The sequence below is a fragment of the Carassius gibelio genome, chromosome A18 (assembly GCF_023724105.1).
Source record: "Carassius gibelio isolate Cgi1373 ecotype wild population from Czech Republic chromosome A18, carGib1.2-hapl.c, whole genome shotgun sequence".
NCBI lineage: Eukaryota > Metazoa > Chordata > Actinopteri > Cypriniformes > Cyprinidae > Carassius > Carassius gibelio.
Window position 1 is genome coordinate 9,813,710 of NC_068388.1, and position 71,632 is coordinate 9,885,341.

A 71,632-nucleotide genomic window follows, 5' to 3' on the forward strand; every position below is an offset into this window, starting at 1 on the left:
GCTTGTTTTGGGATCGGCACTATATTGGCCGACACGCTGAGGTGATGGAACTGCCTTTTTGAGGTGATGCTCTTTTTCAGATATAATATGCATTTTCTGTGGCCTGCAAAACCCGGTTGAAATGAGGTTAAGTGGCACTTTCTCACCTCTTTAACTTTGAAACAAATCAAAATGTTTTCTACGCTCTTAAAAATAATTGGTAATCTCTGGTTCATTGAAGAATCTTTAACATCCATGGAACCTTTCCATTGCACAAATGATTCTTTATAGTGGAAAAGGATTGTTCACACTAAGAAAAATCAAATTGTTCTTTCAATTTACTGAAAGGTTCTTTGAGGAATCCAGAATGATTCTTCTATAGCACTGCCTTCAAACCACATTTTGAAACCTCTATTTTTAAGAGTGTAGCTGTGGTAAAATGCTTCTTTTAAGTATAAAAGAGCTTTGTCAGTCAATCTGGACTCTATATGTTAGTGTGTGGCGAGAGCGTGCTGTGCGCGTGTTTGTGATTGAAGAATGATTGACAGCTGTGGTTGTTTTTGAAAGGGTCCCTTTCCTCAGGATGCCCTCACTGTCACACTGCCTTTTAGCACCTTTGTTCCCGTCTTCTCTCCTGAGAGCAGGTTTCTGCAGTGACAGATGAGGCTCCGTTTGTGACAAAAGGGTTCTTGTGCTCTTTGCTGTTGTGAACAGATAAAGACACTCATACGCACATCGCAGATAACCTCTATACTGCCTTCTGCTTTTATGCATGGTATAAATTCAAAGATCAATTCAAATTTAGAGAAATAAATGCATGCTACAAACACATTTAAAATTTAAAAACATGATGTAAGTCTGTTTCAGACAAACAGACCACCCAGAGTAAGATAAAGTGATGGGCTTTATAGAGAACAGCAACTGTAAGACAAAGTGTTATGATTTGCAGTAGGCAGTGCCGGTAGATAACAAAGTGTAGTCCTTTACTGATTACAAATGACGTGATGAAAATTGTAGTTAGCAATGTGATCTATTGGATAATCTGCTTTTTTAAAGATTACTTTTAACCTTACTAATATAATTAATAGAATATTACAATATAGGTTATATTTTATATTTTATATTTTATATTGATGAACCCTAGATTTGTTAATAAAATATATCAAATTTGTATACATTCTAAAGATTTGCAAGTTGATGAAAAGCTAGTAATTAATATGACATAATGTAAAAGGTAAAAAATAAATAATTGTAAAATAATAATAAAAAAATAATAATAAAGATATATAAGAATATAAAAAATATTATACAAATATATATTTTATTTGTTTACCTGCATGTCATTAGCTGGTTTCTGAGAATTAATACATTATGAATAATTGTGTTTGTGTGAATAATATGCAATCATTTATTCAATAATATTTCAAAATGTTAAATAATCTTAACCAAAGTCCCTTTAAGATGGATATTCTATAGTCTTTGTCATACAAGTACTTGATATTTAGAATCTGATTACGTAAAATAGATTATATATAGACGGTTTCAATGGCAACAACATAAACAAACGTTACTGCGCATGTGTGCTTTTGTGGCCCTAACTTAACTTCTGGTAGACTTCCAAACAGATGAATAACAACAAGAGTAGATTATTTTTGATAACAAGCAAAATATGTTTGCTGGATAAATCAGATTTACTGAAAATGCAAATTCATTCTCTGCCAGCAGGAGGTGCTTTAAAGCAGGAGAAACAGAGGTTTCCCTAGTAACTGCTGTACACAAAGCAGCGCTGAGCACACAAACGCTGCTTTATCTGGCATATAACATGCAAGATGACATGAAAATGACATTGAAAATTTTCCTTTAGAAATACAATGATATAAAGTCTTCCTTCAGAAATACATTGACATAAAAACAACCGCACCTATTTTTGATTTTTAAATGTGCAGTGCGTGCTCAATGAAGCCTTTTGGCAAATCGGTCAGTTATGATATTGTGAGCGCCACAAATGTATGGGAAACTCATCCCTCAGAAAAACCACATGAACTTCAGTCTACTCATCACCTTTACTTTACCTGCATTTGTAGATGGTGCCATAGCCAAACACAGACAGGAAGTTAACTTATAGGCCAGGCGTGTGCGCCCAATGAAACCGTCTATAATCAGTTACTACCCAGAGGCTGATGGCCAAAGCGCAAGGAAGGTTTTTTAAAGAGAAGGATGAGCATCAGGCTAGGAGTGGAGTGATGTCTTGTTTACACATTGGCAGGTTGAAGGAACCCCTGCTTTTACTCTCAGTTCTCTCTCACCACTTCACCACAGAGATTTCCCTAACATCCCTGTCTGCTGCTGTTTCTTTCAAGTGTGACACTCATACACACATACACACATGGCTGAAGTTTCTTTGCTCTCCTGTTTGACCTTGACAGACTATATGTCTTTTGAAGGGCCGGTGTAAATTTACACTTAGAAAAGTGCAACTCCACAGCACGATTAGTTAAAAAGAGACGTTATTCCCAAAATAATAGAGCCAGTGCTGTGGAACTGAAATTGGCCATGGCCGGCAGTCTGGAAGCTCTGAGCTGCATTTTACTTTCATGGGAATAAAACTATTAGTATGTAAATCTGTAAAGTCCCCATTATTATACTGACCCTTTTAGCTACCACTCTCATTCTGCCAATCTACTCTCTCCTCTTTCCCTACTTATCACCGCTTGTGCCTTTCATCAAATGCATGTCATATCATAAATCATACAGCCCCATTATGCATTATGCAATGCACATAAACAGCTGCATATATTCTTCCTGTTTGTAATGTATGAGTACAGACAGTATTATGTAAATCTACATGCCTCTCTATTTCAGACGCACACACTCACACACAAACACTTTTCTCTTCCACGCACAGACATACTGCATCTCCCAACACCATCTAATGAGGTGATGACCAACCACTTGTTATAATTGCTTCAGACTGCTTTTAATTTTCAAGCTTATTAATCATATGTAGAGTTATTTAAAAATGCATAAATTAATCTTGGATTAAAAAGCCGATCAAAGCCTCAAAACAATTAAAGAGTAAGGTGAGATTTCCCTAGGGCTGGCAGTTTTATTTGAATGGAGTGTTCAGGTGATTATCACAGTTTGATGTGCAGGCTGTGATTAATGTAGGAACACTTAAATGAGTTTTTCTTTCCTTCAGTCTTGTAAAAGTAAGCATGATCCACATAATGACCCTCCTGATTCATCTCTTAATAACATTCTCTTTTTCTTGCTGTCAGTGTAATAACAGAGGCTGACTTTTTTGCAGCTTCTTTTAAAGCTGTTTAAAATGTTTTCTGTCCAAAAAGCTTTTGATCATCTCTTATATTGTTAAATTTAGTTTTGATTTAATGATCATAAACAAACCATAATGTGACTGTGATTTGCCATATTTTAGGAATTACTCCACTTGATTCCTCATTTGTTTTTGTGCATTTCTTTTTTGATCATGTCAAGGATTAACCGAACCAATTGGTAAACCAAATAAATACTATTAACCATAGCACTTTTTTTCTGGTTTAGGTTAGTCTCTGAGATTTTAAATCTTCAAGTGGAGTCTAAACACATTGACCCTGTGTCAAGGGAACCAAGAGTGACAAGTTTGTTTTAAGAGCCGTGTTTGTTTTGTATCTAATTTTCTGACTTGACAACTAAAATTACCGTAGCTGCCACTCACAAACGGATAGCCTTACTACCTCATCAGGTGACCCTACCTTGACCCTTATAGACACAGTGGAAGACAGAGACAAAGAAACATAAAAACTTATTGGTATGGGCACTTATATCAATAGTACAGGTGCATGGGAGTCTAGAAAGGGTCAACCTTATTACCTTAAATTATTTTAGCTTTTTGGTGCAATACTATTATTTGGATATATTTGTGAATATATATTTTAGTCTTGTAAATGTGTGATATTTGTCTAAGTAATGACAGCAGCCTGCCTATGTTTTGTCGATTTGCGTTCTGATTCACACTGGCGATTGGTGTTTGTTGTTATGGTAACAAACGCAAAATCGAATTATGTTCGGGAAGTGTGTACATTTAGCACACTCTGGCAAACTTGTAATATAATTTTGGATTACTGGAATGTTGCCGAAACATATAAACTCAATACATCCAACTTCTAAATTATCATAAATTCTTAACCTGGTGGTTAGCTGACTACTTCGCCGTTCACAAGCAAAGCACACATGCGTTTCATTCGCTCATTTGTAGTGCAGCTGTTGCGCCTTATCTCGATTGTATTGGGTTGTATGTGTGCTGCACAGCCTTCACTTTTCAGTCCACCTAGGTTGACACAGAGTGTAAGCCCTATACACAACTATTACCGGGGCGCCTTTATCAATGTCCAGTAATTAAGTTGTCACCATTTAATTTTCTGGCCAGACCGATCCTTTTGGAGCAATCCGCTCTTAATAAAGGATCTAATCGAAATGCTATTTCGAAGTGAAACAAAAAGGCGTTGAAACGCGGCCCAAGTGCGGCGAGCTAGCGGGGATCGATAAAGGAGAAGAGGATTGATTTGTCCCTAAAATTAAATTCATTGGGGTCATGGTTTTATGCTGATACCTTGTAGAAATAGTGTTTACTCTCATGCTCCATTCTGAGGCGATTTTGTAAGGCGTTATTTATTGTTCATATTTATAGGTTTTGGCTTGTAACTTTTAAAGAAAGTTACATTTCGCCTGCTCTTTCTTCAAAGACCGTTAAACCTGTCCAAACGAGCTGTCTAACAGGAATGAAAGGGGTCGCTGGAACCTCCCTGACGCTTTACAACACAACACGGTTTCCACAGTCTTCTTGTTCTACACCGTCGATATGCCAGCACGTGCAATCCAATAGTAATTAAGCTTGAAGTATAGCGTTTGATCAGTCTTGTTACTTTTTTTTCAACAGGCCTACTGCGATATTTAGAAAAGAAAAATCATACATTTTAAATGTTTGATATCTTAAAACACAATCGGTGCTATATTTAGCCTAAGGGTAATTCTTACGACTTAATAAATTCATTCACAATTGATCATCTTTATGCCTAACGTCTTCCAGAAATGTCCGTCGTTATCAGTAGATTACTCTCAAAGTTCAGGCAAGCTATGTAGGCTATTACTTGCATTAGGCTAGGCAGGATTTTTTTATTTTTTTTTTCAATTAGGTTTTAAGAAGAATTGTATTTAATCCGTATGTATTGGCTTCAGTTAAAATTAAATAAATTGAAGTAAAATAAATAAATAAACAAACAGGCTAGCCTATTTATTTAAACACTAAACGGAATATGAGGACCTTTTTATAAACAGGCTAGGTCTACTTTTTGTAGTCATTTAGATTGCAATTTTAACAGGGATTCAAATTTGCGTGTTTAATATGTTATTTTAATATATATGCCTAGTCCTATAGCCTACATCACGAAAAAAGAATGGAAATTTCCTGTCTGTTATTTTGAAACTGACTGCAGCTTTTATATAGAAATGTTGAAGAGAGAAACTATAATGAAGAATCTCCAGTCCATTAACCGATTAAAATCCGGATGATTACATTTAATAAACTAAGAACTTTTCAGTTGTTTTCCCATTTGAAATAATAATATTTTATAGCCTAATAAAATACTATTTGTATTACTAAAAATATGAATAGTCTAATAATAATAATTGTTGTTGCTGTTGTTGTTAATTATTTTATTTATGTATTTATTTTGTATATGTTTAATATATAATTTAACATTGCATATTTAAGCAAGGTTGATTTTTATTAATATTATCAGTATGACAGCCCATGTATAGTGTGATATTGTTAAGTATTCTTTGTTCTAGAATGGGGTCTCTCATTTCTTTAGGATCAACAAAAGGGCTAAATTAAATATCGTGAGGTGTCGGATTCCCGTAGGCCTATACCTGTATCCAACCATGATGGGTAAGTAAAAGAAATAATGGATACCAATATGGTATTCAGCTCGGTCCCTGAATAATTTAAAAGAAGTGAATAATTACAGTCCAAAATGGTAATTATTGTTGGCGAAAGTCTCTTTCCAGTGAAAGTCAATAGCACTGGGCTGGGTCGCATTACTCCAAACTCCCACCCCAGATCCTCCCTCCGCTATCAATACTGCAGAAAGCGCTCGTTTTCACATCACAAGCATTCTGGAGACTATCACGAACACTTAAACATAGCGAAGATAAAAGCAAGAAAATATCGATAAAGTTCACTCTATCATACATGGTATAAAGTAGGCTATCTCTCTAAAAACATTTATGATATGTTTGTATCCTTTAATTTTGCTTTCATGATGGTCCATCACACATCACTTAAACATTTTGGGAACACTAAATTCAATTATATCGCCATAATGGGTTTATTAGGCTCTTTAATTGTAATCTATTTTTATTAATAATATTGTTGTCAATTATTGCTCCTACATCCCATATTCCTATTCCTGCCTATTCCTGTTAAGATTTTGCGTTGTATCTTAAATAGCCTGTTTATTGCAGACACGGCTTTTAAGCTGAATTTAAAGCGTAACGTTGTAAATTACGCTTAGTCTTCATAAGAATGATTGCTCCTAAAAGTTAAACTAACCCGTGGGAACTAAAACATATGCGGGCATCAGCACACCCCTAACCCACACCGATCCAAATAGCCCCCGGAGACAACCTTTGCACAGTCTAAATCCCCCGGCGCCATGCAGTTTCAATAACACTGTAGTTTATTTTTAAACAGACACTGAATATAGATGGAAAAGGCTCGAGGCCATTCCCTTTTTCCGTTTTATTCTCTCTTTTAATTTATGCAGTTTCTTATGATTTCCATAAAATGTTCTTATTCGAAACAAAATAAATGGTAAGTTTTATAAATAATGTTTTAATTAGAACTTTCTCTTCCCTTTGGTAGCTAACGTGCCTGGTCCACGAATGAATTTATATCGTTTAGGTTTTGACTGTGGTCCAGTCAGATAATTGATATTCGTGCACTAGCTCCTAGTGACGGTGGTCATTGACTGGTTTGTAAATACTTAACATCATAATCGGTTCCCTAAACGACTTGGCCTAGATAATTTTTTACCTTTCGTTTTGTAAACATTAGCGTTGTTTCATTAGACTTAAACAGACGACTCCTCCTATCTTCGATTTCTTTAATTTTCATTTTGCAGCATTTTCTATTTATTTCCCTATTTTTATTTGTACGTTTTTGCTATTTGTATTTATTAAGAAAAGCCTGCCACAAATCATATTCACCGTTATACAAGAAAAAAACAACATTTTATTGTACTTAAATCCTTCAACAATAACCGTTTTCCTTAGAATGCATCAGCCTGATTCCCATGCAAGATAAAACTCGGAAAGTGGTATTTCCCATTAAACAAATCTTTTCGTATAGTCTAGGGTACAGCATTTAGTTTACTACTAGGTTGGCTAATCTAAAGTCTTACTAAATGCCACGAATGCCCCCGTACACACTGGCAGACAAGCAATCACTTTCATGTGTTAAAAGATCACGTGGTGAACTTTAACGTCTCCAGGCCTCGATGACAGCACTGACGTTCGTCCCCATTGGTCCCGAAGGCAAATAGTTAATGTAAATATGCTGGCGCTAAGTGGGAGTGCCTCGCCATTAGTTTAGCTGTCACTTGAGCGCTGTCGAATGTCTACAGTGGTTGTGTCGCTGAGGTCCGCACTAGCATGTGGTCACCATCCGCGCGCGCCTCAACACTAGTCGCGGGAGAGCAGAGTAGCCTACGATGCAAGTCTACGCGCTCTGATAGGCCTAAGAGAAAAACGGCTAAATAAGCTCTCGTGGACATTTTATATCAGATCGGCGGGATTCCGAGGCGTCTGATTATCAGAACGCTCTAATAGAGGACAGACAGAGCGCTGTTATCCAAAGGACTCGAATACGCGTTTTCCTCCACAGATAAAAGGCACTTTGCATTCTATCGAAAAAGGTGAGATTTGTTTATGTTTGCAGTATACTTTAAAAAGATATTCAGATGCGATAATAACAAAACACTGTTTGAATCTTTATCCACAATTTGTCCAAAAGCGGCTACTGCTTTGTTTTGAACACAATAAATAAGCTTCATGCGTATTAAAACACGGGCTATAGATATGCACAATCTATTGAAATAAGCTAAAGCCAATATAAAAAAATCAGTTGTAGCCTAGCCTACTTGATGCGCATTTGAAGATTTATTTAAATTGAAAATAGAAAAAAAAATCAGCTGTAGCTTACTCTTAATTAGCTATATCAGATATCAGATATGTAAAGCTCATATTTAGTAATTAAATAGGCTTAAAGCTTATTAAACCTTTTGTTAAGCTCTTTGGCAAGGCTCAATTAATAATTTCCTTCCGCTTTTTCCTTTGTAACACCTACGCTTGTTTGCTATTTGTAAACCGTCTTTTGTTCAACAAATAGAGTGAACTTGTATTGTAAACAAACTGTAAGTATATCAACATGGGCTTTTATCTTTTTATAAATCTGTGAAATAAGATAATACTTAGGGGATTTTTTCCAATTTGTAAGTCAGTATAGGCTACACAATAATGTCCTTAAAAATATTCCTTGTATCCATCTTCGCAGATTTCCAGGAATGGAATCTATCCCAAATCAGCTGCCGGCTGGAAGGGACTCCAGCTGTTCGCCGAACTCTAAACAAGACTTGAAGTCTTACTCTGGCCCAACACTCAAGCCGAACCAAGTCAGCGAGACCTCTTTATACGGAATACCGATCGTTTCATTAGTCATAGACGGCCAAGAGAGACTTTGCCTAGCTCAAATATCCAACACTCTTCTGAAGAACTACAGCTATAACGAAATCCACAACCGACGCGTGGCCCTGGGCATCACTTGCGTGCAGTGCACTCCGGTCCAGTTGGAGATTCTCAGGCGCGCGGGAGCAATGCCTATTTCCTCGAGACGCTGCGGGATGATTTCAAAGCGAGAGGCCGAGAGGCTCTGCAAGTCGTTCCTGGGTGCCCACAGCCCTCCGAAATTACCAGAAAATTTCGCCTTTGACGTTTCGCACGAATGCGCGTGGGGCAGCCGGGGCAATTTCATCCCGGCCAGATACAACAGCTCGAGAGCGAAGTGCATTAAATGTTCGTTCTGCAACATGTATTTCTCTCCAAACAAGTTCATCTTTCACTCTCATCGCGCGCCGGAGTCCAAATACACGCAACCCGACGCAGCAAACTTCAATTCATGGAGAAGACACTTAAAACTGACTGATAAAAACTCACCGGACGATGTGTCCCATGCCTGGGAAGACGTCAAAGCCATGTTTAACGGTGGCAGCCGCAAGAGGACGCTGCCAATCGGTGGGTCTGATAGTTCGTCCTCGCTTAATGCGCAAGCACCGAGGGCTCAGACCCAGGGGGAACCGTCTGAGCTGCCCCACAAAACTGTCCGATGTGAGGATGACAGGGGGAACGTGACGATGCCGAGCAGAATACGCAGTTACCCCGTTATCCCGGTGCCCAGTAAGAGTTTTGGGATGTTACAGAAAATTCCACCACCGCTATTTCCACATCCATACGGTTTCCCGGCGTTTGGTTTGTGTCAGAAGAAGGATGACGGTGTGGTGATGGGAGAGCCAAACAAAACAAACCTGTCAGGTGTTTTCTGGCCGAGCGCTAAAGAGAGTGCCTATCCTGCCTTTCCTATGTTTTGGCCTACAACAGGCAGCTTGGCCATGCCAACATACCACCATGCCCAACCTAAGCCTCCATCTGACGTTTTGTGCACCAGACATAGTGAGCTAGACGTGTCAGAGCAAAGTGACCGAAGCACGAGCACCCCTAAAGACAGCCTACTTGATAATGAACGCTGTTCCAGCACTCAGTCTACACGAAACGAGGAGGATAAATCTGGGGATGAGAGCAGGTCGATAGAAGGGATGCCAACCACCCCGAGAAAAATAAGCTACATATCTGCATTCAGGCCGGTTGTTAAAGATGTTGAGAGCATCGCAAAACTATACGGAAACAGGGGTCCGTATTCTGGTCCTCGATCTGGCTATATGTCACCAGATTTCTTGAGTGAAAGCTCTAGTTATAGATCTATGTCTCCGGACGTGGACAGCGGGGACGATCCGGATGTGGATGTTGAGTCACATAAAGTGCACGAGGACGAGGAGTGTTTGCAGCTGTCTGTGGATGACCGGCGGAGTCCTCGCGGGTTGACCGTAGCACAGAGTGACGAGGTTAAAGGTCAAGACCAAGATAATAGCCAAATGCATATCCTGAGTGATCTACACACGGCGAATTCAAGTGAAACGCGGTCGTCTGATTTGGAGAGCCACGGCAATAAACACACGACGCGATTTGAAGTGAGTAACAGGACCGTGCGTAATTCCTGTGATTTTATATTAAAAGCTAAGATTTTTTTTTTCTCATTATTAAAAAAAACAGGGTTATGTAGCTTACATGACCGCTTGCTTTTTATGAAATTATTAATTACTATAAACTTTATATTTATTATTCCCTATTATAAAATAATAATAATAATAATAATAATAATAATAATAATAATAATAATAATAATAATTTAGGCTTAAAATAAATATATAAAGTTGCCCGTTATAGTAAAACGGCAGAAAATTTAAATTAAGGAAATGTCCTTTTTTCATTTAAAAATAATAAATGTAATGTTTTTCTTTTCTTCTTCAACTATAAGTAGATCTTTTCGATTTATTAAGTGTTAATTTTTTTTTTAATGAAATTTATATAGGCTTATTTCGGCTAATTATTGTTAATGTTTTAAAATGAGTATGTGCATCTAGGTTCTTGGGATACTGATAATTGTCGCTTCTTTTAAAACTTTTGTTTTCATAGCCTAATTGTTGTGTTATGAGTGGCTTGTCATAATCTTAGTTCTTTTAAAATTTAGTTGGATCAAAATAGCGGAGGTTTCACTCCAATTCTGATAAATCGCATTCTAATAGAAAATGCAAAAATCTGATAATTGCAAAAAATTGTCTTCTCAATTTCCCAGGTCTATGCGCGTGAAAGGGACGAGCACGTGCATCAGATGAGCACATCTTATTTCGGTCCAACGACCACCAGCCAACGCGAACTGAGTGGTAGGCCTTTTTTGATTCATGTGGATTTTTCTTTGTTCATTTTTTTTTAAACAAAGTCCTTATTATCATACTGTGTTTGTTAAATAAATATATATGCTTATAGTAAAAGACGTGCCCGAAGAAGAACCTTCGTCCACGGTGGAAGAGACTGAACCCAGAAATCATCAGGATCAAACAAACATCGAGGAGCGCCTAAAGGAACCAAATGATGGTGCGTACGGTTAACTGGACTTCCTAATATTCAGCAGCAGTCTGTTGATTTTCTTTATACTGTATTTGTTGTGTGTGCAGATGAGGAATCATTGCGCAAGGACACTGGCAGCAGGATCTCCTTAGTAGAGAAAAACATAGAAAAGATGGCCAAAGGTAATCAAACAAAACAATATGTGCTGCATTTAGAAGAGCTGCAAAAAAGTTGCAGTTGATATATATATATATATATATATATATATATATATATATATATATATATATATATATATATATATATATATATATATATATATATATATATATATTATGGTTTCCATGGGGGGTTTTAGCAATAGCAATTTAGTTTATCTTGCTAATTAATCCGTTGATCATTTTGTAATTCAAAGTCATTTTAAAACATCTGCATGAGCTACTTCTTTTATTTATTTAACAGAGGAACTGCAGAAACAGCTTGTGGAACAAGTTGAGCTTAGAAAAAAGTTGGAGCGTGAATTCCAAAATCTAAAAGGTAGGTTCTGTTAAAAGTCTTTTTAATGTAGTCTTTATGCTTTCCTAAAAGTTTACAAAAAGATTAGATCATTAATTCATGATGATTTATCATAATATTTGTTACCAACCCACCTACTTACAATTGCTTGAATTTAAGTCTTCCTAAATTTATTTAATATTTTTATTTATAAGTACTGAAACTTGCTGAAAAAATAATAATAACTGTTATTAATAACAGTTAATAACAAATGCATAATGAATTGCCTCTTCCTGTAAAATGCTGTTTAATTGATGTTAATTTAAAATTAAATAATAATAGCTAAAAACTTATATCGTCATATGTAAACAAGAAACAGTCTGGCAAGACATGCAACAAAGAGTCCAACCATCAACAAAGATGAAAATAGATTTAGAGAAGTTTTGCATAACATGAGCACATGAACCACATAAAAAGTCTGCCAACATTAATTTCAGTGAAAAGATTTTGTGGTCATTTACTTAAATGTTACACTCTACACACTGTGGACAGATAGATAGACAGTTTTTCATCTTTTATTTGTTATTTTTTTTGAGAATGACAAAAAATATTGAAATACTTCAAAAAAAAAAACGAAATACTGAAGCTCATAATAAAGTTTAGCTCGTGACAATGATTTAAACAGGGACAAATGAATATTGGAGAGGTTGATGAAAAGTGATTCTAAGAACGACAACATTCAAAGGTCTTGATTCTACACAATTTTAAAATGTATTGTAAACAGTATATCTCTGTTCATTTTTGAAGAAGTTTATTCTGACTTAATGTCATATATAAATAATTTTAAAAGTAAGTGCTTTAAACTTAAAAGCAGAGTTAATAAATCAGTCAAAATAATTAATTAGGGTCTGAAATTTTTTGTAAAGCACTATATATATATATATATATATATATATATATATATATATATATATATATATATATATATATATATATATATATATATATATATATATATATATATAGTAATAAACATAAATGTGCCTTGATATTTAATTTACTTCACGTTTTCTTCTTAGACAGTTTTCAAGACCAAATGAAAAGGGAGCTCTCATACAGAGAGGAAATGGTGCAGCAACTCCAGATTGTTCGAGGTATGCGTTCAACTTCACATATAGCTTTTGGCTATATTTAATAAAAAAAAAACAACAACAACAACAACAATACACTAAACTCTCTGTCATAACCAATCATGCTCTTAGGACCTTTTGTGGACCTTTCCAGAGTTTGTTCAGTCCTTACAAATATTTTATAAGATACTAAGCATCAGGTTTATGGATTTTCATTGCTGCAATAAGGAACTTGCAGGGATCTGATGGTATTTATTTCTGAAACATGTACAATTGGATGCCACAAAATCCAATGCACAAAACTGAATCCGTTTAGATGAGGGGGAAAAAACTAGTTTCCACACCTGAGATATCGTTTGTCTCTCCTGCGCAGACACTTTGTGCAGCGAGTTGGACCATGAGAGAGAGACACGTTATGCTATTCAGCAGAAGTTAAAAGGTAATTGATTGCAGCAAAGGCAAGCAAAAATTAGCATTCAAGATAACTACTGTAAAGGAATTGGGAAGAAAAAAAAAGCTCTAGGAAGTATTCTAGGAAGGCACAGTGTGACTGTATTCAGAAGTGAATAAATAAGTGAACAAATTAACCAACTGTTAATTTGTAGACAGTTTATATATTTTAAAACCAGATTTTAGCCACACTGCAGTGTATTATAACAGTTATTGTCCTAGAATACATTTTTCTCACACTGTTTTTCTCTATACCCCAAAACATAATCATATGCCGCTTTTGTTTTAAATGATTCATTCACTTTTTTCCCAGAAGCTCACGACGCACTACACCATTTCTCGTGTAAGATGCTGACTCCACGTCACTGTGCTGGGACCTGCACCTTTAAACCTCCTCTTCTACCACCTTGATGGACACCTATTGAAGACATAAGTGTTCTTTAGAAACACTGCTGTGTCAAATAAAACTTTACTTTTTTCCTCTGCAAAACACTGTCAACCTTTAGACCTGGAATAAGGATGTGTGTACTGTAGTATTTTAGCTCTTACACTGTAATGAAGTCATTTTCATTTGCAAAAGAGTGTTTTCAGAGTCACTGTATGTACTGTATAATTTATATAAAGTTCTAGAAAATTGCATTATAAAAATGTTTTGACATCCCACTTAAAAATATAATCATCAGCTGTTAAAATCACTGGTATTAAGTGGCTATGTGCAATGAATATATTTGTCATGTATCCTGTGATACGTTTTTTTTTTTGTTAGTGATAGGTTACAACATTTTGTTAATTTGGCTGCAAAAATAGTTCATGTTTTTGTATATTTTATTTATTCCATGTCCATGTTGGTTGTTTATTTTCATCTGCATATTTGTATATTGATGTAAAGCACTTTAAATCGGAAACCCTAATTACTGAAATGTGGATTAAATTAACTTGTTTGAGAGTCTGTCTTCATTTTAATTAATTTCCATAACAATGAACCACATTTGCATCTGTAGAAGTCCCGAAGAACAACATGACATTGATATCAAAATCTTTCTAGTTTGAATATTCCTGCACATAATTCCACGAAAAGTACTCTATCATTATGACAGTTCTTATTAGGGCAGAAACCCAAGAATTTGTTAAAAATATACATTTCTGTTTTGTATATACTGTTGTGTGGGATATACATATTGACTGGGTGGATTTATCTTCACCCCTTTGTTAGACGTTGATTTTTGGTTTATTGATGAGTTGAATATATTACTATCGATTATAATTCTATAATCAAAAGTTTTATATAATCAATAATCTACTTTTGATCTAATAGATTATTATTGATCGAAACACTTATTCATACACTTATGTTGTACTTCATTTATTGATTTTTATATACCGAAAAATAATTAAGTATTATTTGTAAATAATAATTGTATGTTTTTTTTGTTTAATGCTCATAAGCAGCATGAGACTGGTGTCCCTTCATCTAAAGGCCAACTCCTGAAGGTCAATGGCGCATCACAAGTATCCACTAACACTAATTCTTAGCATTTGTAACTGATTTTACAACTCCATTAGTTTCTATCTCCATTGTTTCAGCTGTTCACGACAACAACCTTGAAGATGAGAAGGTATTGTCTAGTTATTTCCTCCGAGCCCATCACCACAGAACATGTACTCATGGACAGCATCACAAATAATGTGACCCTATATCAGCTCATGAAATGTAGGGTAAAAATTAATGTCCTGTCTCTATAATTACTGCTATTATGTAGTTAGCTGTATAAGTTTCTACTGTAGAATCTTAATATGTCGCATAAATAGATTTGAACAATTACGTCTAAATCGGAAATCTGTTTTGCTGACTTCTGCTTGTAGAATTGGTTAGGGTTAGGAGGACTGTAACTCTTAATCTAACTACTGTCTATTGGACAAGCTGTTTTCCTATTGGACAGCACAGTTTAATTCTTTGCAATTATCCAGCACAGAAAAGTAGAATAATCATCATAATGGCTTTGTTCTGACACAATAATAAACCAAAGTAAAACTATTTGATGATAAGAAAAATTATAAAAAGAAACTGCGTAAAAATAATAAATCCTCATGAGTTTGACTGCCCTTTAATACAGGAAATAAGAAATAGGGAAGGCGGTGTCCACTCAGGGACAGTTACAATAAAAGGTATGAGTCTGCCATCTAGTGGACACAGATCATGTTAGTAATCCCAGACTCGAAATAGGGTTCAAATTAGTTTAGTTCGTGTTATACACTCGCTTGGTTCTTTAACTTTTCTGCTTAAAAGCTATCCTACAGAGTGTTTAATTCACCTCACACATACATGAACTAGACAATAATTCATGTATTTTAACTGATGGGATAAAAAGCAAACAGCAGAAATGTTACAAATAAAACTTAGGCAACTAACGTTAGATGTTGACGATTTGATAAGAGGTAAATTCAACTCACATTTCAGGATTTTATTTGTATTTATTAAAATCAAAGACGAAAGTTGTCAATGACTTTAGCACTGTTTAATGTAAATGTTATATGTGGTTTTGACTGGATAAATGAATCATCATTGCAACAAAAAAATGCACGTGATTAAAAATCACAACATTGCATAATCCCGTTTTCCCCCATGTTTTATAAAACGAACTGTTCATTCTCTGAATTCCCATTATTGATCAGATGACAAAACCGAATGCAAATTGCATGTGATTATCTGGAAAGAAAGCACCCTTACATTTTTTTGTTTGTTTGTTTTGTTTAATCAGTAGCTGTAACAACGTCAACACCTTTCCGAATTGTATAACATGATGAATCTAACCAGAGAGAGCGTTTCGTATGATGCCATATTTTCCATTGAAGCACCGTGAGATCCCATTACCCGCGCTCATTTTTGAACTAGAGGGATTCCCGAACATTTGAACAAGCTCACGTCTTGGTCACGTGCCAAGGCTCCGATCACGCCTGCGCCAGAGATACAAGATGGCGGAGAGTGCGGAATTGAAGGTAAAGTGTTACCCGCTATTTACTTTCAATATAGCCTTTATACAAGACCTGTTCGGCAATGTTTCGCGTCTGACTTGTTTCTGCGATTGACTTTTGAAAGAAACGACGTTCCGTATTTGATTTAAAGGCGCTTTATGAGCAGTTTTGAACCCTGTTAAAGATACACTGTTATTGTTGTGATGGATCCAGCTATCGTTAGCTACCTGCTAACCCGTACAGCTGTCTGCCTGCTCGTGTGAAATTAGCTCTCTTCCATCTGAATTAAGATATGTATGCTGTTAATTGTTATTTAAACGGTTAAATTAAGTGATTAAATAGTCCATGGATATTCAGAGGAGTCAATAAGTGTGAAGCAGCATGTGGGTGGTGCGTAGGCTGCTAACAGCCTGGAGATTCGGTACTTTGACAGTTAGGACTTTGTTAACCTGATGAATTTATAAAAGCAGACAACTACTCAGTCCCATAACCTAGGTATCTGACAACGAAGGCTGAATTTTAGGCTTCACAGACACGTTTGAACATTTGAATCGAGTGTGTGACATCCAGAAATGTTGTGTTTACACAGCACCAGATTTTGAGATGCAGCCATTGACCACGGCCTGTTTCTTTAGTTTCACTGTGATTAAGTTGGACGTTCGTTTCAAGTTGGTGTGTGTTTAGCTGGTGATTACAAGGTGATGCTGTGAGATCCGTTGTCCTGCATTTAGACAATATGTGAAGACAAATGTGTGTGTCCTCTGTCATTGTTGTTTATTTTGATGTGATTGTTTGAGTCACACCAATGTTGTTTTAATCATGATTTGGATTGCTAGTGATATTAAAATTTAAAATTAAAATTAAAATTTTGTCAGCTCTTTGTTGTTGTACTATACTGTTACATCTAGACCTCTAAACTGGCTCTGATTATTATCAATTCGACAGAATACTGTCAAAAGAGTTAGGGAGCAGACCAGTTAGCTGCAATATTTTCCAAATAGGGTTGGAACAATCGATTATTTTGATAATCAATTAATCTAATGAGTATTACATTGATTAATCGACTAATCATCAATTAATTTAACTGATTAATCAGTAGGCTTTGTTCTATTATTGTGCTTTTACAATTAGTTAAAATACTGAATACACATATTCAAACTAATAAATAAAACATGATAATCACTTCAGTCAAATGTCAAACAATTATATTACTATTGTACTAATTATATATATATATATATATATATATATATATATATATATATACATATATATATATATATATATATATATATATATATATATATATAATACACACACACAATACAAATAAACGTATTTGGCACACAAAATGAGATGACAGACTCTCTCATTTACCATTTAATTAACTGAATGAAGAAGTAATTGACTGACTGAATGCCTAACATCTCCTTTTTGTAAGAGGTATATGGAACAAAATAAAGTGCTAAGACATTTTATTTTGTTCGAACATTAGCTCTCTTAAAGCACCTTATAATGTTATAGTAATCAATAGAGTCCTTGGACCCATTCTTCGTATGTCGCTAACTCAGATTTGATATTTGACGATTTGGCATGATCTTGGATTGGTTGGTTCTTCGATGCCTTCGTTTCCTTGTAAAAATATAGAAATTTGTCAAGTCTTTCATCCAGTGTCTTTTTTAACTGTTGTTATTAGGTTGCTGTCTTGTCGCCAGCAAAACATTGCTAAAAACTTTTTTTTTTTTTTGCAGAGAGCAAAATTACCCATGTTGCTAATAATCCAAATAACTTTTTTTTTTTTTGCTGTCATAAAATAAGTTAACCAGATAGTATCAACATTACAGACTGAAAATAATTGGCATGAATGTGAATTAAATGATTAACTAAATGATTAAATTAAATTGACTACTGTGTTATGCTACATTTTGAAATGGGTGGTTTTAAATTTTTGTCTGTTGTTTTTTTTTTTTTTTTTTATGTATGTGTAATATTTTTGCTCTTATGTAAAGCACTTTGGTCAGCCAGGAGGCTGTTGTAAATGCGCTATACAAATAAATTGAACTTGAACTTGAACTTGATTATAAAAGTGTAAACATTCTCAGATTACATTTTTTTAATCTTCTGTGTCCATAATCACTTACTGAAATCAAAAATGTTTTATTTGCTTTCCGTGTTCAACGTCAAAACCTTGTGACCCACCACTGTCTGAAATAACTCCTATAATAAAATCCTGTCTTAAGATAATGATAAAATGTACACCTTTTGTAATACCTCTAGTTATAACATGTTATTGTGAAATTTAGTAACTAGCTTTTACAGTTGCATATCATAATGTTTATCATGATCTTAAACCTTTATCAATGTGTTTGGTGTATCAGTCAAAACAAAAAGTTCAGTTTAAACCTCTTCCTGGTGGTTAATGAAACTGGTGGTTTTTTTAAACATTTATGGTTTTCAAACATTTAGTTTAATTTATGTTATTGTTATTAAACTTCAACCCATTTGTGGGTTATGAAGGAAGCAAGTCTGCTTTACGCAGTTACTCAAATGATGTCCTTTCAGAGAAGTGCTTCCTAAAGAGGTTATGTCTTAATCATAAGTTAGTCCAGGCTTATGATAACCACACTTATTGAAACTACTATAAACTTATTGTTGATTCAAGCAATTGTTTGATTAAATGCATCTTTTTAGAGAAGTAGTATACTATTCAGTGCTGAGTTTCCCAAAACCTTCGTTATTCTAAGAAGTTTGTAAAAATGATCATACGACTGATGTTAATACTACTGTCTGTCTAAAAGCATTGTAACTTAAGTAGCAGTTGAAAATCATCGTAGATCTATGAGTGATCATATAGACTATATTATTATGTAAAGTATAATACGTATTAATATAATGTAATATTTATTTTATCTTAGTTGTCTGGAACACCGCATTTGGTTAACATTTTAATAAATGAGTGTGTACTACAATTACGAGCCATTCTATAAGGTGACATTTCAGACATTTAGTTTAGTGGCTCCTAACTAGCACTTAAAGCACAGCTACGTGCAATTGTGTAAGTGTATTTTTGGGAAGCGCACGTGAAACAATAACGAAAGATTGTAAAATGACTCGTAGAAAACGCTCTTAAGCTCCAAGATCAATCATTATCGAGAAACACAGACCAGGCTTCTATTAAATCAGAGATCAGAACAATTTATATAAATAGATTCACATTTATAGCATTTTATACAATACTGATAGTTTCAAAGCAGCTTCAAAGTAACAAACAGGAAAATAACATTATTAATGTTACAAAGTTATGAAATTAATATTTTTTTTAGCTCAGTAACCACCAATATTGCAATGTTGTTTTTATGAAATAAACTTAGTTCAAATAAAGCAGCTCTATAGAGGATACGTGTTATTATTCATCTGAGGTTCCTCTCAGTTCTTTAGTTAAATGCAATCTTGTTTTTCTAATACAGGGGGTGGCCAATGTCGGTCCTGGAGAGCCGCAGTCCTGCAGAGTTTCACTCCAACCCTAATCAATCAGGATCTAAGGGTAACTAGAAAGCTACAAGCAGGTGAGTTTTTATCAAGGTTGGAGCAAAACTCTGCAGGACTGTGGCTCTCCAGGACCGGCATTGGCCAGCCCTGTTCTAATATTTTCTGCAAGGTATCTTTTTCTTTATAAATGTCGGTTTCTTTTTTTAACATATTGAATTTTGTTTGTTTAAACAGACAAAGTCACTGCGGCTTTTTAGGAGATTTTCATGACCTATTGTCGTGTTTCCTCCGGAATCACCCGGAACTATTGTAACAATGAAATCACAATGCTGCATGAACTCAACCAATCACCATGTTTAGCACCCAAGTCCCGCCCCCCGAAAGTTCCGGACCTTTGAAAAAGTACTACCTCGCCAACAGGGACTTTCTGAGGGGCATTTTTTTTTACCTGGAACTGCTGTGGAATCACACTGAAAACCAGTCCATAGTCCCATAGTCTCTGGGTAAAGTTCCAGTGGTGGAAACGCGGCTTATGGTACTTGTTTCTATAGCTGCAAGTTCACTTAGGGTGTACTCACACTAGGCACGGTTGCCATGAACCGGGCCCGAGTACGATTGTCCCCCCTCCCCACTCCCCTTCTGGCCTGCACTCACATATAGCGTTTCAGCATTCGTGCTGGAGCACGCTTATGTCATTATGGTGCGATGGTTTCGGGATAAACAGGAAGAGCGGCGCTCTCTGAACGCAATGGAGTACATCTCTCTGTTTTCTTTGTGGATAATTTTGTGTCGTTTGGTCCACAGCCCTCTCACAGCCTGTTGTTAAACAGATGTGTCGCCTTAGTGGCGCGAAAATTTTCACGTAATCGCGCTGCTCGTATGAGGATGTTTGCAATATACCAGCTGAAGTGCAGCAAGGACTTTGCAGATTTTATTTTTTATGCATTTTGCACCTCTGCCGTAGACCAAAGCGACCCTTTCCCTGCCATGTTGGTTTTGGAGCGTCGCAAAACCGTGACGCAACGCGTCCTTTTCCGTGCTCCAGCACGGTTAGCGCTCACACTGCATGCGAACCGCGCCAGACTCCAACTGAACCGTGCCCTGGCCCACCTCTTCCAAGCGGGCCAGGGCCGGCCAATCGAGCCGTGCCCGGGCACGATTAGGAGCACTCACACTAGTCAAACGAACCACGCTTTGGTGGTCAAACGCACCCGGGCACGGTTCAAACTGGCTAGTGTGAGTACACCCATAGCTTGTGTAGAAATCGTGTTCAGCATCCTGCTGTTTGTAGAGGTATATTTAGATATGTCTGTTTACAGACCCAAGAGCCCATTTCCCATAGGTATCAGTGTCATTGAGAGATGACAGTAGAGTGTAAATAGTCTTCAGAGATTCATTAGAGATCATTAATTTGACCAAAAGTTATAGCAAAGATATTTATTATGGTACAAAAGATTTGTATTTTAAATAGCCGGTGCTATTTTGAAAATGTTTTATTAATCAAAGAATAATGACAGGAATCAAATGTGTGTCATGATTTCCACAAATGTATTAACCAGAACAACTGTTTTAACATTAATAATAAAAAAAATTTCTTGAGCACCCAATCAGCATATTAGAATGATTTCTGAAGGGCCATGTGACACTGAAGACTGGACTAATGGCTGCTGAAAATTCTATTTTGCCATCGCAGGAATAAATAGCATTTTTTAAATATAATGGAGTCGAACAGTTTCTTTTAAATTGTAATAGTTTCTAAATATAACTGCCATGGTGAACAGAAGATATTTTTTTCAAAAATATTTGAAAAATCCTACATATCTCAAACTTCTGAACATAGTGAAGGTGGACTATGCCTGTAGTTGTAAAAGTCCACAGAGTTTAGAATTCCTTAGAATCACAAAACGATCCCTGCTTGCTTAATCATCAGGACGTTTATATATATATACACATAGCTCAGGGTCTACTTCCTATTCCTTTGTCTTCACAGGGTTATTGGTCCCTCATGAGAATGAGCTCATCCTAATAAACCGTTTAAACTTCACCCTGCTCTCTACTCCCTGTTGACTAGGGGATTCAACTATGGGCCAAGAGTTTCCTCCTTTTTTTTTTTTTTTTTTTTTTTTTTTTTTATACAGGTTGTGGTATTTTCATTTGCTTTAGAAGTATGAAAGAATAAACATTCTGAATCTGAACCCATGCTATGATTTACCAGAAACATCAGGCTTTCCCATGAGTGCTTCTTGCTTCACCAGACTTCTTGATCCCTTCTAGGTTTACACTATTCCTCACTACAATAGGACGAGAGCAAGAGTCTGATCATCTGTCTGCGCTGGCGGTGAAGGCGTTTATTTGTGTTGGGGAGGTGGGGTGGGTGGAAATTAATAAAGTGTTTGTGTCAGTATTTGTGTGAACAGTCCAGTTGGCACTTGGCAGTAAACTGGGTTGGAGAAATATGAGCCTCTGTTGGTCTGTGGTTTTCTTGTTTTCCCTGGAGCTGTGCTCCACTGCTTTTGTTATGAAAGCTCACCGACCCAAGCTTAGGCTTGATCTTCCCTTCCCCCACTATATTACCCTCTTCACCTCTCTACTTGCCCATAGATTTTAATAGAATCCAAATGCTGGTACCACCAACACAGCCCTTTATAGTCTCAAAATATCTATGAACGACTTGGGAGGTAAAGTCTGCACATGAGAAGTCACTTTGTTCCCACACGTCGGTGTTAATGTTTGGTCAAAAGCTGTACATGAGGGCTGTCATAATTACAGGTCTGCATCGCAAGGCAAGCAAACCAACACAATACAAATGTTACTTAAAAATCCCTTAAAAACCCGACGATCTGCATTTGGCAAACTGAACTAGAGCTGAAGATCTTTGCCCGAACCCGATGGGACCCGACGATTCTAAATTAATACTTACCATTGACAGAAACAGTCAGCTCTACTACCTTTTCTTTAGCATTTAAATCTTTATTACTGGCAATACTTGCGGTTCATTAATAACTTTGTTTTACTACCTCCACGAGTGCTGTCTATATTGCATTGTTTATCTAAAAGTGCTCTATTCCTTTACACCTAGCCAAAAAGCTTTAATTATATGCATTAATGCTGTAATTGTTACATTTTTGTGTCAATCCATGTTCATATCTACCACAAACATATGTTGTTACTTTAATTCAGCACTTGCAGCACAGCAGAAATAGACTATAGATGATCTCTGCGCTTCTGAGGATGCACGGCTCCTGGAACGCACTGCCGGACCGCAACCGGGTGAAGTGTGAATGCTTTACACCATTAATATAAGTGAGGGAAAAAAATACACACTGCAAACATAGTATTATGATGTGAACCTGGCATTATTTTTTTGCGCTGCGAGTGTGCATGAGCACTCAGTCTCCAGTAGATCACGTGATTGCTGAATGTTCTAAACACTGGCAAGAAATACAAATAAATTCAGTTTATTAACTTAAGTGACGATGCGACACTGCCTCGGTTGTGCAAGTGACAATTCCTGTGGCAACTGTGCGGATTGCTTATAGTGCAGACGTGATGTGATTTGAAGCCATGTGTGCATTTTGAGAGAGAAAGAGAAAGCGCTCGCGGTGATTCACTCACGCTGATTGTGAAATTATGTCTCGCAGAAAGTTTCAAATTACTTTAATTTATTTAATAAAGATATATGAACTGTACCTCACCTTCAGCATTATAATGATTTAAACCGCGCCTACAGAGACTGAGACGGTGCCAAACCAAAACAATGACTTTACTCAACAGTTCTTCTCTGTGGTGTCAGTCTCTGCAGGCATTCATGAGAGTACCACGATGCATGCGTGTGATACTGCATCGTGGTACTCTCGTGAATGGCAGCGGAGATTGACACACAAGAAAATAATTGTTTAATAAAGAGATTATTTTTGTTTTCTTTGCACACTAAAAGTATTCTTGTAGCTTCATAAGATAAAACATGGACTATTTTATCTATGTCCTTAGTCCTTACTACGTTTGGGTGGACTATCCCTTTAAATCACCATCATTAAAAATGGGGCACATAGACACTAGTTACCATGAATTCGGTTGACTAATGTTTAAAAAGAAATTAAGCGATGACTCTGTGATTTCACCTCGGAGATGTGTGTCTGTCAGTAGTTGCAGCAAGTAGAAATGGGTTGCAAAATCTAAAAAAAAAATACCCCTACTTTTCAGATATTTTGGGTGTTTTTTTTATTTTCTTTAAGAATGTATATTTTTATTCAGTAAAGATGCTTGAAATTGATCAAACGTGACTGAAGTTATAATGGTTTAAAAGATTTGTAATTCAAATAAATGCTTCCTTTCGAATTTTCTGTTTATCAAAGTAAAATGTTATAATGTTTCCACAAATAAATGAATCAACACAACCGTTAACATTGATTTTATACTGTGAAGTGTTTCTTAAGCATCAAATCGGCATTTTAGAATGATTTCTGAATAATTGTGTGACACTGAAAATTCACATTTTCTATCAGGGGAATAGATTGCTTTTTAAAATATATTAAAATTGAGAACTTCTTTTAAATTATTTCAAAATATAAAAGTTTTATGATGTTACTATTTTTACTATTTATAAAAAAAAAAAGATATTTTTACAATATAAAATGTATAAATAAATTACAAAACCTCAACTATTTACTCTATTTTACTGTACTATTTACTCAACCGTATGTTGTTCCTATACAATATGTTTTTCCCCTCTTGGCTGAACTGTTTCCTTTAGCTTAGTTAGATGCACTCTTAAATATTTGTTTTGTCAATTGCATAATTTAACTCCTGTTTCTTCTCTTTTTTTAAAACAGCAAATGGTGATGAGCCTCCGTGTCTCAGAGCTTCAGGTTCTTCTGGGATATGCAGGCCGCAACAAACATGGAAGGAAGCATGAACTCTTGACCAAAGCGCTACATTTGTTGAAAGCCGGCTGCAGCCCTGCTGTGCAGATGAAGATCAAGGAGCTCTACCGTCGCCGCTTCCCCACAAAGATGGTGTCCCCGACAGACCTCTCCCTCCCTGGCCTGCACTCCGTCACCGGAGGGGCTCCTGCAGGCCTGCCCACCAGCCTGACACAACTGGGATTTGATGGACATGGCTCACCATCTCTATTACCCGTCGCACTGCTCGGGCCAAAGCACGAGCTGGGTCTGCCTCATCTGCCCTCAGCCCTTCACCCAGTCCATCCAGATGTCAAGCTCCAAAGGCTGCCATTCTATGATGTACTCGATGAGCTTATCAAACCCACCAGTTTAGGTGAGTAACAGGAATGATCTCTAACAGTTGATTAGTTTAATATTAAGGTTGAATCGCTTCTACAGTAATGAATCTAGAAATTCAGCTTGTTGGTTGTTGTTACAAGGAGTTTTCAAACTTTCTGATGCCAAAGAGTAGGGTTTTAACTCTTTAATGCATACCATCACACCGGTGTGATCAGTCTTGGCTGGTCCCTGAAGCGTACGATCACTCCGGTGTGATTAGAACTTTCAGTGAGTCACGTCTAGGGGTGCACGATATATATCGGACTAGTGTTGTCAAAAGACCGGTACTTCGGTACGTTGGTACTAAAAAAGTGATAATGTGACTGTACCAGGTTTCTTTAAGTACCGGTGGTAGCGAGTACCCGCTCAACCCGGTTCTTGACGCATACAGCGCTATAATTTCCGCGAAGCAGAAAACGCGGATGGAATCTCAAAATCCAGTCATTAAAATGAAACTTGCATTTTAATATGGACAGTCACGGAATTTGTCAAAGTTAGCATAAATTAATCAAATCAAATCTCCATATGGACCAGTATCTGTAAATGTTAAGCCGCAAAAGTTGGTTGAAATATGAAACCTGCATGTTCTGCGCGTCTCTGTGTGAATGGATGAATGTTTGTTTACTACATAGACTGAAGCGCGAGAATTTCATTACATAGAATTACATAGAATTTCAGCATCTGCCGTCTCAATGAGGACATAAATACATAAACAACAGCTGCTCTATGTGAAATCATGAACCTTATGGAATTTACAGTTTATTAGAGACTGGGTTTACTGACTAGATGCGCATTAATCATTGGCCGATATATATCGTGCACACCTAGTCACGTCATCATGTTCAACTGAATTTAAATATGCTTTCGAGCATTGGCTGGTTGCAAAGCCATATCGGATGTGCTGAGCACTTGTCATATCACAAATAGTCAGTGTTTCCAACCATTTAATGCTTATTTTAGGTTTCAGACATTTAAATAAACATAAGTACTAGCACTAGTACTAGTTTGTAAAATACACGCTAATGTCTATAGAAACAGCATCAATGATCTTTACAAATATAATCTATGTTTTTATTGATATCATATACAGATTGTGTAGGTAACTATAAAGTTTACTCTGCTCTTCTCCCAGTTTACCGGAGATCTACTTTAATGTGTATCGGGAGGAGAGGATGAAATTGCGTGTTGTAAATCCTACAGCTCGGATTCAGCACAAACTAACATGGCGAACTAACTAATATATTTACTTGCACATATTTCAGAATTGGAATACAAGTTATTTCATAATATAATGAGCATGTCTGTGAATATTTTGAATAAAACAGGAAAATTTCAATAAAAGCAATCCATGTGACATACAGATATATTGTGGCTGTGTTGTCACATGACAAGCATGATGCTCCGCCATGGAAACAATAAGGCAGTACATTCTAAAATTAATATTTTAAAGTCACGTGTGAAAAGATGAAAACTGATGAATCGCAATGAATAGTTTCCAAAATAACAGATTGTGTTAACATAATGTATGTGTGTATATTTAAGAAATATATGTAATATATATTTATGTTTATCAATTTTCATAAATTTTATAGCCCTACCAAAGAGGACCCACAAATATGGTGAAAACCCTAAAGTTATCTCTATATTTTTATATGTAATACTGTGAGAGAAATAATTCTAGTTACACTTTATTTTAAGTTGAATGTATTTATTTACAGTGTAATAACACAAAGAGATATTGAGTGATACTTATTAACTACATGTTTATAGTATATGGTAAAGGTTAGGCTTAGGGTTTTTGTCGGCTTAGTTGTAATTATGCACATTTGACTGTTATTTCTTAGTAATTATTTGTAATGTTCAACTACGTCACCTTAAAATAATGTTATGTTATTGAATTAAAAAACACATTGATTTGTTTAAATAATTCACTTTTATATTTGTCATGTATTTGTGTCCATGGCAAAATATTTTCTGGAAATATTTATTTATATATAATATTTATGTATTGGGTTCTATTTCTTTCTGTCCACAATTAGTGTAATGTTATATGTAGGCTATATCTTATTTAATAAACCTCTTAAGTTAACATGTTATCTTTGACCGTCCAAAAAATTTATCTTTTACAAATTTTACAGGATCTGGTTTGAAAACTCCTTATTTAACCTTTTTACTGTATTTAAAAGCTTCACTTAACATCCGTAAGGAAATGCATTGATCAGGAGCTTGTGGACATGAAGTTGCCTTTAGACTAACTAGGTATTCCGACAACCCACCCACTAATCGATTTTGAACATTTTTAATTTTGTGAAATTTTATGAAAAATGTAGGCCTCTTGTGAAGGCTTTAGCTTCTCCTGCCTATACAAACATAAAGCTGCTCTTCAAGTGATTTATGGCTTATCAGATTGGACAAGGGTCACCTGCGCTATATTTAGTCATCCGGCTCATGCTAAGAATAAAAGGCCAATATCAATGGAAAGAATGTGTGTTAATATATTTTTGCAGCAGGTTTAAGTGTTATGTTCATTTACTGGTTTTGGTCTGTGAAATGTTCAGAAAACTAGTGTTTAGTGTTTTCACTTCAGGACATGTTCAGAAAACTAGCGTTTAGTGTTTTCACTTCAGGACGTTTAAGATTTTTATGTGGACTTTTCAAGCGCAAGCCTGTCATTTTATTCTTTAAACGAAAATGAATGCCAAAGTAAAGACTCAGAATAAATGTAAATGCCATCAAAAATGAGTTGCAGTTTGAGCTAATGCTTAGCTCATTTTGGAAGCAGGTTACCTTATTTCAAGTGTAATTTTCTTACAAACACTCTTATAGAGTTATAGAGCACTGATTGCCATATAATAAGTGCTTTTTGCTATGCAAGGCAAAGAACGCTGTAACATCATATTGCTTTTCAGGCAACTTAAAGGAAGCACAATGGTCCTTCACCCATATTGAGTTGAAGCCCCTTGGATTGAACATACTTTCTAGGTCAATGTGATTTATATGATTGGTGAATTTTGAGTTGAGAGAGCAACCAGTGTTGATGGATCTTTGGTTTACATAATCGGCTCACATCCTCTCTTTCCTCTTGAGTACAGATTAATCATCTGCCGGCTTCTCTGTTAAACTCACTCCACTTCAGTTGGAATAGATTTTCCTCTTCACGTGACTAAGTGGTTAGTGTTCACAAATAGGGTTGCATAAACATGGAACATTTCAGAAATATTCCAGAATTTTGAAAAACTTTCCCGGATTTTTTGGAAAGTTTCCGGAAATGTACAGGAAATTTTCACCCCAGACAAAAGACCTCTCATTTCAGTCTCTTTCATTGAGTACAGCCACTTATGTGTGCAGTGTGGAACACCTTTAGTGACGCAGATAGAGCTTCCTCTTATCTCTCTCACTCTCTCTTGCTCCTCAAACACTTGTTTCATTTAAGGAGATTGGGTTATATAATGTTATGTTATGTTTTTGGGGGGTATGTTGTAGAGTTTGACTTTGAACTAAACTGCACAAGTGTTTAAAGTAGTTCCACTGAAGAGGACCAGCAACCTTGTGTCTGTAACTGAGATGCTGCTTTGTTATCGTTTTAAGATAATTAACCTTATTTAACGTTGGATGCTTGGTCAAGGATGCTGTCGCAAAATATTAAAATATGCTACATAACCAGAGGTATGTGGACCAGCAGAAACCATTTACACTACAAAGAAGCTGGTCCTCTCTAATATTTTTCCTTTTCAGTGAACACATCATACTTGAGGCCTTTCCACTAGGGCTGCAACAAACCATTATTTTGATAATTGATTAATCTAACGATTATTAGAACGATTAATCAATTCACTGGTTAATCAGAACACTTTAATTATTCAGCATTTGATTTTAATTTTAACTAAATTTGAATAAGTTAAAATATTGATGTATACATATTCTAACAAATAAAAAAGGTAATCACTTGAGCTTTTGAAAATCATATCATGTAATCTCAATTATTATACAATTAATTTATACAAAAAAATATATTTGCCGCACAAAATGAGATGACGGAGAAACTCTCATTTACTGTTTAGTTAACCTTATGAAAAAGTCACTGAATTACATAATTCTGCCTGACATCTCCTTTTGTAAGTCAAATGGATAAGAAACAAACTAAAGGAAAGAGATAAGATGCTCTATTTTATATTATATTATATTATTTTATTTTATTTTATTATGAGAGTTTGAGAAATTTGACCATTTTTTAAAATGTGAAACATTTTTCTACACATGACATAAGAAAGCAAAAAGACATGATTATAACAATACATTTTCTGTATGTGTTTTGTATGCAACTCATGGTATTTTTATAGCAATAAAGGATGTTTATGACAAATATTAGCAGTGTAGCATTATTAAACACAAAGAGTGCATGTGTCTGCTTAATCAAGATCAACTATAGATTACAATCAGAAAGTTATTACAAGCACTTAATGGTTTAAAGTGGGTAAGCAAATACATTAATAATTACATACATTTTCAAGTGTAGCTTGATGCTAATTGTACTTCTAATTATATTTTAGATTGTAGCCTATTCTTGTAAGGATTAATAGATAGTTTTTGTTTCTATGTGTAGAACCCAACTTTGTTTATTTTAATTTAATGCTGTTTATTAAGCAGCAGAAGATGTTCAATACATTTACGAGATAATATCTGAGGAAAAATTCATTGTTTGTCGGTCCCACCTAACATGCAGGCGTGAATTAGCAGAAGGTGAACAATCTTTTTTGCGTTCGGTGTGAATGCACCGTTCGCCGGCGATTCACCTCGCTTTTTTGCATCACGTTTAGTATGGAAAGGCCTTTAATAAAGCATTTTCTTAAGACTGTGTGGAACAGAAAAGTCCCTCCTCTCACTTTTGCTACAAAGTTGGAAGGATACAGTTCTATAAAATGTTGTTTGTGTGCAGTATAAAAGTACTATTTTGAAAATTAGTGCTAAATTAATAAAATTGACTAGTTGGTAAGCTCCCCGATCGGGTTTTTTTTTTTTTTTTGTTAACAGAATGTCACATTAAAATGGTAAACACATTTGAATTTCAATTGCATTTGATTGCAGTAATTGCAGAATTTTTTTTTTTTTTTTTTTTTGTATTTAAATTCTTATTTTTTAGCTATTTTATTTTTTGTCTTAACGACTGACTTAATGACTTTTTCGGAATGAAAATGACTCACTAGCTTGGCTGACCTTTTTTTCTCATCTGTCATTTCATCCATAGAGTGATGTAATGGGTTCTCCGTCTTTTATAATCGTCTCCTCTCTCTTTGTTTTACAGCGTCAGACAGCAGTCAGAGGTTTCAGGAAACATGTTTTGCGTTTGCACTAACGCCTCAGCAAGTTCAGCAGATCAGCAGTTCAGTGTAAGTGTGGGGGGATATTAATTGACAAAGTTAGACAAGTTAACATGGAGTGCTTGAAATACCCTAATTTTGAGCTTGTAATACATTTCAGTCAGAACTGCAAACCTGCTGAATTTAAAACAACTGTTTAGCAGTTCATCTGGTCTTCTAGATATCTTCCTCTTGTTCTTACATAGCAGACAAAAGTGCTTATAAAACGTGCCCAAGCGAGCGGTCCTGTAGAATGTTTGGTATGCTTCTCTCTCCCACGCTCTATCACACATTCCTTTACTCCCATCCTCTTGTCTCAACAGGGACATCTCTGGGACCAAATGTGACTTCACCGTGCAAGTACAGCTAAGGTATGATAAGACAACAGTTTCCAACAAAAGTTCTCAAAAGCTCAGCTGGAACTTTTTAAAACTTAAAACATAATTTAAGTTAAATAATTAAAGTGTATCATTTTACTTGCCACCATTGTTAATGTTTTGTGTTATCACAAAATCTTATTATAATGTATAATGTTGCATTTAACATTTAAAATAGCATATTCTTTGCAGTTTAGAGTTCTGTGTGGTTGAATATTGAATATTTTCTGATTTTCTGTGTTGGAAGCTAACCTACCCCCATCTTCAGAGCTTTCTTTTGTTTGGGTTTCTGAGAGGGTTTTGGAAGTCTTTCCCACACATTCCTCAAAGAATCTCAACACATATTTTTCAGGTTTTGCTTATCAGAGACAAGCTGTCCTCAGGAAGATCATTTCCCACCCAACCTTTGTGTGAAAGTGAATGGAAAACCCTGTAACCTCCCTGTGAGTCAGGCTTTTTTTTTGGCCACAAAACGGCAGGAAACTTTTAGACAAATGAAAAAAATTATTAACACATGAATACTCAAATTTATAGTGTAAAGTATTTCGTAATTGTTTATACTCAGTTGAACCATTTTTGAGTCATTAAATGACAAACATTTTTTGAAATGGTACGAAACCTTCAGACAAATAGATGAAAACAAAGTATTTGGCACTTGAACCAGAACTTGTTTGAAAGATTTCTTGTTTTCAGCATCTTACAGCCTTTTCCTCCACAAATGTATATTTCAGATACATATGTAGTTTGTTGTTTCATGTTCTGGGCTGGCTGTTTATCTCAATGCTTTTTTGTGGTTGTCCTCAGGGATATCTTCCTCCAACCAAAAATGGAGTGGAGCCAAAGCGGCCGAGCAGACCCATCAACATTACCTCGCTGGTTAGGTTGTCTACAACAGTTCCCAACACCATTGTTGTGTCATGGACGTCGGAAATCGGAAGGGTAATGAATGTAAATCTACTCGAAATCTAATGGGTTTAAAAAAAATGGTAATTTTTAAGCCTTTTAAATATTTTGTTGTCCATACAGAGTTACTCCATGGCAGTGTACCTGGTCCGTCAGCAGTCCTCTTCAGTTTTGCTACAGAGACTACGGTCAAAAGGCATTAGAAACCCAGACCACTCAAGAGCACTCAGTAGGTTAACTCTGGACTTCAAACAGTTGAATTGAGTCTCAATATAGCTTAATGTTAATCAGACTAGTGCTAATTTCTTCCACTTCATGTATTTTTCAACATTTTAACTTTAGATTTTCAGGCTTTTTCCTACCAGTGCCCCAATTTGACATCTTCAACTATTGTTTTAATTAAGTGATTATCAAAATAAAGATGTTTTCCAATAACCTGCAAAGTTACTTCGCTTCCTGTTGTGAATATGATGGGAGATATTCAATGTTGTAAAAAAAGTGATCTGATTGATTTTGTATTCTGTGCTCACTCTTCAGTCAAAGAAAAGCTTACCGCTGACCCTGACAGTGAGATTGCCACCACCAGCCTGCGAGTTTCCTTGCTCTGTCCGGTATGTAATGGACCCTCAACCCTGAAGAAAGATTTGATTCTCTTCAGTGGGTTCTGTTAAACCTTGTAATGTTCCTTTTGACTCAATTGCATTAATCATTTTGTCAGAATAATGAAACTCTGCTTCTGTTCACTGTGACCACCGAGCTCTGCTTATGACTCTCTGATTTCCCATATTGTGTTCTTTGTCAGTTTAATATATTTGAGCGATGGAGAATAAACCACAAGCTAGCAGTTTAGAGATAAGAAACTTCTTTATTATCATCATTGTCATAAAGTTTGGAAGCAGTATGTAGCCTTATAATGAATGCTGACATAATGTGTGTCTATCTGTGTGTAACTGAACAGCTGGGAAAGATGCGACTGATGATTCCCTGCCGAGCGCTCACTTGCTCACACCTGCAATGCTTTGATGCTACACTCTACATCCAAATGAATGAGAAGAAACCCACCTGGGTGTGTCCGGTCTGCGACAAGAAAGCCCCATATGAGCACCTTATTATTGACGGGTCAGTGTTGATCTCGTCTTTTACACCTGTGATTGTGAGCCATCTGAAATATGCATAAACTATTAGCTTGCTTTAATGTACACTGCTGTTCAAAAGTTAGGGATCAGTATGATTTTTTTCTCTTCTGTTCATCATGGCTGCATTTATTTGATACAGAGAAAACCGTTATATTGTGAAATATTATTGCAATTTAAAAGAATGGTTTTCTATTTTAATATACTTTAAAATATAATTTATTGCTGGGATCAAAGCTGAATTCTCATCAGCATCATTGCTCCAGTCTTCAGTGTCACATGATCCTTCAGAAATCATTCTAATATGCTGATTTATTATGAGTGTTGTGCGGCTTCATATTTTTTTGGAAGCTGTGATAATTTTTTTCAAGATTCTTTGATGAATACAACTTGAAAAAGAACAGCATCTTGCTGATCCTAAACTTTTCAACAGCAGTATACATCATTGTCTACTGTGTATGAGCATTTATGCCCTACTGTTCAAAGAATTCGGGGTCGATAGGATTTTTAAAAATGTTTTTGAAAAAATTCATATGCTCACCAGGGCTGCATTTATTTGACTAAAAATATAGTGATATGGTAATGGTGTGAAATATTATTACAAGTGAAAATAACTTTTTTCTTTGAATATATTTTAAAATGTAATTTATTCCACTGAAGGCAAAGCTGAATTTTCAGCAACCATTACTCCAATATTCAATGTCAAATGATACTTCCGAGGTCATCCTGATTAGGTGATTGAGAAACATTTCTTATCAGTGTTAAAAACAGTTGTGCTGATTATTCTTTGTTTTCTACAGGTTGTTCATGGAGATCCTGAGCAGCTGTGTGGACTGTGATGAGATCCAGTTTAAAGAAGATGGCAATTGGGCTCCTATGAGATCCAAAAAGGTGGTACAGGAAGTGTCAGCCTCATCAAATGGCATTGAAGGTATTGTATGTTTGTTAAGAAGACTATAGACAGTTGTCTCAATTACACACACACACACAAACACACACATATATATACATACTAAAAGGTGTAGACATTTGCATGCTACATTCTTTTTGATTCAGTGAGGGTCTGTTTTTTTTTAATGCTTCTCTAGACTCGTGTCGGTCAGTTGTGTCAGACCACAGAAACAGTTCGTCCCATGGCAGCAGCAGTAAGAAAGTGGAGGTGATTGACCTGACACTGGACAGCTCCTCAGATGACGATGATGACGACGATGAAAATGAAAACGAAGAGCCTCCTCCTAAAAGAGCCTGTCCATCTCTATCACCATCCTCCCCACCTATCAACAAAGGGTAAGAATTTACATTTCTGTTATTGTGAACAGTATGTCTATTTTTTTTTTTACATTTTAAAACCCAACAAAATGTTTGTGAAAATGAAAAGTGTATTTGTAAGTTATTTTTTATAAGTGCAACATTGATTCATGTTTTGTCATCTAATGCAAAGATATTCACGTTTATATGTGATTTTAAATGTTATGATAATTATTGGAGGCACTGTTTGTACTACTTAAAATATAATTCTATATTTGACTAGTTTTACTAATCATTTTGTTCTATTTTGCTGCAGAGTGTTAAATCTGCATCATCAGGCGTCTCCACTGGCACGGGCTCCCAGCATGCCAGCAATGGAGACAAACTATATCCCTCCCCCTCCTCCTCTCATTCAAGACTACCGTCACTATTACCACACACCCAGTGACCTCTCAGGTACCGTCATCATTCCACTCAAATAATATTTCATCAAATATAATAGAGAATGTACTGGTACTGTTCATGTTGACTTGTCTTGGTTTTCACTACTGTTCAAAAGTTTGGGATCTGTAATATTTTGAAAGAATTTAAAATGTATTTTATGCTTCCAATGCCGTTTTTTTTATATAAATCAAAAATACTGTAAAACAGTATTGTCGTGAAATAGTGTTACTATTTTGTGATGACAAATGTGTGCTCAATAATTTTTTATTTATTTATTATTATCAATGTTGAAAACAGTCATGCTGTTTAATATTTTTGTGAAAACCATAATACGTTATTTCTTTCAGAATTCTTTGAATAGAAAGTTCAAAAGAACAGCATGTGTTTGAAATGGAAATCTATTGTGATATTACAAAAGCTTTTACATCCACTTTTAATCAATGTAATGCATGCTAAATAAAGTTATGTATTTCATAAAAAAAAATTTATTTAATCCAATGATCAAAGATTTAGTGTTTTAAAAATGTAAAAATACTTCATATAAAAGCTTATCAAATTATGCCAAACAACTTATTTTTATTTATTTTATTTTTTTTGTTCGACAGATCTGAATTTCTTCTCATTTTTACAAGGGGATAATCACCAGGTAAGTTCACGCAGCACATCACTGCTAGGGGGCAACATTGTACTCGAACAAACACCTGTGTTTAACCACATCTAATGGCGAATTAAATGGATTGGATACACTAGGGCCCAAATCTGACTGAGAGATAATTAGCATATACATTTATTTACTAAACATCAGCATAGCCTTAATTTGCTGATTTTATCCTCTCCACAGCATTATAACATGGTCATGGCCGCTGCAGCCGCCGCCTCAGCTTCTGCGTCAGAAGACCACGAGCTGCTGTTGAACCGCTTCATGCCCTATGGTTCCTCACAGCTCTTCCTGGAGCAGCCGGGGACGCCGGTGAACAGCTCACTAGTGCCAGCCAGCGGGGGCAGCAGCAGCGGAAGCAGCAGCAGTCTGGTATCTTCCAGCAGTCTGAGAGACAGCCACGCACACAGTAACGTGTCCCGCTCGCGCTCTGACGCTGCCGCCACATCAGTAATATACGGATCCATCCCTGACGTAATTTCACTGGACTGACCGCACCGGGGCGCCCCGCAAACAGACATGCCTTTATCACAAACAACAGGAGGAGCTCTGTGCACTCGTGATGGGATTTAGATGTGAATGGGATGGAAGGTGGGGAGACAAAAAAAGAGAACAAAGACTTTTGTAAAGAGAAGAATACATTTGCTGTGTACAGAGAAGAAAAATCTATTTTCAGTTTTACTTTTTGTATATAAACAATAGGACACTGCCTACCCAGTGAGTGACTTCAGTTGGTATTTTCTCCATGGATACTGAAGATGTTTTTCACTGCTCTGTGTGTCGTTCCTTGATTTATCTTATTCTGTACCTTTTATACTTGCTATTTTATTTAACTTCAAATAATTATTTCAGTCGAAGTAATAGAATGACAGTCATCTTTATAATTTTTTTTTTTGAAGACACTTCCTTAGCCATTGTTTGATCAGTGAGGGGGAAATCACATTATTTAATGCCATTATCCTGTGCAGGTAATTTATTGCTTTAAGTTATGTAGGACGTATGCTGTACAGAAGCATTCCCTAATGCCAATACAGAATCTAGCCACGACATGCTTGAAAAGAGGTCACGTCTTATTCCTGTTGCGCATTCTTTCTCATCCATCACCACATTAAGTATGTAAGAAGCGGAGTTTGGTTTCGGTGCCCAGATTTGCTGGTTAGTACCTGAGGGAAACTCTTGTACTTTTTTCCTGATGTCATATTGTTTGATGTTGTTTGTCTGAACTAAACCTCAAAAGATGAGGTGTGGTTCGCAAAAACAGCGCTGAGGGTATCAGACGCTACAGCATACCTCATTTAGTTTGTTGCAGATATGAAAGAAGAATAACCAGAATGATGTTTCAGTAGCCCCAGTGCAGACAATAATTATTTCCTCAAGACAGGAATCTGACAGAAGTGTAATATCCCACGGCAGCAGACCTTCAGATCCAAATTTGGTCCCAAGATTCCAGCTATTGAATGCCAGCTGACAGCTTTGTGTAAAAACGGCTAAACGCACTTGACATTTCCATTTGGAGTCTCCTCCAGTGAATGCTGTTATTCCATTTGTAATGTTAAGAATGCCATGTATGAAATGTCATTTTCCCAAGGTCTGTATGGTTTGGGCTTCAGTTGGGCTACAATCGAGATTTAGCTTTATAGATTTTCGAAGTGTTGCTTGGAAGGTGAGCTTATTGCAACATAATCTGTGCTATCTGTTTAAAATTGAATTAATTTATTTGATCTATATATTATATTTTTACTGTTTGATCATGCGTTGCTTTCATGCATTTCGTAATTATTTCAAGAGCTCTTAACACCTGCTTTGCATTGTACAATTAGCTAATTACCTGTCTTTGTCTCTCTTTCTCTCATATTTGTACTATATGAGACATCTGAGGCATTAATTCCACAATCATACTTGCTGTGTCACATTCAACTTTGGTTGAAATGAAACTGTTGTGTGCACATCCTCTGGCTTCATTGTGATGTGACAGCTGTTTTTGATTTGTCATTAATTCTCGTGCATTGAAAAAAGGTTGTGGAACAGCTAATGTTGGGCCTTGATAAATGTTAGCACACTTTTAATCTCTTGATGACAGCCAGTACACAAAAGAGTCCACAAACCTTTACACATTAGGGATTTTTGTCTTCAGTGTTGCAAATTAACAATTGGATTGCTGAACCCATGCTCATTTAATTTATATATTTTACCTTTGCACTGAGTTATGATAGCACACAAAATTGAGACCGCCATCATTCTGCACAAATCTCCCATTTGACATTGCACTGAAATCATACATTTCATGTGCCCACTGATCCGCTATGTCCTTGAAATATACCACTAGACAGTCAGTCTTGTATAGCTGTACCAATAACTGGCAAGTATGAACTCTCTGCCTTAAGTTCTTCTCTTACTGTATGGTACGCTATGAGAGAAACCATTATGTACAGGAAACCTATACCAGTTTGTACAAAATATTATATGAATTATTTATTATTTGAATTGGGATACATTGTTTACTAAATGAATGTTACTTGTTTATGTAGAGAGCGGTTTAGCTGTAATAAAACAAATACATTAAATCTTTTCTATTTCTGTCTTATCTGTATTTTGGTGTCTTTGTTTGACCCTTTGGTTGCAGAAATAAGGCTGTTTTTTGGTGTGTTTTTTAACAATTAGGAAATATATATATATTAGAAATTAAAGCAAGAAGATAAAGACATTGGAGGGTAAAAATTTGTTAAGTTCCTCTTGTGGTTTTTAATTGGATAGATAGATAGATAGATAGATAGATAGATAGATAGATAGATAGATAGATAGATAGATAGATAGATAGAATCAGGAAGGTCAGCATCTCCTTTAAGTACAACCTGGCCTGGCTGAAAAGCAAGCAGAGCTGTGGCTGAAGAAAATAGAAACATCCGGACTTCCAGGGAAATTCGAAGCATGGCTGTATCAGCATGGACTGCTTCCCAGACTGATGTGGCTGCTGGCTGTTTATGATGCCCCACTCACTGCAGTGGAAGGCGTAGAGTGTAAGATCAACACACACCTCAGAAAGTAGCTTGGAATTCCACCTAGTTTTACTTCACTGGGGCTATACATCAGATCAGGGCAACTTCAGCTACCTCTCTCTTCCTTGTTTGAGGAGTTTCAAGTAGCCAAATGTAGGGTGGCCATGACCTTCAGAAGATCCAGAAATAGGAAATTCAGTGAAGCCAGAATAAGATAAAAGGTCAGGATGAAAATGGGATGCCACAGCTTCGCTAGCCCTAGCTGAAGGGAACTTAAAGCTAAAAGACATCATTGGAGTCCTGTGTAGGACGGCAAGGCCTAGGCATGTCCCACTTTCATACATGGGGGAAAGCCAACTTGGTGGAAAGAAAAGCCATGATCCAGGGAGAAGTAAGGGATCTAGAGGATGAGTGAAGAAGGGCAAAGGCAGTGGAACTTGGATTCCCAGTCTGCCTGGACTCGGAGGGATCTCCCAAAGCGGAAAGTGTCATGGAATGATCTCTGGAGGCTGGATCCATACCGAATATCCTTTTTACTGAGGGCCGTTTATGACACCCTTCCTTACCCTGTGAACCTCCACAGATGGGGGCTGAGAGATGACCCACTGTGCAAGCTCTGTGGGCAGAAAGGAACAATGGCCCATGTCTTGACAGGTAGCAGTTGCTCAGGGCAGATAGATACAGATGGAGCAATGACAAATCCTAACCGTCCATGCTGATATTTTGGAGCAGAAGAGAAACAGGACATTTCAAAATGTGATTATCTGGGATTCAATGTCATCTGCTGGTGTTGGTCCATTGTGTTTTTTAAAAACCAAAGTCACTGCACCTATTTACCAAGATATTTTGGAGCACTTCATGCTTCCTTCTGCTGACCAGCTTTTGAAGATGCTGATTTAATTTTTTTAACCTGCCCACACTGCCAAAAGCACCAAAAGTTGGTTAAATGTCCATGGTGTTGGTGTGCTTGACTGGCCAGCAGACCTGAACCCCATAGAGAATCTATGGGCTTTTGTCAAGAGGAAGATGAGAAACAAGAGACCAAACAATGCAGATGAGCTGAAGGCCACTGTCAAAGAAACCTGGACTTCCATACCACCTCAGCAGTGCCACAAACTGATCACCTCCATGCCACGCAAGCAAAAGGAGCCCCTACCAAGTATTGACTATGTACAGTAAGTGAACATACTTTTCAGAAGGCCAACAATTCACTAAAACTGTTTTTGTTTTTTTATTGGTCTTATAAAGTATTCTAATTTGTTGAAATTGTGAATTTGTGGGTTTTTGTTAAATGTGAGTCTAAATCATCACGATGAAAAGAACCAGAGACTTAAACTACATCAGTCTGTGTGCAATGAATTTATTTAATGCACGAGTTTCACAATTTGAGTTGAATTACTGCAATAAATGAACTTTCCACGACATTATAATTCATTGAGAAGCACGTGTGTGTGTGTGTGTGTGTGTGTGTGTGTGTGTGTATTTATTTATTTATTTAGGCAAAATAAAGGCTACCATAAAATATTTAATCACAACTGTGAACATTGCACATGTAAGACTATAAAATATGCTACTCAACGCACAAATAGCTGTCTAAAAAATATGAATAGATACTGCTTTTAGAATGATACTGCTACTGAATTTAATACTGCCCTAAAGGATTTTTTCGTGAGCTCCAACAGGGGCTGCTGTTTAAATGTTGGTGCTCAGTTTGGGAGTCACCTGACAGGGGCGCCAAAAAAGTGCGTCATAGAAACGCAGCGCGGCGCCTTCACCCTGTGTGAATTAAATCGGAGCTGGCAATGCCTGGATTTGTTTTTCCAGCTATTTTTATAGTTTAATCTGTGAATGGCGCCTAAACAGGACCCTAAACCTAAATTTCAAGAAGGTAAGATACCCTATGGGAAAGCTTTGTCTCCTCTCATTCAACCGCTCAAAGGAAGCGGGCGCTGCCACTCCACAATGGCGCGTATACACAGCAGGATGTGTACTGAAAAGCAGTTTTTACCGAGCAATGCTAACGTTAATTGCCTTCTATATATTGTTCAGTTTTGTTAATCAGCAGTCAGACGCATGTACGACTGCACGTTAGTGCTTTCTTTTTTCTGTAACAGTCTGTATACATGCACGCAGCTGAATGTTTCTGAAACATTAGCTGTTGTCTATGTAGCCCGTTAGCTTATAGCAGGACTTGTTTACAGGAAGCTCCATTATAACATTGAAGTCCTGGCGGGAATGGTTGCCATTCATAACAGGCTAATGCTAGGAATGTCAGCTCACCGATATAAAGCTGGTTCGATATAAATTATTAAATTGTGAAGTGTATCAGAAAATAAATCTCCAATCTAAGGGGTGTGTATAATAAAAAACATTTCGATGTTGTTTTTATACACATTCAAACCTCAAAGGCTGTGTCTTGTTGCTGGTTCATAGAATAACAGTTAGATATTTGATGAATTTGCAGAACTACAGCACACCACATGCTATTGAAATGTAAGTACATCAAAAAAATACTCTTTTATTTCAGCTTTATGGGGATGTGTTTTGTAATTGTTTTCTATAATGACTTTTAGGTGTTCACAAAAGTGTAACACAACAAAAGCTGTTGAATTGTAAATACTGAGAAAGAGCTCTGGAAGCTTCCAAAAGAGTGTGCAGTATACCGCCCCCTAGAGGAATACATTGCATTTGCTTCGACTGAGTTTCATCTTCAGACGTGAAAAAATTTGACCTTGGACCACCAAACAAGTCTTAAATTGGGTATATTTGAAGCAATAGCCAAAAATACATTGTGTTGGTCAAAATTCTACATTTTAATTTTTTGGCAAAAATCAATAGGACATTAAATAAAGATCATGTTCCATGAAAATATTTTGTAAATTTTCTACTGTAAATATATAAAAACCTCATTTTTAATTAGTAATATTAGTAATATAGCATTGCTAAGAACTTCTTTTGGAAAGCTTTAAAGGTGATTTTCTCAATTTAGATTTTTGTGTACACTCAGATTCCAGATATTCAAATAGTTGCAGCTCGGCCAAATATTGCCTGATCCTAATAAACCATATATCAGTGGAAATCTTAGTTATTCAGCTTTCAGATTATGTATAAATCTCAGTTTTGAAAAATGTACATTTAAGATGTTTTTATGGTCCAGGGTCACAAATGAATAAAAAATACAAGTCTGACATGTCAACGATTCTTGAATGTCAATAGCATGATAACTGCATCACTTTTACAATGAAAGCTTCTGCAAAATCTTCTTTAAGAAATCTTTAACAAGATACAGTTTATAAAGCAGAGGTACAAGATTGTAGGCCTGTTTATTTTAAACTAAATTATCTATTGGTTTAATTTTCTGTGTTATGTTTCATTAATTTCTGTGACTAAAACCACCATCAATATGTTTGTCTAATCTGAAACAGACACACCATTTGAAGTTGTGTAATAAAACTGAAATTAAACTTAATTTATAAAAAATTCAATTTTCAAACTCAAGTCAAAAAAACTGCAAAATAACACTCTGTCCCAGCTTTGTCTTAATTGTTGAATTTGAAAGTTGAAACATGTTTTCTGTTATAGTTCTGTGACTAAAACAAACATAAAAATGTTCTTATAAAAACGGTAACAAGACAAACACCATGAGGTTGATACCAAAGAGTGTATTTATTTAAAAAAAAAATTTTTTATTGGTTTAAATTTCAATAGCGATTTCGATTTGGCAAAATGTATTTCATCAATAAATGGTTAAATTCAACAACCTAGTGGTTCATTGAAAAAAGTATTGTGTCTTTCAAACCTGTCTGATTTGTAATGAGCAGATAATAAGAGCATTCATTTGGTTAAAAATGAATCCAAATCAATTGAGCATCTTTATATAACCAATCAGTATTCAAAACTATCTCCTACTTCAGGCCGATCTACAACGGTAAGCTTGTATTGTAATAAATTATAACATTTTAATACAATTTAGTGGGTTTTGTCGTTTGTCTTTGCATCATGTCTGTATTCATAAAGACGTTCTGGCTAGTAGGCTATAACCACATGTGTGGATGCTGCAAGTGGCGATTGTAGCTTTTAACTTGTAATTTTAGAAAGAGTTCTAAGAAACAGTATTTTTAATGTATTTTTTGTTGGTTGTGTGTGGTTAAAAGGAGACATTCAAGGACATTCGAACAGTATGACAATTAGAGATTAAATTGAAATCTAGAGATAACGCTAATACGCACTAAAACACATAGTCATGCAATGATGACATTGTTAATATTAACAATTTGAGAACAAATTATAAAAATTATTTGCATGGTTTGAAGTGATCTGAACTAACTTCGTGATCATTGGTGGCGTGACTTATTATAAAACTTGAATTTTTTTCAGTTGGTCAGAACAAAACTTGGTAGATATTTTACTTGCTCAGATCACATTTTCAGGTGAAACCTCTTATTTTGGACATATTTTTAAGATGTATTATCTGTAATTCTGAAGTACAGTAAATATCTACACTGGTGCGTTGACTTACAGCCCATACATACAGCTTAAAACATTAGATTCATCCGTGTTGAGGAACCGTGCTGATGCACAATCCACGTAAAGAAGATAATGTAATATAAACAGATAACTTAAAGACAACACGCATTCAAAACCCATTTAGTTGAGCAAATAGTATTTTATTTAAAACTTGCAGAACCATTTTAAGCCACGACTTGTAAATTAAATGTATTATTGTTTTATAGAAATGCAAATTATATTTTCAGTTTTTAATAACTTTGTTTTTATGAGCTGAATCATGGCTGTGGCAGGCAGAAATTTGAAAATTACAATAAACAACCTTAATGTAATTTTTTTTTAATGTTAGTTGTGACTTATTTTTTATGTATTTGCTAAGAATGTTCTCACACAAATGATTCTCCGCTCATGTTTTCATATAATTAAATGATTTGTGTATTAGCCTGCCATTTGATGTCATTACACATTAATATTTCTGATGTATTTCAGGTGAACGAGTGCTGTGCTTTCATGGGCCATTGCTATACGAAGCTAAGGTATCTGAATCATTCATGTCATTTTGCATCCTTCAAAAGCCTATTTAATTTAAAAAGATTTTGGGGAGCAATAACATTAGAGTAAATGTAGTCTAAGTGCTTGATGTAGTGTTTTTGTAGACCGGGTTTTATGCTTTTGATATTTTTTTGTGTGTTAAATAAAAGTTAAATAAAATAGGCACAGCAGCCATTTAACCATTCTTTTAAATCTCGGGCCTTAAGATGTTTTGGCGTCCTCATTTTTTTTTTCATGTGAAAATTTTGCACATTTTTTCTGTGGTTGTGTTAAACATTTAAATTGTAGTAGTTATCAGATAACTTTTGGACTGTCTTCCTACGATAGATGATTTGGATGTTTCTGCATATTTTATGTCTTTCCTCACAGTGTGTAAGAATCTCTATCAAGGACAAACAAGTGAAATACTTTATTCATTACAGTGGATGGAATAAGAAGTAAGTTAAAGTATTCAAAGTGCTGGTTTGAAGGGATGAAAGTGCTAGTTAGGACACAGTTAACATCCCTGTTATGTAAGTTGTAATGGTTATGTAGTTATTGTAGTTTCTGCCAATAAATAATGTTATGATATTGATTTGATCACTTAATTCTAAGAATGGGTGTTCAATGTGTTTCTAGCTGGGACGAATGGGTTCCTGAAAGCCGTGTGCTCAAATATGTGGACAGTAACCTGCAGAAACAGAAAGAGCTTCAGAAGGCAAACCAGTGAGTAATACAATTTAGAAACAAGAGACATAAAAATAGATATTTCAAATAAATGAAATTAATTAGACTATTTAATGCACATAAAGCTTCCATATCCATATTATTCTGTCATTGAGATTACAGTGGAACAAGAAACAGTTAATACAATCTGTGATGCATGTTTATCTTTTAATGAGAAAAGATTTAATGTAAAACATTCTGTTTTTCAGAGACCATTATGTTGAGGGAAGGATGAGGGGTGTCGCACCGAGCAAGAAAATCGCTGCTGTGCAGCAAAAAAATGTAGATGTGTGAGTGTTGCTTTGTCAGCTTTTACTTTTTGGAGTGCCCTCAAATAAACTCGTCTAGAACTTTTTTAATGAACTTTCAAAACTGCAAACGTATGTTTACTGATGCATATTTAACCATAGGCTTTCTATTCATTTCACTAGAAAAACAAAGAAGAACAAGCAAAAGAGTAAGTTCCAATTCCCTAATCAAATACTGATGTATTTTGATCTATGAAAGCAGATTGAATGAACCTGCTGAATTTAAATGTATGTTAAAATCATTTAAATAGTTTCACAGTTAGTTTACAGATCTGTCATCTTGTTCTCCAAGTAGTTGCAGATGCAGTCAAATTCATACAGTATTAAATGTGGTTTGGAACCATTGATTATTAACTGATAACAATCTCGTCTTGTTTGCTTCTCAGCACCAGGGGCTGGAGAGGGCACTAGCACTGGGGACATGCCTCACCCCCCACGAAAGAAGAGGGCACGTGTTGACCCAACTGTGGAGAGTGTATGTCAGATCAAAGCCTGTTTAAATTAAATGGCTAATAGAGTCTCTCCTGAGTTCTCTCTAAGTGAAAAGTGAGGCTATTTTTGACTTCCAAACTGGCTTTGTATGCAGGAGGAGACTTTCATTAACAGAGTGGAAGTGAAAGTAAAAATTCCTGAAGAGTTAAAACCGTGGCTGGTAGATGACTGGGACCTGATCACTAGACAGAAGCAGGTGACTAAAAACAACCTCCCATGCTCAACCCAATCCAACTTCTGCATTGCTCTTTATTCAACTAAATTGTATAATATAATGCTGTCTGAAGCAACAACTAGACAGAAAAAAACTATTTTTCCAACTGTACGTTTCTGAATAAATTGGTGGTAAAATTAAATTATGTTTTGAAATATAATACTGTTTTCACACCATGTAGTAGTTAGCATAATTACTAGATGACAGTCATGACTTTTCAGACTTGGAATTACGCATTTCTAGGGTTACCAGTGTTCAAGTCTCTGTTGTGGTGCTTTCCCATTTCTGAACCAATTCGCTTCTTGTCTGCTCTCCATCGTACTATATAATAAAGGCAAGAAATTATAAATAAATGTTTAAAATTAAATGAATTAGAAATTTGTAAATTGAGTAATCAAGAGACAAAACTGCAATCCATCAAGGAAGCATTTGTTATGAAAATAGCTTATTAGTTTTAGTAGGACATAAGATGTATTCAACTATGTGCTAGTCACATGAAAGTATTTTTTGTGTGTTATTTAATTTTGAGATTGCTGTATTATTCAGACATTACCTTTAGTCATTGGTTTTATTCAAGGTAACTACTGAACTGCGTTTTACTGTTGAAACTGCTGTCAGAGCTTTGCAGGTTATAATTACGAGTTCTACGGAGACATTAACTTTTTGCATGTCAGAATCTTGTAATTACGATAATTATTACACGGTGTGAACACGCCTTAATGTGCACTGCGAACATTTTTGTGGTTTATTTCTTTTCTTGTTTGTTTTAGCTTTTTCACTTGCCTGCGAAAAAGAAAGTAGATGATGTCCTTGAGGACTATGCAAGCTACAAGAGAACAAGAGGAAACTCTGATAATAAGTATGTTTGTATGCCATATGTAAAAAATAATAATAATAATCTTATCCAGTTAGTTGAAATCACCATTGTACAAATTATTCATTTATGTAAATCATCCAGTTAATTTGAAATACCCTGTTGTAGAAATTTGCAAATAAGATGTAGAGAGAGTTTCTAAAGAGATACTTTGATTTTTACTCAGAGAACAGGCCGTGAATGAGGTGGTTGCTGGAATCCGCGAGTACTTCAATGTCATGTTGGGCACTCAGCTCCTCTACAAGTTTGAGAGGCCACAGTATGCAGAGATCTTAGCAAACCATCCAGATAAATCCATGTCTCAGATCTATGGAGCGCCGCACTTGCTAAGGCTTTTTGGTATGAACTTAAATGCTAATTATATTTTGAATCCTAACTGGGGGGTTAGGATTTTAATCAGTCTCCATATCTCAGAGAACGTTGATTGATTATAATCTCTCTTCTTTCCACTGACAGTGAGAATTGGATCAATGCTGGCCTACACACCTCTGGATGAGAAGAGTCTGGCCCTGCTTCTCAGCTACCTGCAAGATTTTTTAAAGTAAGTAGAAATCTGTTTTGATGTTTTGAAGTCGTTATGAGGATTTGAGCAACTTTCTGAAGCTGTCAGGTTATGAATAAGACAATTCTTTTTGTTAACAACTTTTTATTAAGACATTTGATGACAATCTTGTACACTAGTTTTTAATAAACTGGCCTAATATCAAGCCAAAGTTATGCAGATTATGAAATTTATTTTAAAATGCATTTTATACATTGCTTGCAGGTAGTAACTGACGTTTATGCTTCATATAGGTATTTGGTGAAGAATTCATCGTCCCTGTTCAGTGCAAGTGACTATGAGGTTGCACCTCCAGAATATCATCGAAAAGCTGTCTGAGGGCAAAGCCAGTGAGGATGTTTGGTGCTACATTCTGGTCCTCATTTTTATCTTTTAAAATCTATTCATCAAGTCTTGTGGAAGATCTTCGTGCCCACAACATCAGTCAATAATTATTCAGTACTCTAAGGATAACGTCTGGTATTCCAGATAAGGATTAAATCTCTTCGGAACGCTGCTGTTAATTGCTCCCATTTTATTGATCAAATTCTTTTTTTTTTGGTTTATGTAATATTCATAAACAGAACCTGGTCGTGTATAGGTGAATGCTGCATATTTCTTTTTTTTTTTTTTTTCAAACATGTCACTCAATAAATTGTCCTTCTCAGCTGTGACTCTGCTGCATTTGTTTTTTTTTTGTTTTGTTTTTTTACAACAAATGGTCTCTTGCCCATTTGCTTTCATAGAAAGTTCAAAAGCTTTACCGATGAATTACAATTCAAAGGTGCAGCCACATTAAAGCAGATGCCGTTGACTTTGGGTCACATTTGAAAGAGTTTGATTTTCGAGTCCCTGTTTTGTTTTTAGTTCTTTGCTAGCTTCAATCTAATATACATTTGGGGGATTTGCAATTGAAACTTTTGAGTAGGCCTATGTTGTTTAAATATATTATGAAATTAAAAGAACATGTTACTGTATAGATTCATATAATTTTCACCACACTACAAATGTTTAGAAACCACACAGCAGCACAGTGACCATTAAAGCACTCTTCAGCTGCTTTTTGAGAAATACGATGACCAAGGCACTGAATACCTCTATTTGTGCTTCTGCTGTTACTCAGAACATATTTTAAGGGCAGAATGAATGAGGTCTTTCAAGAGGCTTGTGTTTGAAACAGGTTTGTCTACTGGATTTGGCGAGTTCCCAGACATGAGCTGGAGCAACTCAAGCATCATAAGATGCTTGAAAAAAAATATGACCCTGGCGTTAAATGTATTTTTACTGGGAGTAGCAGCAACATTGGTATTAATTAGCTTTGTGGCGCTATAATAGGTCGTTTTCATTAATGCCTGAAAATTACTAGCCTTTATTTTGTGAGGGCATTTCCCAAACTGTGTGGTTGTGTGTGTGTGTGTGTATATATATATATATATATATATACAATGGGGATTGAAAGTTTGGGCACCCCTTGCAGAATCTGTGAAAATATGAGTAATTTTCAAAATATAAGAGAGATCTTACTAAATGCATGTTATTTTTTTATTTAGTACTGTCCTGAGTAAGATATTGTACATAAAATATTTTAACATTTATTCCACAAGACAAAAAAAATGCTGAAATTATTAAAATAACCCCACTCAAAAGTTTGGGAACCCTTGGTTCTTAGTTCTGTGTTCTGTTACCTGATGATCCCCGTCTTTCTGTTTTGTGATGGTTGTGCATGAGTCCCTTTACTTCCGCTAAAGAAAATAGTCTGTTCCGCGTCCATATCAACGGTCTGTTTTTCATGACAAGGGTGTGTTTGGACCTCCAAACCAACCCTGGTCTTCTCCTGCTAGTGTCTAATAGAATATAGAGGCTTCATTCCATGTCAAATCAGTCAGAATCCAGGAAAGTGGTTGCAGCAACATCTCAGATGAGGAGTTTTTCTATATTATGTTTGGGTCCCAAAACTAAGGCCTGTAAAAAATATTCCCATTTTTGTCAGTCCTTGAGATTGTCATTCTTATAGCATCAAAAAAACTATCAGAGAACCATGTTTGGGCATTAATATTTTAAAGTGTTATTCATAGCCTCACCAAACTTTGCATGATGGAAGACAAACATGTTCTTAGTATAACTGAAGCAAAGTTTGTACTGTATGCCTATTGAGATTCTAAAAGGCCCTAGATTTGGGTGAATGGCTAAACCCCTGATACTGAGGGTATTATAAACTCATTTTCTGCATCCATATAATATCAATCATTACATTTTCTTTAAGCACAATCTTGTACTAATCGTGTGTCAATATTTGAGGTCTCTATCACTAATGGTCATGAAGATATTAAGAATAAAGCAAAGTGTAGTTTTTGGTCATTTTACTGGTCATGTTCAGTTACACCAGTATTTTTGATAGGGGTGCTCCGATCACGATCGGCCGATCGTTAATGCGCATCTCGTCAGTAAAGCCGGTTCTCTAATCAGTGGTTAATTCCATCAGGTGCGTGATTTCACATAGAGCAGCTGTTACTACACAGAGGCGTTGTTAACTGAGAAGATGCGCCAAAAAACGCTGAAAATGAAGTGGATTTGCGCATCTTCTCTATTAACACCGGCTCTGTGTAGTAACAGCTGCTCTATGTGAAATCACGCACCTGATGGAATTAACCGCTGATTAAATAACCGGCTTTACTAACGAGATGCGCATAACAATCGGCCGATCGTGATCGGAGCACCCCTAATTTTTGACCTCATACATTTTTCCTCTTTCCCCCCCTCTCTCTAGGAACTGCTGCTTGCACAAACAATGTTAGAGAGAATCCACACACAGCTCCAGCATATTGTCAGTCAGCAACCCCTTGACCTGGATTACCTTAAATTTGTGTGTTTTCAGGAGGCTGTTCTTTTTAATGCTGCCTCTAACCAGGTTCTCATCCCAAAAGGCATGCACAAGTTGGTTAAGAAAGAGAAAACCAGTTCCCCATAGTAAAAAAAAAAAAAAGATTTAGTATTTTTTTTTTGGGGGGGGTTGTTCCAACCCACCAGGTGTTTTAAGATTGTATTCACACTACAATAAAAAAATAATACAATCTACATGTGTTTGGTTTGAACATTCATTATGACATTAAGAGAGCTGAAAGTCTTAAAGTCCACTGCTGGAGGAAAGCTATTCTTCCTGCTGCCACTGGCAGTCCTAGCACAGGGCATGTCTGTTGGTCTGATTTGATTAAACAGAGAAAAATCAAACATTAGACCACCTCACTGATTCAGAAATATTTATTTGTGTAACTGTAACATCTCTTACAAACCAGTTATTAGCAGGGGCACTGTTCTGTAAATAAGTGCTCTTTTTGTATTTGTGCTACAATTGCATTGAATCAGGTCCTTTGCGGAGTACGTTTTACTGTAAGCCTAGTAAGTGCTGGACATACTGCACAGTAAGTAGGTAGATGTCTGAGCCATGTGATTGGGAGTGTCCCAGGGGATTTATAGCTGCCCTTAGTTCATCACTCAGTACATCGCCCATCTCAGGAACAGTGACACCATGGTGTGGCTCATCAGGCTGGCCACTGTCCTCCCAGTCCAAATGTGGTAGGTACAATCCCTGAAAAGACATGTAAAGTGTTTATGTAGGGCAGTGGTTTTTACATCAAGGACCCGGACCACATTTGATAACATTTTGTAACAAACTCCAGAAATACACAATATTAATTCTGAGACTGAATAACATTACTTTCTTTGTCAATGTATGTTCAAATTAATGTCTAATGAGAAACCACATTGGAATGTCACAGCACTGTTAATAATGTGAGGTGTGTTATCTGGTATGCAAATATGAATTCTCTTTCGTGGAGCTTTAATGTGAATACAGCAGTAATTAAATGCAAGTGAAAACGAAGGAAATTAATGCAAATGAGTTTCAATGGGCAGGCAGTTGCATTAAAAAGTAGTATAAACAAAATAATTAAAACCATGAGCAATGTAAAGTATTAAAAATAATCTAAGAAAAATATAATGCACCCTAAGTATCAGTGTGAACATTACATACCAGCTTAATCAAAAGCAATCTTATGATTAAGCTAAAGTGCAAATGTTCGTTTGCATGCATGATTAGAGTATGTGCTTTAATATGGAATTTATGCAATTTACATTCTCTTCAATATGTCCTTACCTCAGTTTCGTAGCTTGTTGAGCAGAATAATATTTAACCAATCTTAAGCTGTTGAATAAATAATTTAAGATAAAAAAACAAACATTTTATTTCGATTTAGAATGTATAATATTGCACATGTCAATGTGTTAATAATTACATTATTTTTACAACAGTGTAAATGTCCTGTTGATTGTACAGACCTGCAGGAACGTACCGCTTTGCATGAGGCAGGTATGTGGATTTTTTGCTTTTTTTATTTTATTAAATAGTATTTTAATGGAAAATATTAGGTCTAAACATTAAAGGGCTCATAATAAAATAATTACATTATAAATATTTTAATATTTTTATTTTCATTAGTTTTATTTTTTATTAAATTTTTATTATTCCACTTAAAATGTTAGTAAAACTTTCATAATTTATAATCCAACATTTGTGATTTTGCAGATCACAATGTATAGTTAAAGCTTCATATCGTCGCTGTCCGATGAAAACCACGTATGTCCATTTTGCCGATTTTGAGATTTTTCGACGGATTGAATGTCCAGGTTCATTTCCGTATACAGCATGCTTCACATATCTAAATGGCCAATGAAAAGTTGTGAAATCATGTCATCTGATTTTCACGTATATCCATTTGGTGTCAAAGCTGTCAATCACCCCGCGTATCTCCCGCCCTGTGGAAGCATCTCGCTGGTCTCGTGAAGTTTCAAGCTCAGTCAGCACTGGATAGCCGATTAACACTGTGAGGTAAAGTATCAGCAAACGTTTGTTTTTGACAACTGTTCTCAAGTTTATTATATATTCACAACTATTATTTATCGGTAAATGGTCTAGACGAATTAATTGTCACCGAATATTTTTTTTATTTTTATTTTTGTGAACCTGGCTGACGAAAGTACGATATTGAAGCTCTCCACAGTTTAAGTTAGTTCTAATCTAGTTCTTCACAGATTAGTTTGCTTGCTAGTATGTAAATAAACTCGGTCTCATTGATAAGATTCAAACTTTTTTTTTCTTAGTCAAACTGATCAAATTATAGCCTGTAATGCTACTGTCATGATTGTCAGTGACTAGAACATGCCTCACTCATACTGCTATCACCGCTTGCCAGAGGCTGAAAATGTCCAGTACTAGAGTTATCTTGCTACGTTTTTATTGTGAAGATGTTAACGCACGGATTTCCGAAGTGAAGTGAAACAATGTTGACTGGGCATAGCGCTATATTTTTTCTGATCTGTTTTTCTCCCTTCCTTCAGGATGTCTGTCTCTGTAAAGGAGCTGTGTGAATTGATGAACGTCAACTATGATAGGGCTGTTATTGAGGCGATTGCGAGGGTCAACAATGAGGAGGAAGGTTTGTAGGAAAATAGAATTGAGTCAGCCAAACAATTAAGTCTACATTGTATTCATTACTGAAATGTAGGGCTGCTCCGATAACGATCGGCCGATCGTTATGCGCATCTCGTCAGTAAAGCTGGTTCTCTAATCAGCGGTAAATTCCCTCAGGTGCGTGATTTCACATAGAGCAGCTGTTAACTGAGAAGATGCGAAAATAAACGCTCGAAATGAAGTGGATTTGCGCATCTTCTCAGTTAACAGCTGCTCTATGTGAAATCACGCACCTGAGGGAATTTACCGCTGATTAGAGAACCAGCTTTACTGACGAGATGCGCATAACGATCGGCTGATCGTGATCGGAGGAGCCCTACTGAAATGTTAACTAGTTTTTCTCTCTGTCATTCTTAGATTCACTTGAAAGTGACAGTTCTCAGACAGCTGCCAATGAGGGTAGGTAATTTAGGCCTAAATGATTTTCTTCCAGTAGCAGCTACCTATACAGCAACCTAAAGCCTATTGGTGTGTTGCACATTAAGATGAAAGCCTGTCACACATCTTATTTTGGTTCCCTTGATCCAAAAAACTGCTGTTGCATTTCCAAGTACTAACCCATCAAATTGTATGTGGCTAAATTAAAACATTTTAAAGGGATAGTTCACCCAAAAATGATATTTAAGCCATGATTTACTCACCCGCCGTTCGAAGATGCATTATGTCAATCTTTTTTTTTCAGACAAACACACTTTCAGTTATTTTAGAAAATGTCTTCAGTCTTTCAGTGGTTATAATGTCAAGTTATGGGGTCCACATCGTTGAAGTCCCAACATGTGCATGCATCCTTCACAAAAGTAATCCATCTGGCTCCAGGGGGATAAACAAAGGCCTTCTGAGGGTAATCTTTGCGGTTTTGTCGTAAAAATATACATATTTAAAACTTTATAAACTAAAATAACTGGGCTACGTCCTACGTTATACGCCACCATCCATCTCCATGAATGCGCGCAGACCACTGCCGGAAGCCAGTTATTTTGGTTTATAAAGTTTTAAATATGTATATTTTTATGACAAAACCGCACAGATTACCCTCAGAAGGCCTTCGTTTATCCCCCTGGAGCAGGATGGATTATTTTTGTGAAGGATGCAGGCACATTTTCGGACTTGAAGCATCTGGACCCCATTGCTTCACATTATAACCACTGAAAGATCTAAGACATTTTCTAAAATAACTGAAAATGTGTTCGTCTGAAAAAAGCTGCATCTCGAACGGTTTGAGGGTGAGTAAATCATGGCTTAAATATCATTTTTGGGCGAACTATCCCTTTAATCACAAAGAATTCAAAATGTATAGTTACTGTGCTGGTCAAAGCTACTGATGCAAGCTCAGTTCTGAATTATTCAAACATTGTAGGCTATTCAGTGTGCTAAATGCATTTTATCTTTATTGTTGTTAGATTCTCTGGAAAGTGATAAAGAAAATCATTCCGAAATAGCTGCCAGTGAGGGTAAGTATTATTCTTCTTCTTTTTTCTTCTTATCAGATTTGACTATACTACAGCCTCCACCTCACATTAGTTTTGAGTAGGACTTAAAGACTAAACCCCATTACTAATTACAAATCTAGCATATTTAATCGATTACCAGTCAAAATAAATGCAATCTTATATCTGAATGATGTGAACAGTGCATTCGTTGTACTAAATGTGCTCCTCTTTATTATTCTAAGACCCACTTGAACACGATCCAGAAAATGAGCCGGATTACACACTTGTCAATGAAGGTGAGTAACTTATTGTCATTATTTTAACATTTCTGTCAGCTACTAGTGGGCTCAGCCGCATGCGCGCGCACACACACACACACACACACACACACACACACACACACACACACAAACAGCAATGCCAAACTTAAATGCATGCCTACACACTGACACACACACACACATCTCCACATGCTAGGAAACCATGTAAGAGAAATGTGCATTTGTAGAACATCATTTTTATTTTATTTTTCTTTTAATCATATGAAGGTGCCATTGATAATCGGGGAAGGTCAAAGAAGAGGACCAACCCAGACACTTGGAAGGGTAACATCCAGAAAAGGAAAAGAATGAGGGGCCAATTTTATCTTGGACGGAAAAAAAATGAATTTGTCATCAAAGAAGAAAGAAAAATGGGCGGCCGGTGCCAATCTGTGTCCTGCAAGAAATCAAGCAAACTACACTGCTCCGAAATTGATGAAGGGAAGAGGGAGGAAATTTTCAAATATTTTTGGGGGAAATTGGAATGGAAAGAGAGGAGAATGTATGTGAAAACATCGGTGGAGGTGAGTGATGTCAAGCGGCGCCGAACAGAAGCGGTTCAATCTCGGAGGTCAGCATCTCTCTCTTGTTGTTTATGTGTAGATGGTAAAAGGCTCAGAGTTTGTCAAAGGATGTTCCTGTCTACACTTGGCATCAAGCAGTGGACTTTTTTAAAATGGGTTGGGCGAAGAGGGGAAAGTCCTGAGAAGATGACGAGAGTGACTGTAAGGACAGAGGAGCAGGACTTCCTAAAGACCTTCCTTCTGGATTTGCCAAAAGTTCCATCGCACTACTGCAGGTCCTCCTCATCAAAGATGTACCTGGAGCCTTTCTTCAAGTCCATCAGTCATCTCCACACACAGTATAAGCAATCATGTGCAGACCACAGTATCCAGCCTCTGTCACGGCAAGTATTCACTAACACCTTCAACGATTTAAATCTTTCTCTGTTCCATCCGAAGAAAGATCAGTGTGACACTTGCTGTGCCTTCAAAGCCGGGAACATCGAGGCTGCCGTGTGGGAGGAACACTGTGTTAAAAAGGACGATGCACGAGCAGAAAAGGTAAAGGACAAACAACTTGCAAACAACACCACCTTGGTTGCATGCATGGATCTGCAGGGCCTTCTCCTGTGCCCAAAGCTTCAAGCGTCTGCCCTGTACTACAAAATGAAGCTTGGTGTCCATAATTTTACCATCTACAATATGGCATCACATGAAGCAAAAAATTACCTTTGGCATGAGGGTGAAGCTGGGGTCTCTGCCAACGAATTCGCCTCCTGCATTGTGGATTACCTTGAAGCACACCCCACTTACAATGAATTCATCCTTTGGAGTGATGGGTGTGGCTATCAAAACAGAAATCTGGTCCTGAGCAATGCCCTCTTAAAGTTTGCTACTGAGAAAAAGAAACGTGTGACACAGAAGTACCTTGAAAGAGGTCACACACAAATGGAATGTGACTCTGTGCACAGTGTGATTGAGAGGAAGTTGAGAAACCGTGACATACATGTTCCAGCTGAGTATGCTGCAGTTATCCGAGGAGCTCGTTCCAGTCCAAAACCATACGAGGTGAAGTATGTTGGTTACAGCTTTTTCCAAGACTTCAGCAAAGTCAACATCTGTAAGTCAATCCGACCTGGTAGCAAAGTTGGAGATCCTACGGTGCATGACCTTCGAGCAGTCAGGTGTTTTTTTTTTTGTTTTTTTTGTTACACACTTTTTCACAAATACATGAAACATTAGCCATATCATATTAAAATATTTGGTTTCATAAATCGAAACATGCTTTTGGTTCCCTCTTATCTCTGTGACCTATGTCCCCCGACACCCCTCCCCCTTCTTTTCTTTAATCTATCTATTAGATACAATGTGGATGGCAGTATGGAGTTTAAATTACTACACTCTGACAACTGGCAACCCTTCACATCCCCATCCCTGAGGAAGACGTGTGTCATCGTGGCCCCACTCTATACATCCGCCCCAAAAATTAAAGCCCTGAAGTTCAAGCACCTTCAAGAACTGAAACATGTTTTACCCAAGGACTTTCATCCATTTTACAATGCACTTGACCATGAGTGATGCAATTTTACTACGTGGATGAATGGGCTGTCCTGACTTACTGGTTAATTTATTAATTAAATGTTCTATTTATTGTGTATTGTCATGTAATTTTTTATTTGCATGTTTTAAAATGACTTTGTCTTATCTGTTGAAATTTTTGGAATTCCTATCAGCCAATTCTGATCAGAAAGACATGATTCAAATCTTGCATTAAAGGGATAGTTCACCATAAAATGACAATTCTGTCGTCATTTACTCACCCTCAAGTTGTTTCAAACCTGTATGAATTTCTTTTTTCAGAAAAGAAAAGAAATTTTGAAAAATGTCTTTAACCAAACAGTTGATGGACCCCATTGACTTCCATAGATTTTTTTTTTTCCTACTATGGAAGTTAGTGGGGTCCATCAACTGTTTGGTTACAGACATTTTTCAAAAGTTATTTTGTGTTCAGCAGAAAAAAGAAATTCATACAGGTTTGAAACAACTTGAGGGTGAGTAAATTATGAGAGAATTTTCATTTTTGGGTGAACTATCCCTTTAAGGCCTGTTGCTATTATATAATTCCACCTGTAATGTCAGTATTGAGTCTGATTAGTTTTTATTGCTTGAATCACCTGAAGAATAAACATGAAAGGGTAACTGGAGTTTACTGGAACTGCATCTTCATTTTCACTTTTCTTTTCTGCAATACATTGCCAAATAAACATAGCCTGGCGAAACAATGACATTCCTTCATCGAGGTACACGTTTCCCCCCTGACGCCAGACGTACGTACGTCTAGGAGTGACAAAATTGCGGTAGGACTGTGCAAACAAAGTATCTGTCTAGCATTACCATGTCAGTGTATTGATTCATTGTCCCTTCATAGTTTGCAAGAGACATTTAATAAATTTATAATTAATATTAAATAAACTAAGCGTATAGGCTATTTAATAAACTGAGCGTATTCCTATGTCAATATGAAACGCGACTTGGCCATTCTAATTAATGATCGGAAGAACGCGTATCGACCACCCTTACTGTAAAATATGCACGTATGTCCATTTAAACTCAATTTTGGCCAAATGTGGATTCTATCATTACACTGGCAAGAATATGGTTACATGTAAAGATGAAGTACCAAGTATGACAACGCTACATTCAACTGCTTTTGAAATACGGTGTTTTTTTCACTTCCTGAAAAGTAACCGTTTTGGACATACGTGAGTTTCATCGGGCAGCGACGATATTGTTTATTATTAATAGTATTATTATTGATAAGCCTGGCGAATATAACCACTGCAAATAACTTTTTTCAAAATGAAAAATCCTCAAAGTATAAAACAATAACAACCCCTGCTCTTGAACTGACCTCTCACTGCTGAAGCCAGGAAGATTACCGGTATTCAATTCAGCCCATATCCAATATTTAGAAAAGACTTGCATGTGCTCCAGACTTGCTGTTCATTTTTGAGAAGATGGCAAAACTATGTATAGTAAGTGTTCCACGAACAACTGTACAAAAGCAACATATTTTAATGCCACACTGTAATGTTGGACAGCAGATCTTTGGTATGTTATAATATAAAATAATGAAAAAGGGTCTTAGATTTTGAATACTATACAACATGTATGTACACTTTTTAGGATTCCAAAGCAATAAACATTTTATGAGCATGACCCTATGTAACATCTTACAGAAGCATTTGATTCAATTCACTGATATATAAATAGTTTATCTGCATATGATCACAAATATAGCTCTTGACATTGAGTTCTTTTAGTTTCCTCCTTTGCATTTTGGGTGTGTGTCCGCTTTATTGTTATTATTCTTTAGCACAGATATTTTATTGTAAAATTCTTCAGTTACTGCATGCTGATGCATCAAGGACAGATAGTGTCTAGCTGTCAGGCTTGATTGGAAAATTATAACGTCTTGTGTCTTGTTCTTGTTTTTCAGCATATATAGGCTGCAAATCCACCATCAAAGTACTCTGTGACAGCGGTTCATCTATTGATGCTGTCGATGCAGTAAGTAAAATAGGTTTTGAAACAGCAATTCATTGTACCCCGTGTATGTATAAGAAGATATGTGAGAAAGGGAAATAGAAGATTGCAATGTATGTGGCATTGACCTCATGTTACCTCTTTCAGGATGGTAGATCACCCTTATTACTCTCCGCTAAGATGAGCCAATCAGGAGCATGCCAGATGCTTGTGCAATATGGAGCATGTACTGTTCTTCGAGACAAACAAAACAAGTAAGCATTTTAAAATTATCAGATTTTATGTTCTGTATTAATAATTATGCATAAAAAGTTTGTATAAATTTTGTGGGGAAGTCATGGCCAAATGGTTAGAGAGTCGGACTCGCAATCAAAGGGTTGTGAGCTCGAGTCTCGGGCCAGCAGGAATTGTGGGTGGGGAGAGTGCATGTACAGTGGTCTCTCCACCTTCAATACCACGACTTAGGTGCCCTTGAGCAAGGCATCGAACCCCCAACTGCTCCCCGGGCGCTGCAGCATAAATGGCTGCCCACTGCTCCGGGTGTGTGTTCACAGTGTCTATGTGTGTTCACTGCTCTGTGTGTGTGTGCACTTTGGATGGGTTAAATGCAGAGCATGAATTCAGAGTATGGGTCACCACTAGGCTGAATGTCATGTCACTCACTTTTAAATCAAATTTGTTTAACCAAAATGGCAGAAGATGAAAATATTTTAAATACAAGTGCATATTTATATCCAGTTCCTGTCAATATACTGTAGTGAATCAGTGATATCAGCTTGCAACCTAATATGAAAAGGGCCATCCCGGGTCATCCCAGCTGCATTGCGCCAGTGTCCTTAAAGGGATAGTTCACCCAAAAATGAAAATTATGTCATTAATAACTCACCCTCATGTCGTTCCAAACCCGTAAGACCTCCGTTTATTTTTGTTACACAGTTTAAGATATTTTAGATTTAGTTCGAGAGCTCTCAGTCCCTCCATTGAAACTGTCCATGTCGAGAGCTCTCAGTCCCTCCATTGATACTGTCCATGTCCAGAAAGGTAAGAAAAACATCATCAAAGTAGTCCATGTGACATCAGAGGGTCAGTTAGAATATTTTGAAGCAAAAATAGCAAAAACTACGACTTTATTCAGCATTGTCTTGTCTTCCGGGTCTGTTGTGAGAGAGTTCAAAACAAAGCAGTTTGTGATATCCGGTTCGCGAACGAATCAATCGATGTAACCGGATCTTTTTGAACCAGTTCACCAAATCGAACTGAATCGTTTTAAACGATTCACGTCTCCAATACGCATTAATCCACAGATGACTTAAGCTGTTAACTTGTTAAATGTGGCTGACACTCCCTCTGAGTTAAAACAAACATATCTCGGAGTAATTCATGTACTCAAACAGTACACTGACTGAACTGCTGTGAAGAGAGAACTGAAGATGAACCCTCTGATGTCACATGGACTACTTTGATAATGTTTTTCTTACCTTTCTGGACATGGACAGTATACGTACACACAGCTTCAATGGAGGGACTGAAGACTAAATCTAAAATATCTTAAACTGTGTTCCAAAAATAAACTTATGGGTCTTATGGGTTTGGAACGACATGAGGGTAAGTTATTAATGACATAATTTTGCAAATTGGGCAAACTAACCCTTTAAGAAAACCAGGCCTCATTGATCCAATATTTGGATCCTAATAATATAGCATAATAAGAAATTGATTAGCAATTTTTTGTAGGCCGGTCATTTTTGACCAGAAACACCACAAAGTAACAAGATGGGGAAGGGGGCTGGTGCAGGAGGCTATTCTCTGTGTGAGCAAAGTAATTATATAAATAATATAATATAATTCAGGACATCAAGCCATGAACTGCCCATAAGTCATTTACATAAATCTCATGCATGTAAAGATATTTTAAGCTTTGCAGAAGGAATCAGTCCGAAGTTCAAACCAACTGGTCTTTTTATTTTTTCTGTGTTTTGTTTGACCTGTTCACTTGTTTGTATGTCGTTGTGTTCTGACCAGGACTGCGCTAATCTTAGCTTGCGAGAATTCCTGTAAAGAAGCAGTGGAGATTCTCCTAAAGACTAAGACAGATGTTTCTGCAGTGGACCTGTATGGCCATGAGGCTTACCAGTACGCCAGACTCGGTCAGAAACAAGACTTGATAACACTTGTACAACATGCCTTGGAAACAACCAATAAAGGTAACTTGTTCCTTGTCAAACAAATTTTCCAGTTTTTTTTTAGCAATATACATCTATAAAGTGAAATGAAATGTTCTTGTGACCAGCAACACTGTTTTTCTTTTCTTTTTTTCAGAAAGGCATTGCAAAATGCTGGTCTTGTTATCCTTACATGTAGCAATTACTGAACTTGCTCTTGCAGACAGCAGGTCTGCCATATCAACCAGCACAGTATCATTTCTGGGTAATGTCATGTCATTTAAGAGAAGTGCCTGATAGATTTAGATCCAGCTGACCTCACAGAAACTTCCCAGATCCTAATACTAAAAGGAAATCATTTTCAAGAGGTGACTGGTCTGTATTCCTTTTCCAAGGACCGTCTTATTTAAAGAGAGAGGCCTTTTTAAAATCTGATGCTTATTGTAAGAATGTCACTTGGGTCCCTGAAAGATGCTTATCATACCCTATAAGCCTTAATATCTCCAGATAATTCAATGCAACAATGCGATAAATTCTTATCCGAAATGTTGTGCAATAAAAACAGAAACATTGTGTGCAAAAACATTTCTCTAATTTTATTTTCAGCTAAAGAACCTGCCACTGCTTCACAAAAGATCCAACAGGTAACACTGACATTTAGCTGACATTTTAACTGTTTAAACACATTTGCATGCATATTTGCATATTTGGACAGAAGTGCAGCTAAGAGCAGACAAAAAAGGTAGTTGGTTTGCTGCACTTAAACTGACTTCATCTGTTTGTTGATCTTACTGTCAAACCAATTATAATTTAATAATTTACAAAAGATATATGCTCTGCAGCCAAAGCAAGTCAGCGATGCTGTACATAGACATTTAGTCACCCTGAATATTCCCTATAGTATAATAGTGTATCTGCAATAAAACAGCACAGATGATGTTTTTTGATTATCATAGTGTTTTTCTTTATAAATGCAGGCTAAACCCCCATCAGCAGGGATTGGCCAGATCAAAGCAGGATCAGTAAAGAATGAGAAACCTTTTTCAGAGCCACTAACAGTGAGTTTCTTCACGGTATGACTTTTAAAATAAGGCTATGCTATAAGGCAGTAATTTTTCTCTCGTGAAGCTGATTATGGTCCTGTGATCAGTTGTGAATGTCATCGCTTGCTCACCAGTAAGTGCTCTGCAGTGATGGGGTGCAGTTTAAAGTTAAAAAGAAAGTCTTGGTGGATTTTCTTTTTTATTACAAACACGCAGGTTTTCGCTTCATGTTTTGTGGATTATTCTGATGGCACTCATTCACTGCAGAGGATCTGTTGGTGATAAAGTGATGTTATGCTATATTTCTCTAAATTAATTTCAAAATTTCAAAATAAAATGACTATTCCTTCAATGTCAGTGGCATTAATTTGTATATTTAGTATGCGACCTTGAAATCTTGCACAGTTTGTAAAGAGTCATATACTCACTTGACATGAGCCATATTACATCTTATTCTCAGTAAATTAAAAATAAAACTGACTGCAGTTGAATTAAAATATACAAACAAATGATTTCCTACTTCATCATCACCCTTTTTATTCAGGTCAGGCCTGCACAGTCTGCTTCTGTGCCAGTGAGTTCTGCTCCGATGGAGTTATTGCCCGGTGAGTTGGAGGCCCTTAGGAGAGAACTAAAAGATTCATGGAGGAGGCAAGAAGCAGCCGAGGCGGAGGTGCACAGGCTGGACACGGCGCTGGCTCTGCGTGCTCAGGAGTATGAAGGACTGAGGAGAAATAGTGAGCAGGCTTTGCATGTGGCCCATAACCAGTTGTGTGAACTGGAGCAGGCCCTGGGTGAGGTGCAGAGATGAATGGCCGGCTCTGAAACCCGAATGAGACAGATGCAAGCTCATCTAGCGGCCGTCAGGGAGCACTTGTGAGAAGAGCTGACAGTCCAGCTCCAAGAGGCCAAAGGTCAGCGAGAGGCAGCCGTAGCTGATTTTGGGAGGATGCAGAAAGAGCTCATCCAGAGTAGAAGCGAGGTGGAGCAGCAGAAGGAGCACCAGAGCTAATGCAGGAACTTAGCTCTTAGCCGATTTTCCCATGAGCTCCTCAGCAGGGAAGAGCAACTAAACACACTCGGGGCCAGGTTAGCGGACATGGAGACACAGCCAGCTGAGATGTTGTGTAAAGAAGCACAGACTCCATCAGAATGTTGCCTCACTCACGAGAAGAGCACCATGACTGTCCTCACCACAGAGACCAATGAACGAACCATGGATCTGGAGAACTACATTAGCAAGAATGAGCACACAGTCATAACTAACTCACTAAAAGATGCACTGCAGCAGGCTGAAACCAAAGCTGACGAGGCTCTACAGAAGTACCAGAGTGTCCAGGAGGAGAACCAGAGCCTGCTGAGAGAACTTCAAGAACAAAAGATTGAGCTGGATACCATCCAGAAGGCTCTGCAGGCTAGGTTTGTTCCTGTTACCTTAATGGAGGAAAAGGAGAAAGATGTGGAGCGACTCAAACTGGCCCTGGAAGAGATGGAGAAGCAACAAAACCAGGGCAGTCTGAACATCTCAAACAGAAAGGATGAGGGTATTCAGAGAGAAGAACACAGACAGCCATGCACAAGTGAAGTACAGCAGAACCAAGTGTCTTATTCTTCAGGGAGTGACAGAGCAGAATGTGAAGTCACTAGAAGAGCGGTGAAAAATATGCAGCCAACTGAAATAGAGAGCAAAAGTAGCACAACTGAAGACCAGGGCAGCACATTGCAAGATCAGGTTGAAAAGGTGATTATTGCCTGCTTAATTGATATATAAATAAATAAAAGAACAAAGACTGTTGTATATTATATATTCTTTTTTTTTTTTTTCAGAAAATGTAAAAATTAAATTACATATGTTCTCTGTCTCAGTCTTCAGTGGAGCATGAAGGACAGAGGTTGGCTCAGGTCAACATATCAGAACCCATCAGCTCCTGTGAACCATCACAGTCTTGCAGCTCTCTCCAGACGCAGGTCCACAACCTACAACAGCAGCTAGAGGTTAGTTACTGAGTGCTTTATCGTTTATGAGTTTTTGTTTTGTAGATGCTTTCTTGAACTATGACCTCATTGCTTTTGGTGCAGATTGGCTCAAAATGAGTAATTGGATAGGGTTGTGATAAGATTCTTTAGTATATACATTTTTCAAAAATTGAAGTGCTAGGTCACCCAAAATGTAAAATTCTGAATGCTGATAACCAAACAGTTTTGGTTCCCGTTGACTTCCACTGTATTTATTTATCTTCCATACAATGGAAACAAAACGGTCTTGTTTCCAACACTTTTCAAAATATATTTTTGTTCCACAGAATTGTCATTTTTGGGTGAACTATCCCTTTAAGTGTAAGTAAAGGTTTTGAATGAAATAAAATGAAAAATCATGTACTCATACTAATTTTGTTCTAAACCTGTATGACCTTATTTCCTCTATGGAACACAAAATTAATCCTGGCCAACATGAAGTGAGAAATTTATGACATAATTTAAATTAAGTAAACAAATTCTTTCAATTTACAGTTTTAATAATCCTCTTGAAAAAATAATGCACAAAATACAACATCGTAAAACAAGAATTAATACATTAAGACGATAAAAAGTGATCTGGTATAAAAATGAGTACAGATATAAACAAAGTGATTTGTAATACTAAGAACAGAGTTTGATTATAATTTAATTAATATTCTGTTGCTTGTGCTGTCTTTGTGTAGAAAAGAATATTCAAATTCACCAAATTCACCAAATTTAAATTCAGTCTACTAGTAAAGTAGCAAAGTAGCAGTAGCATGTTTCTTAGCAACAGTGGCATCAGTGGACATGAGGTGGGTGGCTGGAGAGGTCTTCACCTTGGCACACTTAACAGAAGCCATTATTACAGTCCCACAGAGTAACATAAATTGTCTTGTGATATTAGAAGAAATCTGCAGTGACTGACGAAAAACAGAATTACACATTAATCACTCTCCAGAGACATCTTTACTTTCTTCAAGATACTCTTGTTTTTCAGATGCTTTTACCGTAATCCGACAAAACAAAGCACTTTATGACCTGTATTGTCCATTTCTAAATGAAATGTTGGTTTATGCAGTATTGTTTTTTTGTTTTTTTTTACCTGATGGGAAACCAAGCATTATGAACTGCCTGTTTTCTTTTCTTTTCTTATTGCCAGGACTGTGAAAAACATTATAGACATGTGCTTTCAATATACCGAACACGGTTGCTCAGTGCAGCACAGGTAACATTTTATTCTTGTATGTTCAGAAACTGTGTATTTCTTTTGCAGGGTTACATTGATGAAGAGGCCAAAGTGGCTCCAGATTGTCAAGATTAGAGAGGAGTGTGTGTGTTGAGCATTCACTGTGCTGCTGTTCCTGAGTGTTTGTGTGTGTGTGTGTGTGTGTGTGTGTACTACTGTCCAAAAGCATGGGGTCTGTAAGATTTTTTTTAATGCCTTTGAAAGAAGTCTTATGCTTACCAAGTGTGCCCAAAGAACAATTAACTGTTGTTCTTTGTAACTAATTTAATCCACAAATAAACTATACAATATTGAAATGTAGCTATGTTTGTTTTTTATGAACCATTCTAGTTATTTGTAGTAACTAAGACTCTAATATATAGACTCTAATATATAGACACATAAAAAAAAAAAAAAATACTTACAAGTCCTAAAAAAATCAATTTTAGAACAAGCCTTACTTAAAAGAAGTATAGTTAATTTTAAGAAATATACTGAACTAAAGTTTAAGTATACTTTATGTAGCAAGTATACAAATATCAATGTACTATTAGTGATATACTTGTAAGTGTACTATTTCAATACTACTTGGGACTTAATTGGCCCACTTTCTTAAATATAACAGTAGTAAACTTTAAGTACACAACTAGTTTACATGTGTTTAGTTTGTACTGCCACTATACTAAGAGCCAACTTATAGGTATACTGATAGTTTACTAATTAAACTTTGAAGTATAGTCTAAGCAAACTACTAGTATAGTAGTTTTATACTGCAAGAAAACTCATGTAAGTTTTTTTTAAGTGAACTTTATATCATACTTTAAGAATACTACTATCTTATATGAGCATCTGAACATAAAAACATCAAAAGAAAGTATCTGCTTGTAAAAAAAAAAAAAATAATAATAATATATATATAGCTTGACAGTAGTGACCTCTTCATGGGTCAACATTTTATTTTATATAGTGTTACACAGCTTTGATGCTGTTTTATATCTGATCTCTAACAATACTAAAATTTAAAATCTAAAGACTCATCTTTTTCTTAGCACTTAACCAACTAATACTAGCACTTTTCCTTTTCTTGTCTTTTCATAAAAAAAAAAATAAAACCTGGCTATGCGTTCTATACTAGCCTAACTGAGACTTGTCATGGCACTTGTATACTGTTGTTGTTCTCTTGTTGGTCTGATTGCTTCTTTTGTTCTCATTTGTAAGTCGCTTTGGATAAAAGCATCTGCTAAATGATTAAATGTAAATGTAAATACATTTGGAAGCATCTGTTGTTTTGGTTTCTTCTTCGCTTGTGTTTTGGAAATTATGTAAAGACGATATGTAATAGCACCCCCTCCTGTATAACAATGAAAATATGGATTCCCGGAGCACAAGTATACACACAGCAGTGAACACACACACACCATGAACACACACCTGGAGCAGTTGGGGGTTCAGTGCATTGCTCAAGGACACCTCAGTCATGGTATTGCTGGCCCAAGACTTGAACCCACAACCCTAGGGTTAGGATTCAAACGCTCTAACCACTAGGCCACCACTGAGAGTATACTTTCTTATTTTTACTTTAATGGTAAATAAGCGCCCTATAGTTTTTTTTTATAGCTAACTAATGAACTGTAAACACAGGATACCATTCCTGAGGTAAATCCAAAGTTTAGGTACATATTGATCACAAGCTGTTTTATTTGATTTGGCAACCCTGTGGTGCACTGAAGGGATAGTTCACCCAAAAATGAAAGTTCTGTCTTCATTTACTCACCCTCATTCTGTTCCAAACCTGTATTAGTTGCTTTCTTATGTTGAACATAAAGAAAATATATTTTGAAGATTGCAGTTGGTGGTTCCCATCAACTTCCATATTACCCTAATAAGCAAGTCAACAGGAACAACCAACTGTTTGATTACCAACAATCTAAAAAATATCTTCTTTTACGTTCAACATAAGAAAGCAACTCATACAGGTTTGGAACGACATCATGGTGTAAATGATGACAGAATTTTCATTTTGGGTGAACTATCCATTTAATGTCTTATTGCTTTAACTTGGATACCACTTAATTCAACACAATAAACATTTATTTCATGCAAGTTACTGTAAATAGACACTGAGACATTTTTTTTAACATTCTAATGAACATCAGTGAATGATAACAGAATTTCTCTTTTTGCTTAACTTAGATATTTACATATACATGATTAGTACATAAAATTACATCTGGTAATCAAGACCCTTCTGATCCAGTTCTTGTTGAGTCACAGCTCTCTAATTAAATTCTGTTTCATCAGGCCGTGTACAAAGCAGTGTTGTTTAAAGTGAAGGGATCAGACTGCCTTCTTGTGTTCTGTACTACACTGTTAGCCTGGTAATACCAGACTCTGCTACTTCACTTTGCTTCGTAGACAGAGTCTGGAATGGCATAATAGAGAAGTGTTTTCTCTCTCGCTAGGGGGCGCTTGTCTGAAGTTTAAAATCAGTACAGAAGCGAAATGAAATTGAGCGGAAGTAGGAAGTCTGACGTAGTCAGGCTACTACACTGTTGCCTTTTGCTGGAAAATCATAGGGGATTTGAGTTCTCTAGGGTAAATATTTTGCAGTGAAAATTAGAGTATGGTGGTGAGTAGTCTTCAACATGCTGTTTATGTACTTAACTAAATCCTTGGTCTTGGCAAAAAAAAAGTTTTTCTCAGTTGTGCATTTTTTTTTTCAATGAAGAGCCCTTGCAATAGACCCTAATACAAAGACTCCACAAATACTCAGCATATGGTTTTGATTTCAGCACTCAACAGAAAAATGAGACTTGTTGTTAAACACTGACCTCAATGCAGTCATCCATCAAGATCTTTACTTGTGCTAATATGATTTATTGTCTACACTGAAGTTTGGCTGAGCCTCACGCTTGCACAGACCTGTTTTTATTTTATTAATTTTTTTTCTGTTCTGCTATGAACTGACTGTGGTTGTTGTGGTTTCATTCAGTTTCTTGGCTTGGTTGTTCATGTTGTAGCTATAGTTTATCAAAGCTCACGACACTGAGAAGAGCTTTTTGGCATTAGGTTAAAGTTTTATTCCACTGAACACTGAAGATTTTGCACAGGAAAGGAACATAATACCCCATTAACTTTGAAGAAGCCCTGCCTTCCCCAAATACAACCTAAACCCCCACCATCCACCTCAATTTGTTCACTTGAGACCCACTTCCCTCCCTAGCTATTGTGTCTCATATTTAATAGAGGAGTGAACCACAACATTGGTTTCATGTTTAGTTCTTTGTGGTCTGATTTGTCTAAGCTGTTCTCAGTAATTATGGTGAATATTTTTCAATGTGCCTGGAAATTTTCCTTTAATCAGATTTCCAAAGCACTAACCAGAACCAGATGCCCACTTGGTTTTATATAACTCTGTGGTTGGAGATCACAGTTTGGTGATCGCTTTTAACAGTCAGCTGCTAAGATATACTGATTGCTAATGAACCCTCCTCTTACCCTGAGGGGGCGTGGCCTCTATAAGTAATTCTGGTTTTACTTTTGTTCCCGCACTGGTAAGATCCATTTTAACAGGACCCAATTCAAGCTTATGCAATTTTGACAATTTCATGGTGTTTACCTTACCTTCTTAGCATTGTTGGTCTTTTTGTAATATACAATTTTTTTCTTTATATAAAGCTAACTCCAATATGAAATTTGCTCTAGATTTGCTCAGGTTTGGGACTGGCTTCACCTCTTTTTCCTTGCCCTTTTTTCTAGGTGTTTGACTGGCACTTTTCCTGCTCTACACTTGGCGCAGAATGCTAAAAACTCATTCTCATTAATGTGAGGCAATTAATGTGTGTATATATATATATATATATATATATACACACACACACACACACACACACACACATAAGCATAAATAAAAAATATATGAATATATAAAATGTGTATATAAACAATATATATACATACATACATATCATTTATATATATAATGGGATTTTTGATTTTGAAAATTAAACTGTAAATTATACAGAAATGTGTGTGTTCGACAGTATATACAGTAGAGAAAATATTAATTGATCCCCTGGTGATTTTTGTCTACTTAAAAATAAATGAAGGGTCTGTAATTGTTATGGTAGGTTTATTTTACCGTTTAGAGACAGAATATAACCCAAAAGTCAAGAAAAACACATTATATGAAGGTTAGAAATTGAGTGAAATAAGTATTTGATCCCCAAGCAAAACATGACTTAGTACTTGGTGCAGGCACAGATGTAAGATGTTTCTTGTAGTTTGCCACCAGGTTTGCAGACATAACTGGAGAGATTTTGATCCACTCCTCTTCACAGACCCATCCATGACCCATCTTCAATGTTCTGCTTGGGGGAAGGAGGTTCTCATCCAAGATTTTTACAGTACATGGCCCCATCCATTTGCCCCTCAATGCAGTGAAGTTGTCCTGCACCCTTTGCAAAAAAAACAACATGGTGTTCTTGGGGTCATAGTCAGCATTTCTCTCCCTCCTAACATGGCGAGTCGAGTTAATGCCAAAGAGCTCAATTTTCGTCTTATCTGATGACACCACTTTCTCCCAAGCCTTCTCTGAATCATTTAGATGTTCTTTGACAAACTTTAAACGAGCCTGTGCGTGTGTATTGAGCAGAGGAACCTTGCAGGGGCTGCAGGATTTAAGTTCATTGTGGCGTAGTGTGTTAACAATGTTTTGCTTGGTGCCTGTGGTCCCAACTACCTCAAGATCATCAACAAGCTCCTCCTGTGTAGTTCGGGGCTTATCCTTCACCTTTCTCATGATCATCCTCACACGTATTTCTTTCTTTTACAAATAATCGCACCATCAGTTGTCTCCTTCTCACCGTCTTCTCATCTGTGGGAGCCAGAATTCTTGCTGGTTGGTAGGGGATCAAATACTTATTTCACTCACTGAAATTGCAAATCAATTTCTATTAACCTTTATATAATGTGTTTTTTTTTCTTCTGGATTTTCTGTTGATATTCTGTCTCAATCTGTTAAAAAAAAACAACCATAAAATTAGACTATTTCATTGTAAGTGGGCAAACTTACAAAATCAGCAGGAGATCAAATAAATACTTCCCCACTGTGTGTGTATATGTATATGTATATAATTAACCTTTTATATATTTTTTTCATATTTTATGTATTCAAATAAAATAAATCATAAATTTATTTTAAATTATTGAAATTATTTGGTATTTCATGATGAGGAAGAACTTCAGTTCAGCATTTTTATTGTTATAATAAATACTTTTGCAAATAATGTCCAGGAAAGCAGCATCAGCGAAAACTACTGTTTAAGCTGTCTGTATTGTGTATAGTGTTTCACAGTGGTCTCAAATCTCTTGCTGAGATTCTTCAGTCATTGTGTCAGAATGTCTGTCTCTGATCATTCCAGCCGTGTTAAAATTAGTCCTGCTTTGTCCATTCAAGTGCTTCTTAGAGCTTTCTGACATCTGAGTTGAGGGTTGCATCACTGTTTTTCCCCCTCATTAATCTACGGTTAACCATCAGTGGATCTAGGCCCTGTTCTCATTCTCTCCGCTTCTGTCCCTGCCCAGCACAAATTACACACGCCTGGAGGAGAAGACATCCCACATTCACACGTCTCACAGGGCACTGACATTCCCTATCTGTTACAGCACCACTGTAATGGGAGAAGAGAGTTAGAGCACTCTTCACCCCAAACCCTCACATTAGTGTGTGAAACACTGGAACATTGTAATATATGCCAGTTTTGGGGCCGTTCTACATGATACATCGCTTGTTACATCCGAGATGAAATGTCACATCCAAGATAATATAATTGCGCTAATCATGATCTGATTAATGCGGTTCTTCGAATACACCTGCTGTTGATGATTAGTATGGTTGGATTGATTTATCTGAGATAGTTGCGCATTCATTGGTTGGTTTAAAAGATGCTATATATTGATTCTCGAAACCACAATCAGCAATGCAGCGAATGGATGGCGGCAAGATAGAAACGTAAAGACATCATTTAATTAAAAAAGACACCTGACGAAAACTTGACACATTTCTGGACTTTTATTAGGTAAAACTTTTATTTATCAGATAAATTATATGTGTATTATATGTAATTATTAGGGATGCACGATAATATCGGCACAACATCGGTATCGGCCGATAAAAGCGTAAAATGACCATCATCGGTATCGGCCGATATGAATATTTCTGCCGATGAGCCAAACCGATATTCTCCAAGTGAAATAATTGACCTGTTTTTCAGATGTGAATGTCTGTCTACATTTGTAAAATAATACATTTATGGTAGAATCAGTACAGAAGAGATACATTGATTTCTCTTCAGTAAAATTAAAGTTTAAATATATCAGGCGAAAAATTTGTATATATATCGATATCGGCATCGGCCAAAATTATTTTGAAAATATCGGCATATCGAATATCGGCCAAAATCCAATATCGTGCATCCCCAGTAATTATATATGTTTTACATGATTCTCAATTATTAATATTCATGGTTTCTAATATTTGTACAGGCTTAACCTTTTTATTTCAATGTATCAATCAGCAATTAAATTTTGAAACATATTTGTTACGTGATAGTATTAATTAAAGTATCTTAAGGGTCAAGATCAAGTTATCTGCATCTCTTTGCGCAGCATCAAGCCACTCCCATCATAGCTGTCACCACTCAAATTAATGCACAGCTCAGATTAACTGTATAGCAATCGTCTAAGACTCAATTATAAAGTAATCATTGTGAAAGCGAAACTTGTTTGGACACCTTCCAAAAGAGGACACAACTAGAAATGGATGGTTAAATTACATTTACAACAGTATTCCTGAACAGTTCAACCCAAATATTCAGATGTGTGCAGTGCATTTATAGCGGAGGACAAGTACTGTTTCCTGTGAGTAGCCTACATTGCCGGTGTCTGTGTGGCAGTTATAACTTTGCAAGGACAGTCTGGATCTTCTGACTCACAGCCTGTAAGTATTTTTAATATTTAAAAAATGTGCCACTGATTCAAACATGAGTTTTGAGCAGTAACATTACAGAGTAGCGCTTTTTGTTTGTTTGTTAGAAACACCCTCGCATTAGCGTTAAAATACCATATGCCACTTTTAAAGTTGCTAATATTCTTTTAAACCTCCTAAAAGAGGTTTACATGCATACAAGGTCAAAAAACATGTTTGTTTTCTCAGAAAATAGATTTAACTTTACCTAATTTCTAAATGATTTCTAAACGACTCATACGAGGCAATCAAGATTCAAATTTAATTCTTGTAATTTAATGCAATCCTGAAATAATACAGAGAATAGTGTTACAAATGTTCATAAAAAAAATACAAATATGGATAAACTTTAGACGATTTACCATGCTGATTACCATTAAATTAGTCATCACAGTCTTGTGAAAAGGGTCCATCACAAAGCACTGGATAGCTGGCCAATCAGCATAC

At 36.4% G+C, this 71,632-nt stretch overlaps 5 protein-coding genes across 10 annotated transcripts; all 5 read left to right on the top strand.

Moving 5' to 3' along the window:
- Window positions 1-7,661: 7,661 nt before the first annotated feature.
- Window positions 7,662-14,295, top strand: LOC127934581 (SKI family transcriptional corepressor 1 homolog-B-like). 4 transcript variants are annotated; one of them, XR_008147800.1, is made up of 8 exons: window positions 7,662-7,952; window positions 8,591-10,337; window positions 11,003-11,090; window positions 11,194-11,301; window positions 11,382-11,456; window positions 11,737-11,811; window positions 12,853-12,923; window positions 13,663-14,295. XR_008147800.1 is itself a non-coding variant. In XM_052532060.1 (8 exons), the coding sequence occupies exons 2-8, from the start codon at window positions 8,601-8,603 to the stop codon at window positions 13,758-13,760; spliced, it is 2,256 nt and encodes a 751-aa protein (XP_052388020.1). In that variant the 5' UTR covers window positions 7,662-7,952; window positions 8,591-8,600; the 3' UTR covers window positions 13,761-14,295. The 4 variants fall into 4 exon arrangements, 2 of the variants coding, with proteins under 2 accessions (XP_052388020.1, XP_052388022.1); XR_008147801.1 differs by having other exon boundaries at window positions 13,666-13,743; XM_052532060.1 differs by having other exon boundaries at window positions 12,849-12,923.
- A 1,903-nt stretch (window positions 14,296-16,198) lies between these two features.
- LOC127934376 (E3 SUMO-protein ligase PIAS1) lies at window positions 16,199-37,777 on the top strand. Of its 3 annotated transcripts, none has more exons than XM_052531713.1 (14): window positions 16,199-16,346; window positions 24,644-25,088; window positions 30,396-30,480; window positions 30,774-30,821; window positions 31,180-31,270; window positions 31,632-31,766; window positions 31,854-31,959; window positions 32,268-32,341; window positions 32,689-32,849; window positions 33,664-33,794; window positions 33,952-34,150; window positions 34,428-34,567; window positions 35,161-35,201; window positions 35,397-37,777. In XM_052531713.1, exons 1-14 carry the CDS (start codon window positions 16,323-16,325, stop codon window positions 35,703-35,705), a joined length of 1,989 nt encoding a protein of 662 aa, XP_052387673.1. In that variant the 5' UTR covers window positions 16,199-16,322; the 3' UTR covers window positions 35,706-37,777. The 3 variants fall into 3 exon arrangements, with proteins under 3 accessions (XP_052387673.1, XP_052387674.1, XP_052387672.1); XM_052531714.1 differs by lacking the exon at window positions 16,199-16,346 and adding an exon at window positions 22,990-23,114; XM_052531712.1 differs by lacking the exon at window positions 16,199-16,346 and adding an exon at window positions 23,007-23,081.
- A 2,152-nt stretch (window positions 37,778-39,929) lies between these two features.
- LOC127934695 (mortality factor 4-like protein 1) lies at window positions 39,930-47,075 on the top strand. The gene is made up of 12 exons (XM_052532229.1): window positions 39,930-40,097; window positions 43,205-43,251; window positions 43,637-43,704; window positions 43,886-43,972; window positions 44,182-44,262; window positions 44,404-44,429; window positions 44,667-44,755; window positions 44,867-44,968; window positions 45,757-45,845; window positions 46,027-46,199; window positions 46,317-46,401; window positions 46,656-47,075. The coding sequence occupies exons 1-12, from the start codon at window positions 40,058-40,060 to the stop codon at window positions 46,738-46,740; spliced, it is 972 nt and encodes a 323-aa protein (XP_052388189.1). The 5' UTR covers window positions 39,930-40,057; the 3' UTR covers window positions 46,741-47,075.
- A 4,121-nt stretch (window positions 47,076-51,196) lies between these two features.
- Window positions 51,197-55,759, top strand: LOC127933908 (uncharacterized). The gene is made up of 7 exons (XM_052531036.1): window positions 51,197-51,286; window positions 51,796-51,893; window positions 52,286-52,327; window positions 53,329-53,379; window positions 53,601-53,654; window positions 53,907-55,365; window positions 55,543-55,759. Exons 2-7 carry the CDS (start codon window positions 51,797-51,799, stop codon window positions 55,757-55,759), a joined length of 1,920 nt encoding a protein of 639 aa, XP_052386996.1. The 5' UTR covers window positions 51,197-51,286; window position 51,796.
- Window positions 55,760-61,482: 5,723 nt separating this feature from the next.
- LOC127934111 (ankycorbin-like) lies at window positions 61,483-64,254 on the top strand. The gene is made up of 3 exons (XM_052531277.1): window positions 61,483-62,673; window positions 62,799-62,927; window positions 64,093-64,254. The coding sequence occupies exons 1-3, from the start codon at window positions 62,032-62,034 to the stop codon at window positions 64,252-64,254; spliced, it is 933 nt and encodes a 310-aa protein (XP_052387237.1). The 5' UTR covers window positions 61,483-62,031.
- The last annotated feature ends 7,378 nt before the right edge of the window (window positions 64,255-71,632 follow it).

Bases quoted from the DNA above. Each gene is read 5' to 3' on its own strand.
- LOC127934581 (XM_052532060.1), top strand. From the start codon at position 8,601: ATGGAATCTATCCCAAATCAGCTGCCGGCTGGAAGGGACTCCAGCTGT. The intron at 10,338-11,002 runs GTGAGTAACAGG...TCAATTTCCCAG, and splicing joins AACACACGACGCGATTTGAA to GTCTATGCGCGTGAAAGGGA. The intron at 11,091-11,193 runs GTAGGCCTTTTT...ATATGCTTATAG, and splicing joins CAGCCAACGCGAACTGAGTG to TAAAAGACGTGCCCGAAGAA.
- LOC127934376 (XM_052531712.1), top strand. From the start codon at position 23,022: ATGATCTCTGCGCTTCTGAGGATGCACGGCTCCTGGAACGCACTGCCG. The intron at 23,082-24,643 runs GTGAAGTGTGAA...TTTTTAAAACAG, and splicing joins CACTGCCGGACCGCAACCGG to CAAATGGTGATGAGCCTCCG. The intron at 32,850-33,663 runs GTCAGTGTTGAT...TGTTTTCTACAG, and splicing joins GAGCACCTTATTATTGACGG to GTTGTTCATGGAGATCCTGA.
- LOC127934695 (XM_052532229.1), top strand. From the start codon at position 40,058: ATGGCGCCTAAACAGGACCCTAAACCTAAATTTCAAGAAG. The intron at 43,973-44,181 runs GTGAGTAATACA...TCTGTTTTTCAG, and splicing joins GAGCTTCAGAAGGCAAACCA to AGACCATTATGTTGAGGGAA. The intron at 46,200-46,316 runs GTATGAACTTAA...TTCCACTGACAG, and splicing joins GCACTTGCTAAGGCTTTTTG to TGAGAATTGGATCAATGCTG.
- LOC127933908 (XM_052531036.1), top strand. From the start codon at position 51,797: ATGTCTGTCTCTGTAAAGGAGCTGTGTGAATTGATGAACGTCAACTAT. The intron at 51,894-52,285 runs GTTTGTAGGAAA...TGTCATTCTTAG, and splicing joins GGTCAACAATGAGGAGGAAG to ATTCACTTGAAAGTGACAGT. The intron at 53,655-53,906 runs GTGAGTAACTTA...AATCATATGAAG, and splicing joins TTACACACTTGTCAATGAAG to GTGCCATTGATAATCGGGGA.
- LOC127934111 (XM_052531277.1), top strand. From the start codon at position 62,032: ATGGAGACACAGCCAGCTGAGATGTTGTGTAAAGAAGCACAGACTCCA. The intron at 62,674-62,798 runs GTGATTATTGCC...TCTCTGTCTCAG, and splicing joins TGCAAGATCAGGTTGAAAAG to TCTTCAGTGGAGCATGAAGG. The intron at 62,928-64,092 runs GTTAGTTACTGA...TCTTATTGCCAG, and splicing joins ACCTACAACAGCAGCTAGAG to GACTGTGAAAAACATTATAG.